Source organism: Crocodylus siamensis, chromosome 2 (genome assembly GCF_052110815.1).
Source record: "Crocodylus siamensis isolate JL-2025a chromosome 2, ASM5211081v1, whole genome shotgun sequence".
NCBI lineage: Eukaryota > Metazoa > Chordata > Crocodylia > Crocodylidae > Crocodylus > Crocodylus siamensis.
Window position 1 is genome coordinate 116,902,858 of NC_143396.1, and position 72,089 is coordinate 116,974,946.

Sequence of the window (72,089 nt, forward strand, 5' to 3'; positions counted from 1 at the left end):
GCTCTGTCCTAGATCTGTGCTGTTACCATCCTGCAATCCCAGGGCCAGGGCAGGGAAGGAGCTGAGGCAGAGCTGCAATCCACTCCCCACATGCTCCTGCCTGCAGAACCCATGCCCGTTACAGGGACATGGGGCCAGTGGATCATGGCTCTGCCCCAAGCCAGGACCTGGCTCCACGCTGCCACTGCCTGATCCTGGGGTCTCCCCAGGCCCACCTGCCCATATCACTCCTGGATACTGTTCCCTGTCCACCCGTGGCCCCATCCCAATCAATCAGCTGAGCACCCTGGCAGTGGGTTCAGGGTTAATGGGCTGAGATGCGTATGTAGTGGGGTCAGGTCTGGCAGCTGAGGCACCCAGAAGAAGCACCAGAAGAGGCATCAGGGCTTCTGGGAAATGTATTCTGGTTGCTATGCCACCCCAGCCCTGCTTCATGCTCTAGCTGCCTCCTGCACCTGGGCCAGGCAGGAACCAGTGGGCTGAATCTACCCCATGAGCCATATTTTGCCCACCCCTGCACTAATCCCTGACTGAGTAGAAAAGTCTCATCTGTGAACAGGAGAGGAACAAGTTCATGTTTAGAACCTAGGGCTAGATTCAAAACAGGACATAAGCATCTAAAAGTTAGACACTGTAGATTTGGCCTGTCTAGTCCCCAGAGCACAAGCCAAAATTCTGTGTTCTGCTTCCTATACAGTACATGGAAGGCACATCAGAATGGTTTACAAGAAAGCTACCACATTGATCAGTGAACTGGTTAGAGGTCAGCATTCAAGTTCCTAGAGTCATCCAAGAGAAGAATATGAGGGCAGAAGCATGTCAAGGGCCTTTCCCTAAACACCACGCTCAGAACTGCAGGGACATATACCCCCATCTACTTGGGATTCACAGCCCAAACCTCTCTAGAATGCACGTGCTTATGCTTTTACTTTCAAACAACTGAACAGGGCCCATTCATTTAAAACATAGCCACCAGAGACAGAAGTTGACCCTCCCCTTGCTTTTATACGACTGCCTAACACTTAAAACACTAACCAAGTATGTGGGAGATGCACAGTATTTTGGGGTGTTAGGGCACTGTCCAGGAAGAGTGGAGTCCTGAATTCTGTTTCCTGCTCTTAGGACTGTTTGACTTTTTACCTTGTAACATTTTACACGTAACAGTCATTGGATAAAATATGCGGGCCAGTGTTGGGAGTAGGAACCAGAAACCCAGGGCTCTAATCTTCCTTAAGCAGTACCCTAACTACTAAACTACAGAATTAGGGCATTTACACTCTTTCTGGCCCCATGATTCTTGCATCCCTTGTGCAGAATGGGACAGCTTCTATGGAAGGAGGATGGGGAAAGTAAGTGAAGAGGACAAGCAAGGAAACTCTTGCCTTCACACCTCATTCTGAATGAAAGCTCAGTGAGTTTAGGTCATGAAGAGATGGTATGCCTCTTCTCCAGTCATATTTTAAAAGTGAAGCTTTGACTATCACTATGATTTTGTGCAGAGCCTGATGGTGGTGCGCATTTTCTGTACTCTGTGAAAACCGATTAGATGAAGCCCTCAGGGGACTTAGGCAGAGGAATTCCTACTTTTGACATCCTGATCCATTTGAGCTTGGAGCTACATACTTAAGCCATCTAGCACTGTCAAGAGCTGCATGTGTGCAGAAGTGGACTTTTCAGGTGCACAGGCACCTTTAAAGTCACAAACTGTAACACCTATAGAATTTAGACCTTTCTGGGCAACATCTGTGGGAGAGCTTTCAGGATTATAGATTTGGACCCAGGTGGTTACATTCTGTCCAAGTCCCACTTTTGTTCCTTATTTCTTTATTGGATATAGCAGACTCATTGCCTGTGTAAGAGTCGAGTTAAAATTGAGTGAGGAACTCAATATTTTGCTTTAGATAAGGATAAACAATAGAAACGCTTTAGACATAAATGCAGTGATGTCCACAAAGCTGAAACAACCACAGAGGGAGTGGATAGATTGGTTTAGCCATTCTCTCCTAGACCTAGGTGGGGTTTGCTCACCTGAAGTGTGCTGTGGATAGCTGACTGATATAATAAAATACATCTTCAAAATACAGACTTATATAAAAATAATTTCTAAAAGACTGAGCTTGACGTTTGTGTTGGAAAATTCCTAACGTGACAGGCCTGGGAGCAGTGGGGCTTTAAAGAATATTTTATTGTTGGAGCTTGATGAAAACCCAATAAGCAGTATGTCAAATTAATAGCAGCATCCTGCATGTCAGATTTTATTGATGTTAAAGAGGTCAGTGTACTTCCCTATACTCCAGGAGGCTTTACAAATATGGATTTTCTCCCAGTCCACACAAATAAATATAATTTCCAGTTCCCCTATCTATGACAACAGTTACTGTTCTGTTAAAATTAATGGCACAGAAAGACTCCCAGAGAGTCCTAGAAATGGGAAAGCTATGAAACCTATTTGGTCTTTCTTTTTCCCCTTGCTGCTTTTTATTTTTATTTTTCACCATGCTTCTGTAAAAGTATGGATATGTCTATTCTTCAGCCATTGGAACAGCATAAATTATTCCACACTGGGCTGTGTTGTGGCTAGACTTCTACTGGTATCCAAGATAGGTTTAAAGCTGGCTGGATATCTATATACTTCAGTTACTTCTGTAACTGCAGTGTGTAGGCATGTCTGCTAGTGATTAGGACACATTTTATGGACACTTAGAAGACACATAGAGGCCTCATCTCTGATATTTAAATATTATCATTAAAATTCCCCCAAAAGTAGAACAACTGTGCTTCCACAGACATTTGTCCCCAGGTGCTGCTTTGGAAAATGCCATGGCTATCACTTTTTCCTGGGCAGGTCCCTAAATCACTTGCAAAACATAGGTACTGCAAATATGTACAGTGTTAGGACATTCCCCTCAGAAAATACTCAGTGCTTTCCACTTTGTGCCTGTTTTTATGAATGTAAAAAATCCTGATTTAGGTCTTACCATCCTAACATCTGATGTGGGTCAATATATCTTTGACTTGCATGAGACATGCTGAAGTTAATGAGACTCATGCTGTTGCCAAGAACTGCCCATGAGCATCATATTACTGGATTAGGGTCTTAGAAGGACATTTCTTTTGCTAATATAACCCAAAGGCTGAAAACAGGATTATTTTATCACAGCACCTTTGTATTACAACTTTAACAGTCAGTGAGAGTGAGAATGAGGGCTTTGATCTGGGTCAGTTTTCTCATTTCACTCCACAGGGTTTTTCCACTTTGCTTGAACTGTCAATATTGCCTTCAGTATTAAAGCTGATGCATTCTACCCAGTGTCACTGATGTCACTCTATCCAAGTCAAGGCAAGATATAGTGCCTCTATTTGTGGATGATATCACATAAAACTTGCTACACTGCTCTGATAGAAAAAGAAAGACAAAGAAACCCATTGTTTCACTCTCTAAAATTCAAAGAATGCCTTGACTGGTTAAAATCAATGTTATAACAAATAAAACAATGACAAATATGTCATTTTTACGGCTTCAGCTCTGAGTAAAAGTTATGTAAATCACTTAGGCTAGGGAGAGACATTACACATAAACTGGTTTAATTGATCAGAAACTGGTTTAAACCTGTAACAAAACAAATGTTCAGTGCACGTAAACCAGTTTGAAAATGGCTGAAACTGGTTTGAGATAAACCTGGCTGAACGTAGTATCATGACTACACTGATTTGGATTAAACTGGTTTATGCAATGTCTGTCCCAGACCCCTTGCTTGTTTAAGATAAACCAGACTCCCCCAGCAGCCCAGCATGCTCTCTGGGCTGGGCGGGGCTCTCTGCTCCACAGAAGGGCTGGCCCCTCCCCTCTGGTCCCTGGATGCAGTTCTGGCAGAGACTTGCAGGCACAAAGCATCTGCCTGGCTTTTCCCTGCTATTCCCCTACCCCTCTGCCTTACCTAGACACCTCAGCATTAGCTAGCAGACCACATGCTGGCTACAGCCTGTGCTGTGCAAGATGACAAAGGCAGACAGGCTTTTTGGACCTAAATCAACAGATAGCTAAATGTCCTTCCTTAGAAGAGCTGTTTAAGGAGAGCTCCATTAGTTAATGGAGAAAGGCTTTGTTTTCTTAATGAGTTGATGAACAGAATTAAGGGTGATAAACATTCCCTGCTTGGCAGCTGAGTGGGCGAGGGTGGGGGAATAATAAGAGCATCCTGCCATGCACCCCTCAGCTCAGCTCTGTGGAAGTGAGAGGGCTGCTCTAGCACCCCCTGGTCCTAGCCTGAGCCACTGCAGGCATGTGCTTGCATTTCTGGAATGAATCTCTATCCAACTCCAAATCAGTACAAGTTTTGCAGGTTAGACTAACCTGCAAAGATTAAATCAGTTCAGGCTGAGGCTTTTTGAATGTCTGTCCCTAGACCTAAAGGAGTATTTACTTGAAGAATAGGTGTATCTGAATTACAAGTTTCAAAATTATTTACCTCTGTGTTCCTCATATTGGCAGTCTATGGTAGTCTTGGAGGTTTGCAAGATGAAACATAATGGAAACTAAGCAGGTTTTAAAAAATATACAAAAATATTATATCAATTTACATACATAAAAGATGGCAGTAGATAAATAGAAAAGCACATGAATGAATAGTCCACACAAAGTGCTGTTCCACATTGATGTCAAAGGCAAAACTCCCTCTGACTTCAGCATGGTTAGGATATCCTTCTTTCTTATCTGTAATGTGATGCATCTCATATTCCTTGACCTATCTATCACAATTCAAAAGTATTCTTTCAACTAATGGCAACATGTCTAAAGCTTGTGCATTAATTTGAGAAGTTTAAACTATTTTTTAAAACTTCCGCCTACCTAAATTACATTCCATCTGCTATCTTGCTGCCCAGTCACTCTATTACTCTAAAATCCATCTGGAGTTCATCAAAATCTCCTATAGTTTTACCAAGTAACTTGTCAGGAGAATTTATTAACTCACTGTCCAGTCCTTTTCCCAGACCAGTATCAAATAATAATAATATCACTAGGAGTTTAATAATCAAATTGATCAAGGAATCTCTATGCAGCTAGCTTCTCTTCATTCTGAGCAACAGCATCGTGTTTTGATGCTTATTCCTTGCGCTTAATCAATTTTTAATTTGCAACATTTTTCCCCCTTTGTGATTATTTATTCCCTTAACATTCTGTCATGAAGGATCTGTTTACAATGCTTTATATCATAAACTCAATAAAACAAATGAAGTATTAAAGCTCATCACAAGATGGGGAGGTAAAATTTCATTCCAGCCAGAACATACTGTAAGTGGGTTTCTTTTAGTAAGTGTGAGGGAGTTTTTTAAAACTGCAGCCAGGCAGGAGGGCATGATGGAAGGTCCTTGGCCAAAACTGTAGTTAAGCAGCAAGAGACAAAGACAAACTAGTTTGAAGGATAATACCATTTATCTTTCTTCTAATGCAGATATTTACTAAGTGAGTGAGTGTCCCTTTTTGTGATTGTTTGTCATTGTGAGATGACATTAAGGGCCAGATTCCCTTCTCTGAGCCTGAACAAACTGCTTTCATGCAGGGGTGCTCTGCAGGCAATTAAATCCTTTCCACCCAGCTGCTCCACAGCTGCTATAGCAGCATCAGGTTGCAATAACCTCCAAGCCAGCTGCCAGCCCTCTCACAGGAGGCTTTCATTGATGAATCTTTTCAGGCATCACAACTTGCCCTTTTGTAGCTGTCAACCAACCTGACCCACAAAAATTCTACCTTCTGCTCTACCTTAAATCCTGTGGAGCACAGGCAAACGAAAAAATCAGTTTTACTGGCTACCTTTCCCTCCTGGGGTACCTCATATTGTTTCTTACTGTTCAACAAGGTCTATTGAACCAGTGCTCCTCAACATCTGCCTTCGCAAAAGAAAGGCAGTATTTAGAAATATGATTATAACTTTCAAACCATGGTACTGTCTATTTTATAAAGAGATATATAATCCAAGTATAATCCAAAACACCAGTTTGGATTATACTCGTAGGAAAAGGCTTCATACAAGTGCTTTACAGTAAAGGCAGCTGTGGCTGGTTGAGTGCTATGTTGTAGTTATGATGCTTTTGTTTTAGTAGTGTTAAGTCTCTTCACTGGTGTCTGGAGATTATCACAGCACTGTAGGTTAAGGGCTACAGTAAAAGGTCATGCATAAGAAAAGTGTAATTTCACACTGCTAAAGGAACAGGAAGGAATACAATTGGCATAATTTTCATCCCCAAAATTTGGCAGATGGAGTGGTTTACATGACTTGGACTGTTTCAGAATACTTTAAATGTCACTTTTAGATCTGGCCCTCAGTGTCCATCCATTCAGAACACTAGTCCTTTTCCCTATCTTAACCTAATTCCATTGTGCAGTTCACACATCTCTGAAGTTCACAATACAAAAAAGTACCACAGCAATGTATAGACATTTATGCATGTTTTCATACTTCGCTTGTGTGGTTAACATAGTCTGGATGTGGAGAAGAAAGCTTTTTATAAGACTGAGCTATAACCTGGTTCATCAAGACAGCTACATTTGGATTTCTCATTGATGCTTGCTGTCAGTTTCAGCAGTCTATGTAGGCAATGTTTTTCTGTAATTGTATCTTGTCATTTTTTCTTTCACTTCCACACTTAATGCTAAATAATGTGATGACATGACCTACTTGCAGCTGAGAGAGAAAAATAACCTTTGGTCACCAGATGTCATTACTTCTGAGTTGGAACAGAAGGTTTGTGGGAAAAGAAAGCTTTCTTCTCAGCATTCTGGAGTAGGATTCAATTAAAGTTTCTAACATAACAGTGTTTAATCATATCAAAGGAAATATTTCTTTTAAATAATGTAGAATGGTTTCATTATATTGCAGTATCTTATCTTTCACCTGTATGAAATGATAATTGAGTCCAATAAAATGTATCCAGTTGAAAGCATTAAAAACATCTACTCAGTTTGTGTATCACACCTAAGTATGTAGCTAAGTGACCTCTGTACTGCGAGGGTGGTTAACCACATGGTGAGCCCTTATGTTCAAGGGCTGTTGAGTACCTTATGTGATCTAGAACTACAAGAGTTGCATTGTACTGTAATAATTATAGGCTGAACCACCCATAGTTTCATACTTTCTGTTATAAGATCTTGTTACCAATTACTTAAACTTTTGCAAAATTTAAATTGTTTAGGTTTGACATTTTGTGTGCCAGATGTCCTTAGAGGCTGAATTGTTTTAGAAAAAAAATCATCAAACATGACTCAGCTATTTCCAAGAACAAACCCAGGAAAAACGCATAGTAAATTCTTATCCTTGTTTAGCTGAGAAGCTTTTGTGCTTCCATAGGTTGGAATAGAAGCAGGATACATGGCAAATAGGACATTCTTGGCTCATTCTGTTCTAATGAAAATCCACCTAAATTTGACCAAATTAATGTTACCCCTTGATTCTAGGGGCTGCTGTGAGAATGTAGAGTGGAGAAGAGCAGAAAGGAGGGAGATGGGAGTGAAAAACAAAGAAAGGGACAGGTGGGGGATGTGAAAGGGACTGTAGAAGAAGCAGGAACTTACCTGTGGGGGCTGACTAGGGACCAAAGAGGGGATGCTGCTGCCAGCTCTGAATCAAAGCAATCCAGAGGGTAAAACAACAACAACAAAAAACACCTCGGCAGCTCCTCAGGTGTGTCTAAGCTCACCTAAGGAACTTCACCCTGGCAAGAAACAAGGATGGGTAATAAGAGTGGGTGGCTGAATACAGGAGAAGAGGGGGAGAGACAGAGGGTGCGGGAGCTGATGGACAAGCACCATGCCCAAATTTCTTCCTTCAGGGGTCTGTAGAAAGAGGACCACACATACAGTTGTGGAAAGAGGAAACCAGATCAAGAGCAGAGCCAGGCAAGCTGAACCCTGCAGTTGAGAAGGGACCACTCCCTCCCTCTTGGAGTCCAAGAACTAGAGGGAAAACCAGATGGTGGGATTCTTGTGCATTTTGTGTAATTGAAGGGTATACATTTGTTGCCCTGAAGGTATAAGTTAAATCAAAAGAAAACAGAAAAGAGGGAAAGATAGACATGGACTCCATCTGTCTACTGGAGGTAAGGGAGCAGGGTGTAGGGGAGGAGAAGCTCTACAGACAGACCTCACCAGCAGCCCGCAGAAGAGATCAGGTCATAGTCACACAAGAGAAAACCAGAGGTAACTTCCTAGTTCCAAGAATATTACAATGAGTTGTGGCAGGAGAGGATTAGAGGATGACTAAGAGTGGTAGCTCTCTGGTTCAGAGTCGCCAGCATAGGTACACCAGAGTCACTTGCAGACAGGGAGAAGTGGACAGAAGCATAATGGAGTAATGGAACAGGTATGGAAGGACAGAAGCAGGAGCGGAATGGGATGGGTCAAAGAGAAGGAGACAGTAGCCAAGGGGCACAGAAGTTATGGGGTAGAAAGGAAACAGGCTTATGAGTAAACTGTGTGCTTGGAGCAAAGGAGGGTAAGAACCAGCTACCACAAATACTGAAAGACAAACCAAGATTTTGGAATCTTGATGATTCTCTGGCATGAGATGCATTACTCTTTGGTGACTGGCCCATAAAGATGATGATAACCTATTGCCTCTAATGATACCAAGTCATCCACCAGCTTAGATACAGAAGAGCAATGCTATGGAACTACATGTTTGAATAAGCTGGATGGTGATAAATCTGTTAGTGTTTGTGAAGCCTTTAGATACTGTTATATGAACACTCTGAGAGCCTAAAAGAAAATTAATGCATATACATTCAGTGGAGGATGATCAGTAAAAAAAAGCTTTGGTCCAAATATCAAATGAGGATATAAAACAAGGTTGAACAATGAAGACTGTTCTTTCTGTGCACTGAATAATGGAGGAGTCCTTTAAAAACATGGTGTCAAGGCTATTGTCTTCATCCAGGTGGCCAATTAATGTTGAATGAAAAACTGTAATTATGGAGTTTTCTACTATCTAAGTTCCTGATTTTGCAATCATAATTCTTTTAATTCTTTTTTATATCTGATTACTCTCACTATATTACTTTGACTAAGTTATAACATAATGAAACTGCATGTAACATGCTATACCACTGGTTGAACTGGGCTTATTATTTCCTTCAATACAGGTAGAGCACATAAGAAATATTCTAGTCATAGCACATTCTCTGGAAGAAGTCACAATTTGTTAGAATGTCATCTTCAAGGAAAAGGTGGATCCGCAACTTGTATTTTACAGCTGTATTCCTGCTATGTGTGTGTTTGCAGAGATTTATGAACTGCACATTGTGTTCCCTACCAGATCCTTGACCTCTTGTAGGCTACAAATTTATTTCCCCTGGCAGTAAACAAGGAATGATTAAACTAGGTGAATTGATTGTATTCATGTATTATAAATTAGCTCAAATAATTTGGCTTATATGCCTTGCACCATTTGTGCTCAGATTCGTATCTATGTTTGCTTATTGTATTTTCTTTTTTTGCTGAGTTAAGACAAGTTCATATTACAAACAATATAAACCACAGATAGGATATCCTTTTATGAAGACAAAAGTTTTTTCCCTAAATTCAGCTCCTTGTACAATCCCAATGGACATTAGACTAGCATCCTTCTAGAGTTAGTTTTCTGCCTTTTTTGTATAACCAGCCATCTGATTTGATTATGAACCTCTAAGGCAGATTTATGGTGACCTGTTGGCCAATGCCCAGCACTGGAATGGTGTTGTTTCCCCTCCTGGCTGTCACCAGGGCTCTCACCTAGTTGCCCCTTCTGACCTCTCACATCCTGCTTTCTTGCCCACCACAGCTGATATTGTAGTTAGACAATGAGGCTGCCCCTAGAGAGAACAGGGTTTTGGGTGTATGGCCCTTGTCTGGGCTGAGGCATACTAACCATGGCCCACTTTCTTGTGGCTGGGTTCTTTTGCCCAGGGTCCCTAGTACCAGAATCCCTAGGCTCCCAGGCTCTAGCTCCAGTCTTGCCCCTTGTGGACTCTGGGCTTCTTAGCCCCTGCTTTTGGCCCCACATGGGTTCCAAGCCCCTTGTTCCTGGGTCTTGTCCTTGTGGGCTTGCAACCCCCCAGTTTTCTCTGCCAAGTACTTAGTCCTCTGCCAAGCAACAGTCAGTCCATTTTCCTAAGTGTTTGGGCTTCTGCACTCACACAGCTTACACGGCTTCAGTCCCTAGAACTGCTCTGTGTTGGGTGCCCTTGCAGCACCTCCATGGCCTCCAATCCTCCCCTTTCAGTCACATCTCGTCCTCCAGGTTGATGCAAATGAAAAAACATGAGCATCTGCTCCCAAAATCAAAAGTTCCCCTCCTGGGGTTCTTAATCACACACTGTGTTAGTACTATAATACAGGATTAAAACACTTACCTGTTTTACTTGGTAGTGCAGGTTCCTCCCAGTTCCCATGTGATTCAGAGTCTTTCCTCTGTAAGCAGCCCAGACTGGGTCTTCCCTGGAGCTCTGCTTCCTGCATCTCCTGCAGCCAGCCTCCCGTCTCTAGGTCAGGCCCTCAGCTTACAAGTCTCTCCTTGAATCGTCTGACCCTCTACTTCTGCCACAGGCCTGTCAATTCTCGCCTGAACCTGTGACAGGTGTTCATTTTATTTAAGGTCCCTCTGCTATGTAAGTCTGTTCCAGGGGTTGGCCAGCTGACCAAAATGACATGCAGAACTAGTATGCTTCATGATATGCAGCTTTGCAGTAACTCTAATTTTGGAGAACTTCAAAGTCGGGAAGCAGAAAGTAAGAAAGTACACATGTGCAGTGGCAGCTGAAAAATGAACACTTCATTCTTTCATGAAGTCACATTGTTTTCTGTTCAGTAAATTTTGAAGATTTTTGAGAGCACTTGGGGAATACCTTAAAATCTTGCAATTTAGAGGTTTTTGGGAAAGAAGAATAATCTTCTAAATCCATCTTATCAATTTATTTTTGTTGCTCACAATGCTTCCCATTTTTCATCCTCCTGATACATATAAGTGGAGAGAAGGAAGCTTGCAGTGCAGAAAGTGCTTCATGAACATTTTCTAGAAAAGTGAAGTTAAAGAAAGTAGGGACTGTTAAATGTTAAACTATGTGGTACCTAGTTCTCTACCTTCACTACTGCCAAAACAAAGATGAAATATTGTCTTTGTGTCCAAAATTAACAATGTATATTTTCATAGTTTCATAGTAGTTTCATAGTTTGTAGGGTCAGAAGGGGCCTGACCAGATCATCTAGTCCGACCCCCCGCCATGGCAGGAAAGATTACTGGGGTCAAATGACCCCAGCAAGATGTTCATCTAACCTCCTCTTAAACACCCCCAGGGTAGGAGCCTGCACCACTTCTCTTGGAAGCTGGTTCCAGACCCTAGCCGCCCTGACTGTGAAGTAGCGCCTCCTGATAGCTAACCTATATCTACCCTCTGCCAGCTTGTGACCGTTATTCCTGGTCACTCCTGGCGGTGCTCGGGGAAGCAGTGACTTCCCCAATGCCTGCTGATCCCCCCTGACTAGTTTATAACAGGCCACAAGATCCCCCCTCAGCCTTCACTTTTGGAGGCTGAACAGGTTCAGGTCCCGCAGCCTGTCCTCACAGGGCCTGCCCTGCTGTCCCCTGATCATACGAGTGGCCCTCCTCTGGACCCTCTCTATGCTGTCGACATTCCTCTTGAAGTGCGATGCCCAGAATTGGACGCAGTACTCCAGCTGCAGCCTGATCAGTGCTGCATAGAGGGGGAGGATCACCTCCTTGGACCTGCTTGAGATGCATCTGTGGATGCATGCCAAGGTGCGGTTGGCCTTCCTGACTGCCTCTCCACACTGCTGACCCATGTTCATCTTGGAGTCAATGATGACCCCCAGATCCCTTTCCGACTCCGTGCTGACAAGAGGGGAGTTCCCCAACCTGTAGGTATGGTGCCGGTTGTTCCTCCCGAGGTGCATCACCTTGCACTTGTCTGTGTTGAAACCCATCCTATTCTCGTCCGCCCACCCTTGTAACCTGTCGAGGTCTGATTGTAGCCTGTTGGATCCTTCCAATGTGCCCACGTCCCCCCACATCTTAGTGTCATCAGCAAATTTGAACAGGGTGCTTTTTACCCCCTCATCCAAATCGCTGATGAAGATGTTGAACAGTGCGGGCCCGAGGACCGAGCCCTGCAGAACCCCACTGCCCACGTCCTTTCAGGTTGAGAAGGACCCATCTACTACCACCCTCTGGGTATGGCCCTCCAGCCAGTTGGCAACCCATTTGACTGTAACATATAACATTTGGGGTCAGGAACAGTAGGAGCAGAGCTAGGAGAGACCTGCACACACGCCTTTCAAAACCAGATTCCTCCTCTGAAGACAAAATCCTAGCAGCTTCTTTTCCAGACTGCATGGGGTAGGGAAAGCAGAACAAGGCCTTATTAAGCAACAGCTGTGGCACTTGAGAGCACCAGGGTCTTTGTCAGAAACAGAAAAAGACACTCAGAAAGAACTTCATTATCTTTGAGTTAACATGGATGGCTATATTTTTTTTTAGCATCTGTTTTTTAATGATTTGGACAAGGCTTTTTAAATAAAATGCCCTGTCCAAACAGTTGGTTGACTGTTTGTCATCCCTTTCTTCACATTTCCGGCCTCATACTCCTTGCTCCCACCATCTTCCTTACTTTCCTTCCCTCCTTCCTAAGGAACACAGAATTGGTAGGGGCCTCCAGCATCACCATATGCAGTCATTTGCTATCCCAGGTAATCATATAATTTATACCTTTCATCAACTGATCAAGCTGCATCTTAAAATAGGTTAACTTCTTTCTTCTTCTTTGCCTCCTTGTATCTTATTCTTTGTATTCACTGTCCATATTACCTTCCTTTCCTCTGCTTTTTATATCTTGTTTACTTACCCCTTTCTTCCCACATAATGAATACATAATGAATATATTTGAAAAGAAGAAATACAGCTATTGAGCAGTTTGCCCATATCTTCCCGATTGGATGACTTTCTTCCCCAGTTGTTGGTCTTTGTCTATTTAGATTGCTTAACACGCTTATTTGCTTTATACTTCTTCTTCTCATGTGTCTACACTACATTTAATCATTTTGTTATACATGCCTGTGCTCATTAATTGTACTTTGCAAGATCTTTCATTGTACATGTGCCTTTGAGCACCAGACACTGAAGCAGGTGTCACATAGTCTGAGGCTCTGCGCCACAGTCACAGGTGGTTGAACCAATGGTATAGCCCCACTTCTTTATTATTTCTTTGGAAGATCCTACTTCAGTATGTAGGCAGTTGAGAATTTGCTACCTTTGCCACGGTTCATCAGCCCTTGGTGGTAAGGACTCCGGTATTGGTATGTACATTTTTTCCCTGTTAGGTATTTTCCTCAGCCTTTCATTCTACATCTGTAGTTGTGTCTCCTTGGGCATGACATCAAGAGGTTGGGTGCTAGTGAAGAAGCTCCTGCCTGACTTCAGATGTTTGTGTGCTGTGGGATGGTTGTACAACAGGTGCATCACATCTTCAAGTTTGTCTTGATTGTTCTATCTTGCTGGCCACTGCTCTTCTGATGTCAGGCAGAGGATGCCAGCCAGCAGATACACATTGTTTAGGTTGACAGGCTTCAGTATCCTGTGATGCATCAGTGGCTATCATTCAGAATGAGGTCAGGGCACTTAGCATGTACAGATCTCTCCCACATAGGGCATGCACACTTTGCAGAGGAGAAGCTGAGCGCTGGAGCCGTGTTTCAGATGGTTGAAGGGCTAGCTCCCCATTTTGAGTTGGTGAGCTTATATAGAATGTTGTTATGGGTGCTTACCTTTGCTTTTGTCTTTGTGATGTGTTCTTTATAGGACAGGGTTTGTAACTGATGTTATACAAGTGGTATTTTACCTGAACAGTATTTAATGTTGTGGCTTGTCACCTGTTACAATAAGGTGAGAACAAGCATGTCTGTCCCATTAATTAAACAATAAAGATCAAATGTCTGCCATCTTACTTCAGAATCAGTACCGACCTGAACAAAAGAAATCAAATTATCTGCATCTATCCGCACCCTGCCCTAGCATAGGACTTTTCAGCACATTCACAAAAAACAAGAAAATTACACTAGGACAATTAACTTTGTTGTCTTATGCTGCCAATTATTTGGTGTATGCTGAAAGTGCAACTCACATGTCCTGCCTTATAGGTCCACTCCCACTCTTGTTTTGTCATCTCCGGACCTGCAGATAAGTCATCCCAGTCAGCAGCCCTTCCCCGGCTATATCGCCCTACAGCAGGGGCCATCTTAGGGTGCACACTGCTCTGTATGCTTGGGGCATCATTTACAAACCACTTCAACCAGCAACGGTTGCCTTCATGGTTTTTCAGATGGAAACCACATATTTGTGTTTTCACTGGGTTGGCACGTAACTGGCCACTTTTCAAAGTAGTATGAGGTTAGGCCAATTAGTGCTTTGCTTAGAGATTTTCAACATGGTCAAAACCAGTGTTTTTGGGCTGTTATGCGTTGGTCATCTGCATAGATGAAACGTTTTGTTTCTAAATCAATTGGTTGGTCGTTTGTGTGTGTATGTATGTATGTGTATATAGATAGATAGGTAGGTAGGTAGGTAGATAGATAGATACACACACACAAAATACACACACACACACACACACACACTCACATGACCAACCAACTGATTTTTTTATATACACACACACACACACACACTTTATTTTTATATATATATATATATATAACAGCATGCAAGCACACTTCCTTGGGGGAGGCCATTAATCTGTTCCCTCCATCTGCTTCACTTCCTATCCAGTTTGAGAAAAAAAAAGTTGGTTTCTGAGCAGGGTTCAGATCAGCTATAAAAAGTGTAGATCTTTTGTCATTTCTAGAGTCTTGTGCAGGAGTCACTGGTGGTTAACTGTATTGCAGGCAGCTGGTGGGTTGATGAACACAGATTCAGTGATTTGGCCTCTTTCAAAACCATCCTCAATACATTGAGTTAGATTGAGCAGCTGGCTTATTTCTGACTTTCCAGAATGAGAAAATTCAGGAGTCTTGTATGAAAAGTGACTGATGAGTTTACTAGAGATCAACTGAATAATATCTACCAAGTGCCATAGAATTCAATATCCAGAACTTGCTGGTATTATTAAGTACTAATACATTCTGAGGAACAGGAAACTTAAATATGAATACCCCTAAATCAAAATAATGGTAATTACCTTTCAAATGAGGAGATCCCACACTTGCAAACAAGAGGCATGAGAAATCTGACTCATATCTCAAAGGTGCTGAAAATCACTGTCTGACTGAATATACTGGCAGCATTCACACATTAGCTTTAACTAACTGTTATTTTGTCAATACCACCTACATTTTTGGTTTACTTTTATCTAGCAATTTGGTAGTGTTTCTATGTCACTGTCACTGCTCAGCCATGAATCTTGTATCTGAATTATGCTTCTAGGCAAAGCCATAAGGGAAAAATCATGTGGTGGTTATCAGTATCCCTATTAATTTTTATCTGATTCCTGTGAACTATTTCCGCTCACAAGACTGTGTGTGACTCAGACAAGCCAAACTATGCAACAGGAAGAACTGCAAGCAGCAGCAGGGCGAAGACAAAGACAGATATTTATTGTCCCTGGATGGCAATGCATTTACAATGAGAATTGATAGTGTTCTTGTCTGAAATTTGGATCCTTTGAAGCCACAAAGAGTATGTTTGGGGGGTGGGAGAAATGTTTGCAGAAGCCAGTGAACTTATACAGGTATAAACCTAAGCCATTATCTTTTGGGATTCTGTTCTCCCCATTCAGGGTATGAGTAAATCCACGTAAAAACTATGGATTACTGTTTCAATCTGATTGGAAAGCATTTGGTCTTTGCTCCAGGGAATTTGGCTTTCCTATAGTCTTACTACTGAAGTGAGGGTCTATTCTTTAATAGTTAGATTTGCCATAATGCTCAGTATGAGGCTGACTCTTCTCCCATTGAGTTCAGTCACTGAGCCAATCAGAGCTATTTTGGGGACTTCACTGTGGTAGATCCACAATTACCACTTCTGAAAACTCCACCAAAGTTTGCAATGTTATTCCGCTTGGTCCCTTCATTAGCTAGTGCCTTTTCAGAAAGATAAAATAAAACACAGTAAAAAGAAAGCTGTCACTTCAGTTTCCAGTTCAGAATTCTCCACTCAGCCACTCTGCCAAAACCCATTTACCCATGCCAGCTTTACTGTGTGAAACAAGCTGCTCCTTCTGCTGTATTTGGGATTTATGCCACAGCTTTTGTGCCCCTGGTGCCCTGAGAAGAACTTCTGAAAAAGAACAATCTGCTATTGAATGACTATTTAAAGAAGAAGAAGGAGGAAGAAAAAGCCTTTGGGTAAACAAAATGTAACAGTCCCTCTCCACTCTTCTGATCCATGAGTTTCCCTGTTCAAATTGGGCAGTATGGATTATGCTGCTGTTTTGAGGTAATCCCTGGAAAGATTAGATTGGTGAGACAGTAAAAGTAAAAGGCATTGATGGGTTAGAAGTGGAGTGTTTTAGTTTGGGATGAAGGGGAGCAAGCTGTTATAAGAAAATGATGAAAAAGCGCCCTTCCTAAAATGTAAGGATGGCCTTCTAAAAATCAATTGAAAAAAGTTGCTGTATAAATCTTCTTTAGTTGTCTACTCAGCATGAGATGTGGATGTCAGAAGCAGCGATGTAAGAGATTAAATGGGTTTAGACGGACTTTGTGAAACAGCTGTAATAGATTCCAGAGATTGCCATTTTGGGCCTCACTAAATTTGCTGCATAAAAAAAAAGAAATAGCACAGTGAGAACACCTACTATGATTTGCACGCATCATGTCCCAGGTTTTGCTTCCATAGGGCAAGAAGGAAGATTCCTACAGTCTTAAATGCCATTCTGCCTATTTGTTTTAAAATCTCCTTATTTTTGCCATTTTTTTTTCATTTTCTATATCTTGTGGATATATTCTAAGGCCAAACGGGCTGTTATCTTCATATATAATAACTTTCCCATCCCACTCTTATTTTCATTATGAAAAGCAGTGCCCAATCTCCCCTGGCCAACTACTAAATTACTTGTATTTCAAAGTTCAGAACAAGTGTTACTTTAATACCTTTCATGCAGGAGTTACATTCCCTCTTAGGGTTTGATCTGCCTGCTATTAAAGTCAACAACATAACTTTAATTGGTTTTACTTGTTTAGCACCAAGCATTTATGTAATGCTCTATGTTCCAACTAGAATATTGACATTAAACAAAAATAATTAATCTAAGCCTCTGCTTATGTGAAATGCTTTCACATCAACTGCAGAGACTTCCTTAGCCTGATGAAGGGTTTTTAAACCTGAAAGCTTGCAAAAAATTTTCCCCAACTATTTAAATTGGTCTAATAAAAGATTCAACCAAAGAACCGTGTCTGCCTTCCGGTAAAGTAGTAAGATTACTGGGAGCCTCCAGACTTGGGGTCATGAACATAGTATTGCATTTTTTTCCGAGTGGAAGAAGCCCTGGGTTTGGCTCCTATATCCAGTGGGGCAGAAACTATCCTGCTGCTGTTTATCCATTTTTATCCAATGGGTATTGAATGCATGGTACAGTAGACTCACCAGAACCCACATTTTCTGCTGCCTACACTAGTACCTTAGCCATTAGGCTAAAAGGCAGAGCGCCTTGCTCTGTTTACTTCCAGCAGATATATGTGTAGTAGGCCTATCCTGCCACAGGTGGAACTAGAATCCAAACTGTGCAAAAATGCCAAAAATTGCAGTTATGCAGCTATGAAAGAGCCACTTAGGCATGCAAAGGTGAAGCAGGATTTAGCCCTTAGATTTCATTATCTTTTAATTATTATTATATTTTGTATATGAAAGACATGGTGTTCCATAATAAAAGCAAGAGAGCATAAACGCCACACCCAATTAAAACATCACAACTTGATAATAGCTGACCAAATGTATATCGATTCCCAGCCTTTGATTCCACTCCAATAGTGCTGCATTTGAATGTACCTTTCGTAACCCAAATGTGAATTCACCTGATGGTACAGGGTAAGCAGCAGCTCAGCATGTTCATTTATCTGTATAAACATATTAGGAAGACAGGTCTCCCTCTGGTATGTAACACACATTTTACATTCATGTATAGAACTGGAGTTCTATATACCCAGTAAGAGAAGAAGATAGCCTTCCTTCTATGTTCAAATGCATCTAACTATCATGTTTTACCTTAGACTGTAACCCTTGGTACTCTTTAGGGCTTTTGATAATAAAAAAATGTAAGTTAAACATCTATGAATATATTGTTTGGAAGGTATTATGGTAATTTATTTGAATGGGAAATTTGTCTATAGAAAGGACATTTTTAAATAAGACATTTGCCCCCAGCACAAATAAAAGTTGAAAATTAAAAAAAAGAAAGGGGCTGAAAAAAAGATTCAGCTCAAGATGATAATTATTATATGTTTAAAACATATTATTAATAAGTGAATTATAGTAGCTTTTGAACATGAAAAGAAACTGACAGTAAAGACTCACTCATTCTCTAAGACTGTCACAAGTTCCATGACTTTAGACCACTGGTTGACAAGATTTGCTATTAATATTAGCTTTAGATGTGTCTAGATTCTTTCATTTGATATTTAAAAAAATTGTGAGACAAAAAAGGTCTATTTTTCAAGGGCTGCTTTTTTAGGGAGTTCATAAAGCCAGCTTCTATTCATCCTACTGCACTCCCAGCAGTCGGTGTGACTGTAACTTCAAAGGAAAGTGTTTAAAAAATGAGTACGAATTTGAGGGTCTTAATGATATAATTACTTGCATTATCTTTTCAGTAAAGAATTCATCTATTCATCTGTGTTTGAGCAATTCATGTAGCTCTAGCTGCAAGGCAAGCAACTTTTTTTAGAAATAAATTGAGGGGCTCATCCATCAAGTCCGTAATCACTTCTTTTCTTTAAAGTGCTTGGTGTGCTGTGTGAGCAGTGGCACTGAAGTAAGCAGCCAAGGTTTCTTTTCATTTCATTATTTCCAGTAGGTTCCCAGAAAGTCAGTAACCTCAAATTAAAAAAATAAATAAAAAAGAAGTCACTTTAATGCAGTTAGTTATCATTCCTCTACAGTATCTTTTTTTTGAATCATTAATGCTGCATCACTTCTTTGGCACAAGTCAAAAACAACCAATTCATGCAAACCAGTTTCAAAACTACAAATATATAACAACCACTCCCCTTGCCTGGAAATGTAAGGCACTGATTGAGAAGGGAATGAATCAGATATTTGCTGGAGTTTTTCCCCTTTTATGTTTCACAATCAAGCCTAAATAACTTTGAGGCCCACTACTAAAGAGAGCTCTGCCAGGTCCTGCCCTCCAATCATCTCAGAAAAATAACAGACCCTATAGCTGTGCCAGTACCTCTCCATCTGATGTTGCAAACATGAGGACAGATGGGCCACTCAAACCTGCTTTCCTGAGCTTACTTTTAGATTGCTTTGGCACAACCAAATGGTATTTTAGGTCTGTTTGGTATAAATTAAACCTTAAAATGGTAACAGCACTGCCCAATGTTATCTGTGCCATATCTTTTCAAGTGGATTCTTTCCCGATGCTGGTATGTCTGTGTATCTATCAGTATATAAATTGCCTGATGGAAAATAAAGGGAGAACCCTCAAGCTTGCTTTAAATTAATTTAAACTCCATTACAGTGACAACACCAAGATGTGAGAAGGGATTTGTCATGGTGTGGAACATGGGATAAGTTTAGTAACTGATGAAGAGGTTTGTCATTGCAGGAACAGGAGGGAATAACTCTGGGTTTCATTAGTTGTCACTGGGAAGCCTTGGTGACAAAGATTTGGTGTAAATGCTGATCATTTAAACATTGGTGTCTGCATGGTGTGGAAACCCAGCAGGATCTGACCTGCTGGTAGTGAAGAGTCAGAATTGTTAGAGTTTCTGGTTAAAGCTGAGGTTGTAAAACATCTGTCAGGTCTCTAGAGCAGATAATGATGAAGATGGAATTTTCCTCTCTTGAATCCTCCTACCATCTTTGACACTGGAAAATACAGTACTTTTAAATTGTCATTACCTGTGATTCTCTTTCATAGGGTTTCATTCAAAGAGGAAGTATAGTTAGAATAAGGAGTGGATTTTTTTTGGCAGAGGTATTTAGTGGATGTGAAAGGAGGAAGCCAATAATTTTGGTCATGTTTTCCTCACTGAGTTTATAATCATGACTTTCAGTCTTGACTTGCAGCACTCTTGCTCTTCTAATTATAGGGCCCTCTGGCAAAATACCCAGTAGTTTTATGAACTGGACAAACAGATCCATCAGGGGCTAGGATTACAATATCAGGCTGCTTCCTATATGTGAGCTACTGAGGATTTGAATCCAGATCTCTTCAGATTTTAATACAACATGCAATGTACCCCTTTGCATCCTTTGCGTTTTCCTAGGACTATATAATTTCCTGACCTTATCAGAATCAAGAGAACAGACATCAATGGTCCATGGTTGCTTATGAACATGGTAAATTTGACCTGTGGAGTCAGCGAAACAACAGTAACAGTCAGATAATCCCAGCTCTCCCCTTGTTAATTTGCATTCAAGTTCTTCTTTTATTAATGGATTTTCTATTACTGCCCATGATGCTCATTGCTTTTTTCCTATTGTACTCATCTTCAAGGTTACTTCAGTTTGTTTGTTTTCATTTCTTATGAAGTACCTAAAAAAATTCTGAGCCAGCTTGACCTATTTAGGTGCTGCAGCTGTTCATTTATTATATTCTTTGTTGTTGTTATTTTCTAATTCTACTGAGACTGCTTCCTTCATCTTTTCCATTCACCCATTACTTACTGTTGTGAATACAATCAAAGAATAAAAGAAAATTAAGGTTTTAAGGAACCTCAGAAGGTCATTTAATTCAATCCCCTGCTCAAAGTAGGACCACCCCCAAGTGTATCATCCCAATCAAGGCTTTGTCTAGTCCTATCTTAAAAACCTCCAAGGATGGAGATTTGAAAGCCCCTCTGGGTAGCCTGTTCTAGTGTTTTGCTCCTAGTGAGAAAGTTTTTCCTAATGTGACCTGGGAGGGTATGCAGACAGATACCACCCCCTCTTCAAATGAAGGGATATCAGCAGGTGCAGGTATGCTGTGGGAGGCACAGCTGCCTAGCTGTATGCAGTTCCCCTCCTCTTCCTACAGAGCAGAGAGCCAGGACACTCAGTGAATCTTAACTATATACAGGTTTAATAGTATAAAAGAGTTTACAATGTATAAGCACCAACTTATACACATGTGTATATGTGTGTGTGTGTGTGTAAATAAATAAAAATGTGTGTGTAACACACACACACACACATTTACAGTGATGAATTTACCCAAACATCTGCTAATGAACCCTGAACCCACAGAAAAGCCTGTTTTCCAGTGGCCTCTGGGTTAAACTGTAGCCCCATGCCCTTCGTTCAGTGCCCTCCAGGCCTAAAGGGGAGGGGGCACTCACTGATAAAACAGGGGTTAGTTGATGGGCCAATAACAATATATCTGGCAATGATGAGTCACTAATTAAATATTCACGAATGAGGTACATCAAATACAAACACAATTGCATACAATACTCTATAAAATAAATGCCAATACAGGGCAGCATAGTCTTCTTTGTAAGTATAATGATAAGGTTCAGGGTTTACACCACGGATCCCAACAACATAGGGGAAGAAAGAACAGAATACAACAGTGGCATAACCGCTGTGCCCAGCAAAGAAATGGCAACCCAGTGGGGAACACTGTCACCCTATAGGGTACCCTTAACCCCGCTTAGGTTACTCAGCTGGCCCTTAACCCAGGAATCTCCCCTTGGCATGCAGGAGCCCTGAAATCCTTTCTATGCCCTAGGGTGTACTGTCCCACACCCATCAGGAGCTTCCCATCAGGGAGTTCCCCTCAGTCACTCAGTGGCAGAGAGCACCCTCCTCCCCTGTGGGAATCCCCTTCCTGGGTGACTCATGACTCCCTGAGGCTTGGTGGGGCTGGACTCATCTCCAGGGGTGAGGCATCTCCTCCTGCTGCAAGGGGGTCCCCGCTGCCTCCTGTGGCTCTCCGATTAGCTCACTCCCTGCTTTGTAGACCATTCTGTGCACTGATGGTGCTGTTTCTGCCTCATGCAAGGTTGGGCTCCTGTGCTGCCATTCATATACCTACTGCAGTCCCTTCAGCTCTACAGCCCTGTGCACCATCCTGCGCACTGGTGACACTGCTCCTGCCTCGTGTAGCTGCTGCGGTCCTGTCTGCTCCCGGATCATCTGTGCATTGACCTGTGCACTGTCGCCCCTGCCTTGTGCAGGGGGTCGGAGACCCGCACTGCCTCAGGCAGTGGCTGAGGTCCTGTCTGCTTCGGGACCCTCCATGCACTGACCTGTGCACCATTGGCACAGCTCCCTCCACAATGGGGTAGGGACACAGCTGCTTGCTGCTCTCCATCCGGCAAAGGCCTCTTCAGGGTGCTTCTGGGGCAACTGGTCAGCTCAACCAGCTCTTCACAGTCTTTCTTCATTGTCCCTCATTGAAGCCCCCATGTGCTGGGTACACTGGCTTTTTATTCATTTTGGAGTCTCCACCCCCAGATTGAGAATGGACCAATCAAGGAGCTCAAGGGGTTAGTTCCCTTTCATTTCCTCTTTCTGACCTCACCCCTGGGTCAGGGTGGGGCTGCCTTCTTTCTGCCATTCCCTGATTGGTGGAGAAGGCAAACTGATGCCAACAATGTGAACCTGAGCCCAGCAGGCTCAAGCAAACAATTTGGGTTGCCGAAGCCCAACAGCCAGCCTGCCACACTAATATCTAACTTAAACTTCCTCTGCTGCAACCTGAAACCATTGCTCCTTGTTCTGTCATCTGCCACCACTGAGAACAGTTTAAATTCTTCCTCTTTATAATCACCCTTCAGGTAGTTGAAGGATGTTTATTAAATCCCCCTCAATCTTCTCTTCTCCAGATTAAATAAACACAGTTCCCTCAGCCTCTTCTCTTAAGTCCTGTTCCCCAGCCCCCTAACTATTTTTTTTGCCCTCTGCTGAACTGCATGCATCTTGTCTACATCCTTTCCGTAGTGGAGGGCCCAGAACTGGACACAGTACTTTAGATATGGCCTCACCAGTGCTGAATAGAGGGGAATAATCACTTCCCTTGATCTGCTGGCAATTCTCCTACTAATGCAGCCCAGTATGCTGTTAGCCTTCTTCACAACAAGGGCATGCTGTTGGTTCATATTCAGTTTATTGTACACTGTAACCTGCAGTTCCTTTTCTGCAGGGCTGCTGCTTAGCCAGTTGGTCCCCAGCCTGTACCAGTGTATGGGATTGTTCCATCCCAAATACAGGACTTTGCACTTGTCCTTGTTAAACCTCATGAGATTTCTTTTCATCCAATCCTTCAACCATTTATCTAGGTCTCTCTGAACTCTAGCCCTACCCTCCAGCATATCTACTCCCCCTACCTTGGTCTCATCTGCAAAGTTGCTGAGGGTGCATTGCATCCCATCTCCTTTGTTAATGAAAATATTGAACAAGACAGGCCTCAGGACTGACCCCTGGAGCGCTCCACTTGATCCCAGCCACTAACTAGACATTGAGCCATTGATTACCCTTTTCCCCTTAACAATCCAGCCAGATTTCTATCCACCCTGCAGTCTATTCATCCAACCCATACTTCCTTAGCTTGCTTGCAAGTCTATTGTGGGAGACTGATCAAAAGCCTTGCTAAAATCAAAATAAATCATGTCCACTGCTCTCCCCACACCCGCAGATGCATGATATAATGAATGTATCATATAATATTTTTAATAGAAAGCCAGCATCAAATAGTTAACTGGTCTCAGTCCCAATGAACAGATAAATTGGAAAGAAAATTGGTTACTTTTTACAGATGCAACTGCAGGAAGATGGAGAATGAGACCTGGATACTGTGGGTTTGGAATCAATTTTTGAGTTAGAAATGGGAAAAAAAAAATATATATATATAGGTCTATTTAAACCACTATTTCTTGAAACTTTCCCAAATCCATATCCTTCTATTATCTGCATGAGATGTAGTCAGAACTCCTCACCATTTAAGCTATTTAGCAACTCTACTGTTTTTAAATGTCTCAGCAATACAACTTGAAGCATCCTGTAAGACATCTCAGTCCTTGCCTTGTTAGTTTGCATGGGTGAGTTACTAAATTAAGCTAAATAGATTTAAAGTAAGGGCTAAACTGATTTCAGTGAGTTTAACTAATTTAACATAGGGAGCTTGCATCAGTTTATCTAGATCAATTTAAAATTGATTTAGTTAACCTGGTGTAATTTCTCGTATATGAACAGGGCCTCAACTGGGGGATGTCTTTTTTAATTACATTTTCTCTGAGTTAATTTAAACCTTTTACTCCAGTTTGCACTACTTTGTAGCCCCAATCAATAATTCCTCTCCATCTTGCAGGGTTTTCCATGTTCCAAGAATTGCTCAAGTAACAGGAAAGTGAAACACAAAAACAGAAGCTGCAAGATCTGGTTGATCAGCAGTTCAGAGATTTTTGGAGGGGAAAAAAAGTTCAAGTTTTTTTGCATATCCAATGTCATCTGAACCCAAATAAACTTAGGGCAAAAGGCAAATGAAACTGATAAGGTTATTGACCATCTGCTCTAGTCCAAAGTCTATAAAGGAAGTTTACTGAACATCTACACATATATCCTGAGTGACAGAAATGTAGAGATGGGCTGTTAGAAATACTTATGCTTGGGAGAAAAACTTTTCGCTATATATATGTATGGGAAAATCAAACTACCACAGCCACACTGCAGCACAGGTAAACCCATTTTCTAATGGATGCAATCATATGATAAATAAGTGTGGCTATTATGAAGTTGGCTTCAGCAGTACCAAGCCCATTGACACTTGTAACCTTGAAACCCCAAGTCATTTTTTTTTCCTCTATATTGCTCAGCTGAAGAGCTCATTTTTGTAATACAATACTGTACATTTCCTGGTGTTTATGAAAATAAAGCATGAACTGGCTGCATTTAATTTTAATGAAAAGACTTCTGATCTGTCTTTTAACCATCTCTTCTTTTCTATGTTTAGGTCATTATTTTGTCTCCAGCCTCTCCTCCTCTTGTGCTCCCTACTGTTTCTCTCTTGGCTTCTTTCCTCTCTTCTCTTGATGTTTGCATGTCCATTTTAAGTAGGCCATGGCTAATTATTTTAATTAACATCACATTTAAACTGTTTTCAATTAAAAGTTTGAAGATAAGCATGCAGAATGGTCTGCAAGAAGTTTGAGGGTTAACAGCTCCCCAAAAGATTGGAAAACACTGACTTAAATTATTTTCTAAATTGTAGCCCACATCTGCAAAGCACTAAACACAATTCTGAGTGCTGTGCAACTAAGTAAAATTCTAAATATAAAACATAACTATGAAAGGAATTATGCATGGATGGCCTTTAATTTTGTTTTCCTGAAACTGTTATAGTAAGAGATAGGGCACCCACACTTGACCATTCCAGTTCTCTTAGACCAGAGCTGGGCAATTATTTTGGCTGACTGAAGAGATACTTAATGAGCTTTGGTGAGCTGTTGAGGACTGCAAGGATATACCCCTTGTCAAACTGCTAAGCCCCGTCCCTTGACAGGTGACCCACCCATGATCGCCATCTTGGGACTGGAAGTCCCACCCCTAGCCCTTGACCTTTGCCACCACAAGACTCTCCCCTTGCCCTGGAAGTACTTCTTTTGGGAGAGGAGGAGGGTTGCTGTCTTGAAACTGTAAGTCCCACCCTGTCACATGGACCATGGCATAAGAAAGCCTAGCTACCCGACACAAAATCTTGCCCTGCTTGCTGCCATGCTAGTCCCAGATTCCTTTCCCCCACCCATCACAAGGTCTCTGACATCAGAAGGTCTACCCTTTAACTGGGAAACATGGCCCCTCCATAGGGCCTGCCCTCGGGGCTCAGAAGTTCTACCTTCTAGGCCAGGAAGCACCAGCACAACCAATCAGGTAGTGAGGGGTTGTGACCCCTCTAACAGCCTGCCCCATTGCCCTCAACCAATCACTGGGGCTTTCATGGGTGTTGGAGCTCTCTGAGAACGTTACCGAACGAATCAAGTTGAAGACCACACACACAAAATATTTCAGAATAAACCATTTTTAAAAAGTACAGATAAAAAATTACAAATCATATACTAAAAAATCAAACATCTGTAACATTTTAATTTTAGTAAAAATATGTATTTTTGTCCTCAATTATGTGAATTTGAATAGTGTACATAGAGGCGATGCATAATAGCACAAAATAAAGTCTTACTTTTGTATATTGTGTGGGAGGGGTAGGTGGGGTATATGTGGGGGTGTGTGGTTGAGGGGTGGGTGTAGTGGGGATGGGGTGTGTGTGTGGAGGTGTGTGGGCATGTGGAGGGTTAGGTCCCTGGAGGGACCATGTGGAGGGTCTGCCTTCTACTCACATGGCCACCTGCAGGTGGCTGCTGATTATGCTGGGCAGGTGGAGTGTGTGGAAGGTGGCTGAGGGTAGGAGCTGGAGCCCCACACCCTGGGGACAGCCACTGAGCTTTCCCTCTGCCCACTCTTTGCAACTTGATTGAGCCCAGCCTCTCTGCAGGTGTTGGTGGTGGGGGTGGGAAATCAGCACTTCCTGCGTAGCTTGCACTGCACTACAAAGGTGAGGGAAAGAAGTTGCTATAAGCGGGTAGCAAGAGAAGACTGTCTGCTTCCTAGGAGAGGGCAGGGAGGGACCCAAACCTGGGCTGCCTGCTTCCTTGGTCTCTGTCCTATGCCCTGCCTGGTGGGGCTGCAGTCAAGCTCACACTGGCTCCTGCTGCTATCTCTGCTGCTCCCATGCCTCCATGTGCTGCTCCCATGCTTCCCCCCCCAACACCTATTTGCTTTGTGAGGCAGCCAATCTCCCCCACCCAGCATCCATGCAGTCCCTCGCCCAACTATGTACAAGTGGGACCAAATGAAAGGGTCCCAGCTCAGTATTTCTTGTGCCTCTGAGGAGCAGCTTATTTCTGCCTCTAGCTGTGCAAACAGCTCTGGAGGGTGGCAAGCTGCAGGCAGAGCCCCCGCTGGCCAGCAATTGCATCACTTCCCCTCCCTCCCTGATGCCTGGAGCACTGCAGCAGGGGCAGGAGGAGGAATTGCTGGAGGCAGGGGGAGCCAAGTAGAAACCTTGCTTGGAAGTTGTGTGTACTGGCTGGGACCAGGGCCCTGTGGCAGGCAAGAGTGGGAGTACAGTCCAGCAGGTACAGCCAGGGGCCGGGCCAGATACAATTAATTGGTGGGTGTTCACTAAGGCTATGCAAAGCTTTGGATGCTGATTTGATTTGGATGAGATTCGGTCGGATTCAGTGGCTGAATCTCTGAATCCAAATCATATAGGGAGAGCAATAAAAAGGTTGAAATTGATTCTAAGCTCTCCAAATTGATTCAGAGTGATTAAGAGATTTGGGCAGTCCTCACTCACTGCTGCAGGAAGCTGGTCCTGCATGCAGCATAGGGCAGTGGGGATCTCTCCCCTGTCTGGCAGGGCTTTTTTTTTTTAAAAAAAGAACGGCCAGGATGTTGGGGCTGGGTGGGGCAGCTATTGATGGGGCTAGGAGAGTGGGCAGGGGATGAGGCCTGTTTGATTCAGATATTCGGCTGATTTGGTGGTGGCCAAATCTCCAAATCAGATTCAGCTGAATCAATTTGGGACAACCATTCAAATAACCAAATACAGTCACTGTCCCCTGAATCGGCTGAATCCAAAGCGAATACTAACCACTTTGCACAGGCCTAGTGTCCCCCCACAGGCCAGATCCAATCCGCTGGTGGGCTGAATCTGGCCCATGGGCCATATTTTGCCCACCCCTGACTTAAACCAAAGAGAACTGTGAAAAGGGTTAGGCATTTCCAGATAGAGTAATACTGAGGTTCAGGTGGTTCTGAAACAGTTTGTCCATTGTTAGTTAACTTTCTGACTTTGAAGAAAGGGATTAGTTCAGGATGATGGTTTCTTTCAGAAATTGAGTAAAGTTTAACTTTCTTTTGCCATGGGTTATATTTAGTCTACTAGATGTTCTGCAAATTTTGATTTAGGCAAGAAACAGCATGTTTTAAATAAGCTCTGAAGTGATTTTTGTTTGTTTGTTTTAACACAACAGCTCAACGGTGACCTTAGCTAAAGCAGATCAGGTATTCTGACTGAAATCATACTTTAGGATAGCACCGGATCTTAGCAAAACAAAACAATTGCACTGTCAGCTGCAGGGAAAAATCTGTGCTGGTATTCCTGCTTACATTGCTTCTCAGGGAGCAAGAAGTACTTGTAACTGTGGAGCATGCATATGTGGCCAATCAGCTCATAATTCCTGATGAATAGGAAATCTGTGATTACAGCTATTGTTCAGATCTTAATAAAAACATTAGGGGAAATGGAGAGAGATTTTAATTGCTGCAACTGTGAGTTCCTAAAATCATTTCATTCAGGCTATCCATGCTCTCTCTAGACATTGTTTTTTTGCTTAGAGAACTGTAACACTTTGTTTCCTTTAACAAGGTCTATTTGAAGTTCAGAAATCAGTTAAAGGAATGTTTTAAAGGGACAAAGAAACAACTTAAACTCATATATATGGGTCACACTATCTAGGACCCATGGTCTCCAAAAGAATTCAAAACATATAAATCTGTTCATTAAATGTTCAACCGGTGAAGGAAGTCTATATGTTGCCTTGAGTTCTGAGACTTCTAGTCATTCTTCCACCTCAGAATTGGAAGGTTATGTTTTTGTCTGTAAAAAGGTATAAAGCACTTGCTTTGCCTCCATTTTCAGAAGAGGGACTGTCTAAAGGTTTGGAAAATTAGTTCAGACAGAGTGCCACAATAATACAAATCTCAGTTGCTTCTGGTACCCTAGCTAGTTCATTTAGAATTAGCCTGGGTATCTCTACATAGCCCTTCATGGTGTAGTGTATCCAAAGATTTTATACTTCACAGGCCATCTGTACTAAACTAGCATAAATTCTTTATGAGTTTGGTCTTTGGCTAGTAATATGATTCACTAGTGTTGAATTAAATTACCTTTAATACTATGTTAAATCTTATACTTCCTCTTATATTATGAATATTAATAGCCCGAGGGGCTGCTAGTGCCAGTTGTATAAGTTACTACTTCAGAGTAAAGAAACCATGGAAATTATTCTTAAATCTCCAAACATTGTGGAGAGAAAGCAGTACTTACCACAATTCAGAGAAAATGCAAAGGACACTTACAAATGGCTGTTTTAAAAGAAAACTACACAGATTGTAAATTATCCATTGCTGCTGCTTCTGTTTATACTTGAGGAATGGGACTCAACATGTTTCAATGACAAGCCAGAAATCAATATCCCTAAATCTCAGATCGATGAATATATTAGAAAAATACCTAGTCTGACTTGCATATGGGACACACATCTGCCATACAAAGGAGACTGACTACTCAGGGTACATACAGATGTTCAGAGAAATTAGAGGGGTGTTAGATCAGATTAAAAATGGCCACCTGATCAATCTTAGTTCACCCAGGTGCAGACCTCACACTTAAATCCCTAGTTAGGTCAATCTAAGTGTGAACTGTACAGAAGTTCAGGAAGGTCAGATTGATCTAAAAATGTACAACCTGACCCAAATCAACTGTACCTCTGAGGTAGTCTAACTTAGATCAGGTACAGTGAGACCAATCTAACCAAACTTCTGTACAGTTCCCAGCCCCAGGGCTGCACTGGGAAAGTCCTGCCACTGACCTCAGCCCATGGGGTTGTGCTTTTCCTATCACTCCCCAGACACTGGGCAATTTTTAGTCCCCAGTATCTTGCCCTACCCCTGGACAGACAACACCCACCTGAAAACCAGCCTGCACCACCCTGAGCCTGCCAAACCCCTCATCCCACAAGTCACTCCCAGTGTCAGTTTTATTGGCATTTGCTGGTGCCTGGAGCTGAGAAGTAAGTAAAGGGGGAGGGGAGGGGCATGTGAGATGGGAGTGTTGGTTTACTGTGGGGTAGTTCATCGGGGTGGAGAGGGTCAGGGGACTAAAGGGTGTGACTATTTTTATCAAACAATAACAATTTAAACCAGATACTGCAGTAAACACATAATTTGCCTCAGGGTGGAGGGGTGAGCTTTTTAATTAGAGTGGTTCCCAGACAGCTGCTTTAATTAAGACATTCCACTGTCATGTGTATTAAGCCCCTACACATTTAAAAATGGACATGGGGCACTATCTAAATCTTTCAATGACTTTTAGATAAAGCATCCCATGGCCATGTTAAAAAGCACAGGGGCTTAATGCATATGACACTGTGGTGACACTGGAGCACATGTATAGGAAGCCTACATTTCCCTAAAAGCAACATGATTTTTATAGTCTCAAATGGCCCTTTCCTGTGTCTCCATTTTCAAAAGAGGGACTATGTGAGGGTCTGGTCTAATTACTCCATTCTGAAATTACTGACATTTGTCACTAGTAAGGTGATGACAGAGTTGGATCTATTTATCAATAGAATGGCTCTTCCAAACTTACTGAACATTTTCAGTGGATCTAATATGACTGTTTCCCTCAGGTGAGAGAGTCTCTTAATGAGCAGAAAGATAGCTTAAAACCACACTAAGCCTGTCTATCACTTCAGACCTACCCATTTCCTTTTAGGAAGAGGGTTATGTGGTACACACAAGCCTTGTGCTGGATTGCATAGGGCTTGAATTTCACTCCAGGGTAAATAAGAACTGCAGGCTCATATATTTATCCTGCTTTAGAGAACAATTTTGCATTTGGCTTGGTCAAAAGAATGCTACTGGTTATGCTCTCTGCGCTGTGTGAATTTCCATAAAGAATCAGGTATAGAAGAGAAACACTGAAAGGCTTTCCTATTTTATATAGGAAAACGTGCATCCAGCTATTGATTTTTGTATATGCTACAATTTGAGGATTTTTTCCTTAGTCACATATGTTATTAAATTAAAGCACTAGTCTTTCTTAGGTTGAAAGCCCAATGGACAGATCACATTTTAAAATTTAATTGATGCATTAATATTGTAGTATGTAGAAGAGAGGTTTGAAACAGGAGCCCATTGTAGGAGTTTCCTTTTTCCCAAATGGAACTCATGAGTTTCAGGGCATCAAGAATATAAATGATAGAGACCTAAATTCTGGCTCAATGCCTTTTAAAAATTTAGATTTCTAAAGCTCTGGGTAATTCACTGTGACTTTCAGGGATACAGCTGCTGAAAAAAGCCTTCTCTGACTGCACTGGTTTTTCAGCCTCTGCATAAAGATTCCATTTATAAAAGTTTTACATGCATTTATGTCAAAGTAGTAGTTGCGCCTCTGTGGTGTTTTCATAGATTGAAAAGGGTTGGGGAGGGACATTTGCCTTGAGCATTTCCTTTTCTTCAATGCCTTTGCTGGAAAGACAATTATATACTGTATTTGTTTTAATACATCTTTGTCTGCTATGCAGAGTAGTTTAATACTGCTACTAGTAAAGAATGCTTTGGTCTGGATTGCTGCAGGCTGAGAAAATTTTCCCTTCAAATTCTGATGCAAAAGAATATATAGCTATTTTTAGCCACCCTGCTGCAAGGCTTCAAATGTACACCAATGGGATCATTTTAGAGCTTAAGTACTGTGAAGGAATCATAGAACTGTAGAGTTGGAATAGCCCTCAAGAGTCCTTCTCCCTGCTCTGAGGCAGTATTAAGTACAGTTAGGTAGATAGACTCCATCCCTGAAAATGTGTGTTGAACATGTTCTTAAAACCACCAGTGAAAGACTATGCTTCCTTAGTTATCCCACTGCAATACTTAACTAATCTTAAAGTCAGGTTTTTCCTAATATTTAATCTAATCTTTTTTTCTGCAAAAAGATTGAGATTTTACTTCTTGTCCTGTCCCTGTTGGAAGTTGGATCACAGTTTGTTTTATATCAGCCTTTTACACATTAGAATGATTTTTTTCCCTAGTGAGTACAAATCCAGCTCTTTCAATCACTTCTCATTAGTAATGTTTTCCAAACCATTTATTATTCTTGTTGTTCTTCTCTGAACTCTCCCCAGCTATTCTACTTATTTTTAAAGTCTGCTTCCTATAACTGGCCACAGTACTCCAGCTGAGGCTTTATACACAGTGGGTGCATCTACATGAGTCTCAGCATCTACAGGTGTGGCCCTATTAGGCCACAGGAAACTAATTAACTCCACGGTAGGGTAGTACTTGGTAACACAAGTACTATTCTACAGTGGCATTCTTTAGTACACAGCAATGTACGTATAGACACCGATGGGGCTGGCTGGGGCATGAAAATGCTTCAGTGCAGGGGCTGCCTAACAGCTAGCACCCAAACTGGAGCGCCCTTGTGCTTCAGACAGCACATCTGCAGCACGCTGAAGCAGCTTTGGGTTGGCAGGCTGACTTACTTCAGCGCCTTGCTTCAGCCAGGGCTGCTCTGACCTGGCTCAAGGTGCTCTAGTTGTGGGAGCATATGAAAATGATATGCATCAGAGTTTATTGCATCACATTAATTTCACCTGTAGACGCATCCCCCCAGTACAACAGAAAAAAACAACGAAAAACCCCCTCTGGTGTCTTACATAAAACACACCTGTTAATACACCCTAGAATGAGAGATTTGCATTTATTTTTTTTACCGCATCGTATTTTTACTTGTATTCAGTTTATGATCCTCTAGAAACCCCAATCCTTTTCTTTAGTACTAGCCATTTCTTGCCCATTTTATTTGTAGATTTGATTTTTCCATCTGAAGTACAGGACTTGCATTTCTTTTTCACTAAGTCATCTTGTTGATTTGGGATCATGTTTCCAATTTGATAAGATAATTTTGAATTTTAATCTCATTTTCTGAAGAACATGCAAACCCTAACAGCAGCTCTTTTAACTATACTCTCTATTTCATTATGCAAGCTGCTGATGAAGATATTTAATAAAATCTGTCCCAGCACAAGAGGACTCCACTTGAAATATCATCTCAGTTAGACAGTGAACCATTGTTAAATAGTCTCAGTGTGGTTTTTCAGCTATTTGTGCAAACCAGTTTATGTTAATGCAATAAAAATAACATGTATTGTTTTCATTACCCACTTGGGTTGATATTCAGGTTCTATAATTGTTTCATTTCCTAATACACTAATGGAGACTACTAGATATACTTCTACATCTTCCCTGCTCTGGGCTAGAGACAAAAGTTATACGTAAATCAGTTTAAGTAACTGGAAATCAGTTTACCTGATTTCTGATGACTTAACAAAACAGAAGTTCGCTGCAAATAAACCACTTTCAATATGGCCAAGCCCCATTTAAGATAAATCTGAATGGATGTAGTATCAGACTTAACTGATTTAGGTTAAACCGGTTTATGGACTTCTTTCCCAGATCCCCTCCCAACTCATTAGTTCAAAGTTCCCCAGCATCCCAGGATGCTTTGCAGTCTTGGGCTGTGCTGTCTGCTCCAGTGGAGCAGGGCTGGCTCCACTCCCAGATGTCACAGAGATGAGGCAGTAAAGCCTCTACTCCCTAGCCTGCTTTCTGCCTGCACCTGTGAGCCTGGCAGGATGGGGGCCAGGGAATGGACCCCCAGGATCCTCCAGCTGGATCTGCATGGCTCAGGGAGAAGTCTCCATGGTGGGGGCTCTTCCTCCCCCTGCAACCCAGTCAGACAGGCTTGGATTGCCCTAGCCCTGCTCCTACCCCCAGCAGCCCACCTCTGAGGTTGGAGGGGGGAGAATACACCCTTTTTGCCTGGCACCGGCTCCCATAGTGGGGGTCTGTATGGCATTGGGGAAAGCCCCCACTACATCAACCCCACAAGCTGGCTGGGATTGTCACAGCCCTGCCTGCCTCCTAGCCACCTACCTCTGAGGCTCATCCTTCCATGCTATGGAGACCCCAGCTGGTGTGCCTGGTGCCAGGCCATGGGGGTGTGTTCTCCCCCCCTCTGTCTGTCATAGGTGTCAGCTGAGCAGGGGGCAGGGATGTGGTGATCCCAGCCCTGATAGCCAGGCTGCAAGGGGGACAAAGCCACCACTGTGCTGTTCAGATCTTGGCGGGGCGGGGGGCCTGATGCTGGGGCAGGGGTGTGTTATTCCCCCCCGCCAAAGAGGGAAGAGGCTGGGGAGGGGATGGAGGTGGGGAGAGATTGTCTGCTGGCTGTCCCCTCGAGTCTTACTATGGTGTGTGTGGGGGGGGGGCGGGGGTTGCACATGAGTGCCCTTAGGCTTCTGGCCTGGGCCAGTGCAGGCTTCTGTCTATCTTGGCCAACTGAACACTGAAGGTCAATTCAGTATATTAATTCAATCTACACCGTGATTCACAGAAAAACCTGTGAAGATTGAATCAATTCTGCCTGGGGCTTTTGGAACCTCTGAACTTAGCCCTGGTGTTATTATAGTGATAACACATTGATCTGGATCACAACCCTTTACAAATACCTTCCCACCAATCTCAGTGGTCTGTCGCAAATTTAGAAAGAGAATTATTAGGCCAGTGATTTAAAACCAGTGACACTTCTCCAAAGCTAATGGACAACACGGTTTCTCTGATTACCTCTTGGAGAGATTCTTGTGCTTACATGCAAGCTAGATACCAGCCTATTTGGATGTTGGTTTTAATCACTATTAGTTCCCTTATTTTTTTTGGTTAAGACTTGAAGAACTGCGTCAGACATTACATCTACCACCAGATAAATGATAGATTGTCAACACTAAATCATGTTTGCCTGTGTTTCCCTAATTTGCTCGTTTCATTTCCCATGGCTGCAGCTTTAAAAAAAACAAACAAACCCTAAATTTCCAATATCCCTGTACTTTGTGGCTCCCAACCTATTCCTGCTTCTTCCAAGACTGTGGGTATGTGATTTTGTCTTTCTCTGTTTTTTTCAAGTTTACCACCCCTTCTGAGCACCTTTTTTCCAATGATTAAACAATTTATTCATAGGTTGGAGATAACTGCTACAGCTTTTCTGAATCTAATATCAAAACCATTTAAGTGTATAACCTTTGTTATTGCCTTCATATTGCATGTTTGATGGCTGTAGTTTTACCATCAATGTTAACTTTCAGTGCATTTCCAGAGATTACTGTACTGCAAGGTGCAGGATGTGTTGTTTAGCTGGTTGTTATGGAATACTGTATGGTGATTTGCATTTGGGAAAGTAGCTCCCCAAATTCTTCTGCAATCAGTCATGACCCTGTATGATTAAACATTATTATTAAAGAATCTATCTATTTATTAGGCCTGTGCAAAGCAGCTAGTATTTGCTTTGAATCTGGCCGATTTGTGGGGGGACAGTGTTTCAATTCAGTGATTGAAATCACTGTCCCAAATCAATTCAGCTGAATCTGATTCAGAGATTAAGCCACCACTGAATCAACTGAATTGTCCCCCTCCCCCTGCCTGCTCTCAATGGCTGCCCCACCCACTCTCCCAGCTCTTAAAAAAAAAGCCCCCACTCACCAGTTGGGCAATTTGAACCTGTTTTAAAGTGTCATGCACACATTACATTCGCCTCGTTTTGTCTACACATGAATATAGGGACTGTTTTCCCCTTCTGGGCTATACCAGTCATATTCATAATCATGCCCGGAACCATGTGGGGGACTCTACCACAAATCCCCAGAAGCCCTTATGGCTTCTGCAGCAGTTGGAGAGTTTTTTTTTTTTTTAAGGGCAGAAAGCTGGGATGGGCAGGGGGGCTTGTGGCAGAGCAGCACAGGGCAGTGGGGATCACCCTCCTGCATGGCAGCAGCTGGTGACTAGGGTTTTTTTTTTAAATGAGCTGGGAGCTGGGGCCAGGTAGGGCAGCCATGGGTGGGGGGGGGAGCTGGGGCAACAGTCAGTGGTTGGGGGGTGCTCACAGGGCTGGGGGCCCAGGCAGGGGCTGGGCCTGGCAGGGGTCCTCCCATGGTCCCCTCTTCCCTCCCCCATCCCCTGCTTACTGGCATGGAATCTGGGTCCAGCTCCCTGCTGCAGCCAGCAGAGGCTGCCTGAATCACTGAAGCTCTCTGAATCATTTCCAAATCTATTCGGAGAGCTTCAAATTGATTTAGAACTTTTAATTGATTTCTGGATTCGATCTGGATTTGGAGATTTGGCCACCAAATTGGGCCAAATTGCCTCCAAATTGAATCAGCACCCGAAGCTTCGCAGACCCCTACTATCTCTTTATCTACTTGATATATTTTACCTGTACTAGAGAGAGTATGGAAGGGTACATCTAATCGAGAAATACAATGGTGTTGCTGTAATTTGGACCACTGTGCACCCTCCGTGGGAAAAGGATTCACTGCTGCATCATTGTTATTTATTGACATCCATGTGTATTCATCTCCTTTTGCCCATCATAAAGGTACAATTCTCTGGAGTTTATAGAGATTTTTCTAAGTCATATATACCATATCTCTTTGTTTCCCTCTTGCAAGGTCCACTCTGCACCTAATCTTATTCCATTAGGACTAACTATGCACATCTGGTTTGTATATCCTGATTGTGATATTATGTTCCATTCCTTTCTGCTACTTGCCCATTTGGGTCTGTTTTTTGTTATACAGGGGGTAATTTGTGTTGCATTTTTTTCATGCAGCAATGATCCATATGGCCACTACAGGAAGCACTATTAATTTTGTTTCCATCTTTTGTGTCTAAAAATATATAAAAATGAAACAAAACATAACACTCCTCACTTGTTAGACGAGTACTTCCAGTTGTGATGAATGAAACCATTTGAACACAAGCCCCCCTTTTTTTTCTTTTTTACAATCAGCGCCTTATACACTGTGGGGCTTGCCTTGTCCACTACTTCATATGGACCTTCCTATGCACTGGCTAATATGTGTTCACCCGAATTTGCTTGCCTTTCGGGTGGTGGAGAGCAAGGGTGGGGGGTGAACTGCCGGCGGGCAGAGTGGTCCCTGTGCTGCAGCGGGAGGGAGAAGGGACTGGTGTTTCCCTCTGCAGCAGTAGCAGTGCCCCCGCCAGGTGGCACCTGCCTGCAGGTACCCAGCTGGGGTGTTTCTGGAAGGCACTGAAGCTGAGGAGGGAAACGCTGGGCCACCACACAGCTCAGACAGGCAGGCAGACTCCAAGGACAAAAATAAAAAGATCTGGGGTGAAGCCTGCCTTCCTGGGCTGGTGCCAGGCTGCCTGCATGGGCTTCCTGATGCTTTGCTCCATGGCTGTAAGGCAGCAAATTAAAACTCCTCCAAGGAGTTTTATTTTGCTTCACCCCAAGTCATTTAAGGTGCGTTATGCCACCGAATTTTCTACAGCGGCTGGAATTAATGAGCAACATGCAACCGACGTGTGCAACGCCAACAGCATTAAAGCAATGCAAAAGCATTTAACCTGTTTTAAAGTGTCATGCACACATTACATTCACCTCGTTTTGTCTACACATGAATATAGGGACTGTTTTCCCCTTCTGGGCTATACCAGTCATATTCATAATCATATTTGCTGTAAAATTGATCTGGGTCATCTTCTTCATTTCCTGTGGAAGTGACAACAGCCACTATTCCCATTCAGCTTGAAGCTGCCCTTCTAACTGCCTGATTTTTACTTCACACTGTTTATGACCCCCCTGCTGATACTGGGATTATTTAGCTGCCCTGAGTGTGGTCCTAACAGCTGCCTTCCTGTCTTGCAGTTTGGTGTTTACATTTTCGAGCTTGGCACTCAGTTTAACTGCTTCTGACTGCCAGTAGCTTACTTGTCAGTCAGCAGCTTGGAGCTAAACTCCATCCATTAAAGCCCTGTCTTTCAGGTTTAAAACCAGTGTTCATAATTGCTTGCATACATTCTCTTGGGCTTTCAACTGTATTGTAACATCTTGATACTCCTTCCTGAAGGTTTATACTTTCAGATGTTCCCTTTGCCACCATGTTCAGTTGTTGAAGGAGAACTGCCTTCTTTCTACCTTTTTCCATTTTTAATTCTTAATTAAAACACCCATCCCATTCTTCACACAGGGTTCTCCAGGGGCTTGGGGTGTCAGATATACCCCGTTTCCATACTGTGCTCTTATATCAGATTATCTCTTGTTTGAGATGGTCCTCCATTCCCTTTTTATCAGGTAGGGTATTAGTACTACTCATGCCATATTACTGACTTTTACCAGTGGGACAAAATGCAAGTTGCAACCCTGAGGCACACCTATGCTTTAACTAAAAAAAAATTTAAAAAAAAAATTCAAAGTGCAAACAAATTCCTGCCACACAGCAGACTGCACCCCATGTTAGGTGTTAATTCTGTCATCTAGATTACAGGTAACAGTGAGGGCAGGCTACAGATCAACCTTTTATTTGCTTTCAGTCTAAAATAGATAATCAAAACATTTGTTCCCAAAGTCTGTCTGGCTATTCATAACAGGGCGGCACACAGAGGCAGCAGGTCTACCTTGCATTTGCTGAGTTTTCAAATTTCCCTCTAGCCCATGTCCAATGTTTATAGATAGCTAGTCTAATATTGTAATAATGATCTCTGACTGGTTTTAAATTTATTTTTTTCACTGAAACTTTTGGGATTGGACTAAACCAGATCTTTTATGGACTTGGAAGGTGTCAATTAATTGTGATTTAAATCCTCCCTCTTTCTTTCCTAAGGATATGTCTCCTTTCCTTCCCCATTGTGGAGTGCTGTTCAGTACTGGCCTATTTCTTCTTTACCTTAGTTTACGGTCTTTTCCGACAAGGCTGCTTTGGTTTTTACAAATTATCTAAGAATCTCAACAAAAATGATTTTATTATAGCAAAATAATATCTAATACTTTCGGTTACATCAATTACCACTACTAATATTTTAAGGAAAGCTATGATATAGTGTATTTGGATGGTTTAATGTATGATCTTCCCTTATCACTTTTCAGGCCTTGTGCTCTGTGTAATTGTGTTTGATGACTTCCTTTAATTTGCTGACAAAGCTTGCTGTCAGTGACATCTGCAAAGGATGGCACTATGGTTACTCAGAAACAGGCTTTGGGGCCTTCTGCCTAGCCACACTTCTGCAGCTTGGCCTTGAAAATGGCCAAGGCTGCAGCAATACTTTGTAATTATTTTATTTACACATATTATATTATATAGTTATATCCCATATATCAATATTTGATTCAAATCAACTTGTACCATCTCCTAGTATTTATTTCAGATTATATATTTATTTTATTACGTACAGAAGATAATATACATATTATATTATCTATCAGTATTTAATTCACATCATTATATATTATATCTATAAGAAAATGAACCAGAATTTAATATAGGTCATTCTGCATAAATTACCAAATAGCATTTCAGCCCTCAAGGCTAATTTGATATAATCACACAAGTTAGCTTTCATTAGCCGGAAGTTTAAAGAGTATAATTAAATATAATATAATTTTAGCTATCATTGGATTTATTAAAAGATGAAGTGGAGAAGTTAGGTTTAATGAAAAATGAAAATGATAACACACTGCCTCTAATATAGTTTTCATCGCTTCTTGAGTTATTGTTCCCTATCATTTCTTCTGTTCAGCATAATGAAATAAAGTTTGCAATCTGACCAGAGATTTTACAAAACCTTTTAGTTCTTTACTACCTAGGGCGACTTTGCCTTTTTAAATTTAAAATGCTTCTTCTTGTTAGTTTTATCTAGAAATAAATCCTCAGTACAGTCTTCCAGAAGAGGAAAAGAATTGGATGGTATGATGAAGTACACTCAGAGGAATTCAGATGAGAGGTGAGAAATCAAAACAACTCTCAATTACAAAAGGGAAGTATAGACTTTGGTAAAAGCTATATCCATGTAATGGGGATAATGCATGGAGTGGCTTCCTACATTGAGTGATATCATAGGAGGAGAAGTGGATTTTGCAGTGCTATAATGTCTTAGTGAGCAAATTGGTAGGAAAAGATGGGAAGGGGCAGAGTTTATGTTGAGCCTTAGCAGTATAATTGTGCTAATCCGGGAATGGACAAAAACGTATTCTGTCCACCAAGCACAAATCTATTCCTACATAAAGCAAGGGGGAAAGCAGGAAAGAAATTTTGACTTGCTTTTATTTTGAACACTTTGGGCAATGCAGCAACACCAAAGCCATACTTGAGTTTTAGTTTATTAACTACTCAGGGTTGCATGATACTGAGAATGTTCAGTTCCCACTGGCCTTAGCAAACAGAGTTGTACATCACTTCACAGAATCATACTGAAAATACAGACTCTTTGTTCTTAAGTCTTGATCTTGCAAGCCAATCCATAAGGGTACAAGGATGAAGTCTATCTAATGAAATCTGCTGAAGCTAATGAAATCTAATGTGTGATTATATCAGCTTAGCCCTGAGGGCTGGAACACTATTTGGTAATTTACCTAGAATGACGTATAGTAAATAACATAAATGGCATATGGATTATCTTGAAGGATCTGAGTTTTTTCTCTTTATTTTTAAAGCACCAGAAACCACTCATGTCCAAAGATTTTGTTGGAAGATCCTGAGGTAAGTGTGGGGTAATGTGATGCAGCCAAAGCACAGAGAGCACAAACAGTAGGGTTAAAGTACAGTAAATGTCCAGAGCTCTTGGAGGCTCACTGTTTATCTCTACTTCAGCATCCTAAGACTCTGGCATCTGCTCCCTGCTTCCCAGCAGAATCCCAGGAGCTGCACATGGTGGTAGGGAGTGGTGCCAGGCCACTGACTCCATCAATCAGGGCTCCCCACTCATTGTGTGCAGCTCTGGCTGGGTCCTGGGAGCTGCAAGTGAGATGCAAGGAGCCCCATGTGATGGAGGTGGGCCAGTCTGGCCCTATTGCTTACCACCGCGTGCAGCTCCCAGAAGCAGCTGGAGCTGTGCACCACTGTGGGGCTCTGCCTATGCTCTGCTGTTTGCTGCTGCTACCCCTGATGTGGGGGGTCTGTGTGTCATGGGGGATGCATATGAAGGGGGAAACACCAACCCACATGCACACCACCCCCATACATTGCCCACACCCTTCCACCCACACCCATACTCCCCAACAGCCTCCAGCACACATATCCCCACAACCTCCACCCCATACACATTCACACCCCTCCACAAACCCCACACACACTTGTACCCCACCACATGCATACATACCCCCAACCACACCCCACAAACAAGAATAAGACTTTATTTTTGAAATACATAATTACTTGTATATACACTAGCAAATAAATGTAAATCAGGACAAAAATATGTTTCAAAATAAAATTAAAATATGTTATATTAGATGTTGGATTTTTAGCATTTGATTTGTTTTGGGTTTTTTTTCTGGTTCCAAGATGGCAACTTCCCCCCCAAAAGAAGTACTTCCAGGTCGGGAGTAGGATTTCTGGTCCCAAGATGGCAACCAGGGGCAAATATTTCAGCGCAAATCCACAGTATGCAATTCTGATATGACTTGCCTTCAAAGCGAGTGTTGCCATAACTTTCAGTTGCAACCTTTTTAGATTCAAGACACCCTGTGATAGACTCAAGGCAGCCCTCAGAAAATGTGAGCTATTAGTTTGTCATATTTTTTACAGAAAAATAATAAATCAATTCCTTGGTTGCAAAGAACTCAGAAAGGAATCTAGTGTCAGATACACTGTAACCCTTCTGAAAACTCCAGGTTTATTTTGTGAATTATGTTTGCACACCTAAGAGTGCTAATAGCATGAGGTAGCCTATGGCACCCTTGAAGGGATCTGGTTGAAAAATCGCTATCTTAAACCTGGAACCATGAAACCTAATATTCCTAAAACTCTTACTTACTTTTTAGTGTTTACTGAATATGCTTTTTATTCATATACCCATATACTAAAGTAGTGTGTGTATGTGCCAAAAATTGTGTGCGCCGAGTTTTATGACCTGGTACTTACAGTTGAGACTTCAGGAAAGTGAGGATCAATAGACATTTCCATTAGAAGTGGGAGAGTAGTTTGAATGAGTTAAATGAAACCTAATGTTTTTCCTGCATTTTATTCAAAGAGAGACAACCCATGAAAAGAGTGGCAAAGTGCCCTTTCTGAATCAAGTTAACATTTTGGAACATTATTTTACTCTATAGCTCAAGAATTCACCACAGTAGCTCTTGATTGCTTCATTTTATGCATTTAATTATGAGTGAAGCCTACAAAGAATCTTTTCTCTAAGCTAAATAAATACATCAAGATTTCTGGGTAATGAAAGCTGGATTTGCAAGAGCCAAAAGGAATTGGGCACCAGTAGAATTTGTTCTACTGGAAAACATGAAGTGAGACTGCACCTTGTTTCCCTGTGCAGAGAATTTAAAAGTGCAGAGGGTGGGCAGAGGAAGCAACAATGGCTATCATCATCATTGCACTTGGTAGATTTGGAATTGGGTTACCTTACGGCACAATTAAAAAGCCTTGATTAGGGCAGAGGAGAGTATACTCCAACAGTAGCCTGTTCTGACAGCTGTTGGAGAGGATCTCAGCAATATAAATTTGCTGGGTCTCTTTTTCTTCCTATACCTGACCTGTCCTTTAGCTCTGACACTGGGATCTTTCGTCTTTTTCAGGTCCTGCATATAAGGAATTTGGGATAACCCCTCCTCCCACACATTTTCTTCCAAAAATAATTTTCACTGAAAGAAAAAAGTTGGCCCTCCTTCAAGATCATTTTGATGTGATTGCCTAAGATACACGCTCTCAAAATAAAAAGTATCTTTGTCTGTATTTCCACTTGCCTTTGCAAAAATGTTAAGATGACAGAAAAGGAACAGGCCTTCCTAATAATAGAAGAATTAAACCAGTAACATGACTGATGTTTTTTCTTATTTCGCTTAATGGTAAAAGGATACTGACTAGTTATTCTTCACAACTTTTCATCTTTTTCTTATTGTTCTTGAGAATCCCTCCTTTGAAGCCTGAAGCTCTAAGTATGTTGCTGTTTTGTAAGAACTAAAAGCCACAAAGATAATGTGAAGAAACCACAACAGCACAGTTGGAGTCTGAAAACTGAAGTGCTTAAAGAAAAAGCACCCATTCCTATGTGCTACAGTTACCTATTATAACCACATTTGTACATGCGTGCTCGCTTTACTGTGGAGGTTTGCAAGTAAACATGGTACTTGAGTGTTTGTTTATATTCTGGCTTTCACCAAGAGGTGAATGACTTCTTAAAGAAGCAGCCTTGAAGGCTGGTTGAAGAAAGGGAGGAGCAATGACACATATCTTGCTACTGAGCCCTGGAACAGCAGCATTAAGCATGAGTCAAAGAGAGTCCTCTTGTAGGAAGGGGAGGCAGGGAGAGAGAGAGAGAACAGTTTACTGTAGGGGAATGTGGGACTTGTGGACAGGGATGTATTTGGTAGCTGTTTTGGTCTGAGACAAAAAGAAATGCAGGACTCTAGATCTCTTGGTTCAGAGATGATACCTTTTATCAGACTTGTGGGCAAACACTTTCACCCTATTATGACATGCCACACATTCAAATTAAAGCTTGATAGAAACTAGCTACAAACATATTCTACTTTTCTCAAGCAACAACTTTGAAGCTTGTTGGTCATTATTATTGTGAAATAGTTAACTTCGCCCGTGTAGGATGGCTAAATTTATTGTGCAATTAACCAGTTAATTGCACAATAGATGTAACATGTCAGGGGGCCATGTCTATCACAACAGATTGTAGATTTAACCCTTGTTAACTATATTCCCATTTTGTACTATACAAGCAAAATTAAGACTAGTCAAGTCACCTACACTGGAAACTCCATGCTACAATCCAGGGAAAGATATATGAAAATATTCTTTATTGATGATGTAACAGCGGGCCTACTGGGGCTGATCTCCGCGTGACCCGCCCACCTGTTCTTGGGTCAACTGCCTGCTTTCTCCTGACATGCCTTTGTCTTAATTGATTAATTAATAGATGTATATGGCGGGAGGCTGCCTATTTTATGCCCCACTGCTAGGGGGTGCTATCTGCGGCTCCATTCCTCCCCTACACTGCAGCCCAAGCCTCGCAGATGACATCATGATGCTCCCATACATGCCAGTCCCCCCACAATGAGCCCCAGAATCCTGCTGTAGGACCCCCACTTGGGTCCCTCCCTTCAGGCGGACTCTGCCACCATCATACTGGGCCATATATCTCCCTGCCACTGGTTCCCCTTAGGGTGTGGTCCCCTCACTGGGATCTTCAGCTCACGCTAGCCCTGGCACACCCCCAGGCCAGTCGGCTCTTGGGCATCCCTCTCAGTGGGCCTCCTTGCCCTTCTGACCCTCCTGGGCCAGTCAGGGGAAGCTCTGGCAGGCCTTGATGTATGACCTATACTCTTACCCCAGGGTCCCCCTCTCTAGGTCCTCCTCCACAGATGTGGGGAGCTGGGGTTACCTCATACCACAACTGGTGCCTCAGGGTCTCACAGGGGACTCTCTCTCCCGCCCAGGCAGCAGGTCATGGTGCTACTACCAGTGTTATATTCAACCCAAACTCTGCCTCCCCAAATTGGAGGACTTACTGGGGTCAGGACTAAGCTCTCGCTCTCTCTGGCTGAGTCCCCTCTCCCTTCACAGGGCTCTACACACTGCCCCCCTCACACTGGGGGCTCCACACTGCTCATAATGCCCCCTTTACTCGGGGTCTTGTGGCTTCCCTCCACAGGTAGGCTCAGGCAGCTTTGGCCACACCTGGCCTCCAGCTCTCCTCCTCAGGGCTTGCACCCCCACAACTACCTCCGGTGTACACGACCCACCTGGAGGTGAGGGCTAGGGGTTAAGGTACCCCAACCCACCTTTCACTGGGGTGATCACTGACCTGGCATTTCCTGGGGGCTCCTGCACCACTGGCTCCCGGCAGGTGTAGTTTCTGGTCGTGTCCCTGGACTAGGAGCCTCCTACCATCCCCTACATCTCCTTCCTTACCTCCAGATGAAACTCAGCAGCCTTCAAGCCAGGCAGTGTTGTTGCCTCCCCCAGCAGCCAAACTGCCTTGTTTATATAGGCAGCCCTGAGCCTACAATGGCTGCCCTCATTAAGCACCTGGAGGCTGCCAGCTCCAGGGCCTTAAAGTGGCAGGCACGCACAGTGCCCTGCCACAGATGATATTTATGAGATTCTGGAGCAACATTTTTTTAGAGATGGCTTTCAAACGTTGGTAACTTTTACCCTGAGTAGAACATTACAATCCAGTTACTTTCAGTGTCACTACTTGACTAAAAGTGTGTAAATGTATCAGTACCTTATAACCTGTTAATATGGTTTTGGACCCTGCACTGATACCTTTGGCAAGTATGTAAATTCTTGGATAGATACCTAGGGAGTTCAAGTTAAAAGCATCCCAGATTGCACTCTTACAATGCAGAAAGGGGGGAGGAGGGGAACTCTCCTTGTAATCTTATATTACACATAGAAATGTTTGATTATAGGTAGTCAAACATATGCAGATGTCCCAGAGTGAATCTTTTCACACAGTCCAATCAAGTTTGAAATCTCAGAGGATAAAATATGCAAATCCCCAAACCTGTGCAAGTAGTTCTATTGTGTGCTACCCTATGTTACAATTAGTCATGCCATTGTGCTCCACACAATACTATCCACTTCACATGTCCTACCCTTGAGGATATATAAAGCTAGTTACACAACCCAACAAGAACAGGCACTGTTAAGAGAAAAGCATGCGGTGAAATAAGTCGACTAAAACACTTTTAAGAGCCTAAGAAGAAACTGCTTTTATGAAATGTAAAGGATTAAAAAAGGTTCTTCTGAGACTGCTGCTTCCTTTTCTACATAAAACTAACCCAGACAATGGAATTGCAATGAAAGACATAGCATAGATCTCAAATCAATTTAATTGGGCAAGTGCTTAGACAGGACCCTCTTGTGACCAATAGAACAAATCATAAGATTAAGTTATTCTGTCTTGGAGTGTAAAAAATTAAAAACATAAATTAGATTGGTAGGAAAAAAGCAAACTGCTTTCCCAATTATCTGTCAAGGGGTGGTTATTTTAGAAAAAAGGGCTTTGTTTAAATATAGAAAATGTGGGAAGCAAAAATGTGGAAGTTTGTGGTAAGCCTGAAGGCTGCATAATTGCATTTGATAAACTTGACATTTTCCAAGAAAACCAAAAAATGTTTTAAGGATAAATGTATAACAAAATTAACATACAATGTTGAATTTAAAAATAGTTTTGCCTGTTAAAACATATGCGATACCTTATTTTCATCAAGGTGAAACAAAACCTTTACCTCTGCTTTTAAAAACAGAATCAATATTTTGCTCTCACAGTACTTTAAAAAGTTCTGGAATAAATTGACTCCAAGAGAACATTAGAGTAAAGGAAACCTTCTTCCATATAACATATGGTTCAGTTAACATAAATCAAATCACATCAAGAAAGTAAGATGTTGAGACTCCTGCTGTACCAGTGTGAAGAAAAGAAGAACAGGGTAGTCAGGTAAAGATTAGCAATGAATCACTGGACAAAAATAATATAAGCTTTGAGATACTTGGTTTTGATTTTGTTATGATCACACATTTCTGAACATTTTTTCATTTCTCTTTCTAAATATAGCTCAGCCTAAATTACATTGAATAACAAATGAGAGGAAAATTATAAGAAAGACCATTTCCATCCCCTGTTGTTTTAGATATGCTATGGACATTGTGTCCTAAATAGGACTGTTCAGCCATGGTAGCAGCTCCTGAATTTTACCTAGGTTTCAACCAAAGTACAGGAGGAAGTCCTGCTGGAATCTCAGTGTAGTTTCAGACCATCCTAAGGAGAAATTGACATGATCTTTGTTGCCTGCTATGTCTGACAAGTGTCAGGACCAGAACCTGTATATGACCTTCATCGACCTCACTACGGTCTATGACCTTGTCAATCATGATGTCTCATGGACAGTACTGGCCAGATTTGGGTGCCCTGAAAAATACATCAAGGTCTTGAGGCTTCTTCACAGCCAGATGACTGTTCTTTGTAGTGAATCACAGACAGATCCATTTATCACCTTAACTGGGGTCAAGCAAAGACGTTTCATTGTCCCAATTCTGTTCTCTAATTTTTTGACAATCGTCCTGGTTCTCGTTAAGGACCACTTCCCTCCTGGAACTAACATTGAATACTGAATGGATAGAAGGCTCTTCAATTTGAAACATTTTCATTCAAAGACCAAAGTTTTCAAAACAACCATCCTTGACCTTCAGCACTATGATGACTGTGCCATCCTTGCACATAGTGAGGAAAACCTCCAGACTCTGCTGTATCTCTTTGCAGAAACCTATCAAACTTTGGGTCTGTCTCTCAACATCAAGAAGATTAAAGTGTTCCATTAGCCTGGCCCAGGCCATGAATGTGATCCTTCTCCTCAAATTACCACCCAGGGAAAGACACTGGAGGTAGTTGAGCACTTCCCTTCCCTCAGTAGCCACCTTTCTCAGAGAGCAAACATTGATGAGGAAACAGGATTCAGCACAGGATTCAGTGTATAAGCACTTCCTTCAGAAAATTGCTTCAGCATATTTTTATTAACTGTGATCTCCAGAAAGACACCAAGATCCAGGTCTAGACTGCCCTTATCTCCACTCTCCTCTATGGATGTGAAACAAAAGTGAACTGCTGTTGTTACCTGCAGAGCCTTGAGAACTATCACCAATGATGCCTCAGGAAAATCCACCATATCATTTGAGACTATCACTGCACAAATACCAGTATCATTGCCAAAGCCAGTGTTAACAGCATTGAGATGGTGATCCTCAAGCACCAAACTTTCTGGACTGGCCATTGTGTATACATGATCAACTCTTGACTCCCAAAACACATGCTCTATTCCCAGCTTAGTTGTGGCCTGAAACCTGGTGGTGACCAGAGGAAATGGTACAAGGACACATTGAAGGCATACCTCAGAAAAATGGACGCCAACATCAAGAGCTTGGAGGATCTGGCTGCTAACCAACTCCAGTGTGACACAACCACAACCAAGCAGCAGCCTGCTTCAAGGTAAAGCATTGAAGCAGAGAAGAAAGAGTGGAGGAAGGAGAAGGAGAGACAGCCTGTGTGGAAAGACCTGGAGATGGATCTGTGGCTCAAGGGTTGGACTCTTAAGTCACCTCAAGACCCATCAATGACCCATAGCAGAGATTGTCCTCAAAGTGAGGGATTGCTGACAATGATAAACATTGTGTTAATATTAGGACTGGTAAAAAATTTCCATTAGAATGGTTTAATGATGGGTTTTTGACTAACCACAGAAACAGACAAAAAAACAAATGAAAACTTGATTTAGGAACAACACTACAATGGAGGGGAACTGTAGTCTGAGTGTTTCATCCCAGTATTATAATTTCTGAACCAGGCTCTGCAGCCAGGTCATCTCCCCCACTGACACACTGTAGGCAATGACTCCCATCACACAGTGCAGCATCATAACAAAGATGTGAGCCCGTTATGTTATGTGGCATACATGTGGTGCATTGTGATATATGTCATCCTTCCAGGGATCTTGGCCAATAGAGAAGAGAAGCATGAGGTACAGAAAATATGACTCTTACTAGATACTAGAGAGCCACCGCCAGATTAAAGTTACTGAGGTTTTGGTCAAAATTTTGTATTTTTAAGTTTTTTCCTGTAAGTCAAAATTTTCCACAGAGAAAAAAATTCAACCAACTCAAGCTAATACATGAAAAAAATTAAATCAGTGATTTTTTTATGCCTAAGGCCTTTTCATTTTTAAGGATATGAAAGAATAAAATGAAACAGACTGAGAAGGCTAAAATGCACTCAGAGAAACCGGAAGACCTGAAAAGCTGGCTGATATGATGCATATGCCTCTGTTGAAGTTAAATTCTGTTATCCAAGAGGTAAATAATGAATAGGAGTAGAATACAGTTATTTTGGCACTAGCCCACAAAGGTCACCCAAACCTACCTGTAGAAGCAATCGGAAGTATTTCAGTCTTTTTCAACTTAGGCTGCAAATATGGATCCCTGTCTGAGAGTGAGTTTTGTGATGTTGACATCTGCCTCTATTCCTAGAAGAGATAAGTAATCCTAGACCAGACTAGGTCAGATGGCATGGTTCGCAGGGGCATTAGGCCTAGTGTGGAGAGCTGGGGGTGGAGTGGGAATTGCAGAGGTACGCTGCAGTTTGTAGCAGAGCGCAGATCTGAGTTGCAAGTCAGGGGGTCACAAGTCAGAAGCTGAGCCCCAAGCCAGGGGACTAACCAGGATCAAGGCTCAGGAAACAAGCCAAAATCAAGCTAAAGTTCAAACAGTGAGGCCAGGGGTTTACCAGAATCAGGTCAGGAAGTGAGCTGAGGTGAGTTGAGTGTGGCTGACTTAGGTACACAGACTGACTGCAGTGCAGAAGCCTTGCAACAAAGTAGTAGGTGCAACTTTAGTGGTAGATCTGGAAGTAGAGTCTAAAACTTAGTTTGGGAGAAGGAAAAGAATAGGTGAGTGGAATAAAAAGGGAAGATTCAAGCTTTACTACAAGGCTGCCATGACAGACAGCTCCTGGGTCTTAAGAAGCTCAGTCCTCAGTGCTCAGTACCCAAGCTTATAAAGATGTTTGGACTGGACTTTATACTGTCTTTCTGTTATTTTGCCTGTTAATAAATTCAAGTCCCATCAAGAAGGAAAGTCAAGATGACTTTTAAAACAGGAGGAAAGTTACCTGCCCACACTGTCATATATCTGATCATAGTGACTCCAACAGTTGGGACTGTTTTTCAAATGCTGATCAAAAGGCAAGACGGTTGTATATGAGACTCGTAGTTCCTGCAGCTGGCCAGCTGTATTTCTATCACTTCAAATGTATTTTGTTCATTTTCAATAATAAATCATTGATTGAGTAGAATTGTCTCCTAGGGCTGATAATAATAGCCAGCATGGCTGTGTAATAATCCTTTATACCTAGGATGTATTCCTGCCTGCTGTACACACTTATTGCTGCCATTCTGAGTCCCACTGAGAGACTAAAAACAAAACGGAGATTGCAGATTTCTGGATCACAATGGTTCACTGTGCAGAGGCAGCTTTTGATAATGTCATTGTGTTTTCCCCCTGAGGTGGTAAAGAGGAGTGGGTCCTTTATCGTATTGATCTTGTTATGCCTGTGGGCATGTGTACACTGCAGCCACTACTGGGACAGCAGCCTTTGTTGAAATAGCTGCTTTGAAATAGCTAGCTGGGATATTGCTAATGGTGTAGCTCTGGGAGCATGTGGAGTATGGACGGACTGTGCAGCTTCTCAGGCAGATTTTGCAACCTGTGCTGAGGTTCATGCTGCTACTGAAATGCAACTAGCAGTATCTAATTTAGCTAGCGGCACAAACAAGCCTTCACTGCAACTAGTTTAGGTCTAGGTGACTGCTCCTAGGAGCTGCATGGACAGCCTGACAGAAGTAACTCAGAGTGGGTGGAGGCAAGGGTGGGATTGGGATTGGGATTGGGATGGGGGTGGGGAGGGGATGAGAAGGTCTGTGTGGGGAGTTAGTAGGCTGACGGGGGTTGGCATGATCCAGAGGGGCTGGCAGATATGGGGGGGAGGGGTTGCCCAGTCCTGGGATATTTAGGGGGCTAAACATAGATCAGTCAGGAGGGTAGGAATAGTATAACCCTGGGGCTGGGGCAAATGGCTGGGCTTTCCCAGCCCCAGGGCTATGCTTTGAATATGTACAGGTGTTCTCAAGGGTTAATCTGATCTTAATTTAGGTAGGTGCATCTCTCCTCAGGTGAACTAACATAGATCTGACATACCATTTTGGAGGCAATTAAAAGCCTTTGCATGCTTGTATGATATGGTATTTAGATCTACTTAACCCTAGTTAGGTCAACCTACATGTAATGCCTGGGTGTACTCTAGTTTAAAATTAGCTAGCATATGGCTGGACAATTTCACAAGTTGCCTTGGACAACTTAGTTTCTAATAACCATGTTCCACATATTAAAGGAAGAGCGATAAATGCATGAATAACTTTCCCCTGCCTCTCCCTTCCCCAACAAAACAATCATTTTTCATTTTAGAGCTGTAAAAAAAAAAATGTTTTAATTTACATGGAAATTTTTGGTATTGAATTTGGGATTTTCAAAGGAGACCACTTACATTTGAACAGTAAATCCCAGTTCCACAATCTTAAGTAGGTACCTAATCCCCAATCAAATCTGTTGGGAACACTAGTTTAAAAGTTAGTTTTCCTGCCTCACTTCAACCTATGAAAATAGTCTATTAAAAAAACCACAGGCTGACCTGTTGGGCAATACTGTGGCACTCAGAACTTTTGCCACTTATGGGTGGCTGATGTCATGCATTTGGTGTGGAGGCTGCTTTAGCCAAAAGGCAGAATGTTTTCTATCTCCTTACTGGGCTTCCTGTCAAAATAATTAGATATGGTCCTTCTAGAATGTAACTGAGGCAGACTGTATTTACAAAGGTCTGAGCTGCTAGTGCCTCCCTAACTACACCGTTGATCAAATAGGGATTCAGGGTTGTCAATCTATTCAAATTTTACTTTAAAAAAAACAGGTAATCTTATACATTAAGTCAAGAACCTGCACCTATGATGACTTGGACTCTCAGCCAAAACATAAATTAATTCTATTAAGGAATGAAAGACACTGGAGAAATAGAACCAAATAATTTACAAAAATATATGGTAATTTATGGACAGAATGATTCCTGAATCATAAAATAATGCCGTTTGGGTGCACTCATAACTAATGCATAGATAATTAAGTTCACTATTTAGCCAGTGTAAGGGGGATGGGTATTTTGAGTTTGGGGAAATGGACAAGGAATTTGACAGTTTGCAAAGCCACCCACCCAGGTTATCATGGGAAATCATCCCATATGCAAGAGATGAAAGCAGCGATAGAAGAAAGAAGGCATTAGAAGAAGGTCATATTATTATTAAATGTACTTATATATATATATCTATAAGTTAGAACAACACCTAGAGGCTTCAATTTTTTGAATTAATGAGGTTGGGATCCAGTTGTTTTAAGTACAGAGTAAATCAAAAAAAGTCATTGCAAACACTACCAGCATCAAAACCATGTGTATGCAGCACCAACTCCAATAGACAAGACATGCTGTAAGAATGCCTGACGAATGGCTCCCAAAACAGATCCTATACTCCAGAATCATTGATGATCACTGCTCTAGTAGTGGGCAGAAGAAAATATTCAAGGACACCTTGAAGGTCAAACTGAAGAAAAGCAATATCACCATCAGCACCTGAGAAACTCAAGAACTGACTCATCCCCGATGGTGCCCTGATGTATGACAAAGAATTAATCATTTTGAGTAAACTCTCCTCACTGTGGAGGCAGATAGATAAAAGAGATGAAGGGAAAGAGCTGTGACCTGACACCACCAGGATCAGCTCCGTCCTCCTAGAACTATTTTCCACATCTGCAGTTGAATATGAAGATCATGGATTGGCCTCTTCAGTCATCTTTGAACTCTGTGATAACTTCCCTATTTACTGGAAAACTGTCATCCAATGCTGCTGCCTCTGGCAAATAAATCAAAGTCCCTGACCAAATATATTCACCAACTGGAACTGTGAGAGGCGTTCACTGGTCATACGACAATCAAATCAAATAATTACAATTCCTTCATAGTTTATTTTATTTTGCTAATAATAGCACTTAGGTAAGAAATCAGGATAGGACTTGAAATAATCTTTTCTGGGATTATCCAGGTAGACAGAATAGTTATAGTAGGATAATCCATCAAATAGTCTGTCTGAAGCATAAGCATAACATGCAGAGTTGGCATCCAGGGCAAATCCTGTGGGAAAGCAAGGAAGGGGTTGTGCACTGATTCTGCAAGCAAGAGGGGTGCAGCTCTGAGAGCAAGAGGAGAGGGGCAGTTCTGAGAAAAGGGGCAGAGGGGGAGGCAGCAGTCTTATGCTCATTCTGGCAAGCCTTAAACACTGCCCTTGGCTGAGCTGTTCTCACCACCGCATGCCGTACGTGTCCTGGGTGCTGCTCTTAAAGCAGCATCAGCAGGTGGGGACTGTTTTGGAGTTCCTGACACAGTAATGCTACTGGGGTGTGGACTGTGCGCAGTTTGGGGTGATTCAAGCACCTGGGACCAACTTATGCTACTGATGCAAAGATTTCATACCACTTTAATAATTATTTGTATTGCAACAGCAGCTAGAGCTCCAGTCATGGATCACAGAATTCCTGTGGGAGGCACCATGCAAACATAGAAAAATAAGACTGTGTGTTTCAACCAACAAGATTCCTTTGAGAAATGGACATATCCTTATACATATTTTACAGATGGGCAATTACCCAGTGTCACAAAAGTTCTGAACCGGATGTACCATGATATTAATGAAAGACTCCCATTGCTTTTGAAGGAGTCTGGATCAAGCCACAGCTGCTCCTCAGTGGAGCAGAGAATAGGGCTAACAATTTTTGACTCATGGTCCCTTAGTGTAAACCTCTAAAGGTCAATCTCCCATCTGCATCTAATCACTGTATATAGCACCATTTTTTCTCTACCTAGTGAGATTTCCTGGAAAAGGTTTGATTTTTATTTAATCCAAAGAAAAAAAAATGAAGTAGTTTAGCAATCACTACAGCTTCCTTCCCATTTACCCGCCAGTACCCTTCTGTTATGCTTCTTTGCTTTATCTCCAGACAGCACCAAACCCAGACTAATAAAATGCAGTGGGTATATCTGCAGAATATTACAGACTGCAATATATCATCTACAGAGTAAGCATCCTTGTGGTGATGATGAAGGACTCTTGGAGGTTAGATTCACTGTACCCAAACTTCTTAAGATGTTCTTTTTTGCAGGATTCATTCAATAAACTAGAAGAAATGAAAACCTTGCTGCTATAGATTAGAACCAAATTTTAAGGTTGGTTACATCAGTTTAGATTCAGAGTAGCTCCACTGATGTGAATGTAGTTACTTCAGATTTACAACAGAGCAGATGAGATTAGAACCTAGCCACTTGCATTTTCACTTGAAAATTACATTGCATGTACACCTTGGATAACGTTAGAGCAGAGCAATCTGCACACTTTCGTGAGCATTTTAATGATTATAATGGACTCTATTTAGCATATATTATTCATGCAAGCCCTATTAAACAAAGCTCACTAAACACACACACATAGAGTGATCATTTAATCTGCCACTCAGAAGTGCCCGCTTCTACAGGGAAGCAAAGCAGGGCACAAGCCAGAAGAGAAAATGTTTAGGAGAGAAAGTGAAGTTGAAATACCAAATCCAGTTAAAACTGTATTAGGAATTTTAACTAGGTAGAATTGTCACTAGCAGAAAGCCAGAAGGCTGGTGTTATTTGAGGAGGAAAGAGCACAGGAGGAGCTAATTGCAAAGAAAATAGCCAGGGGGAAAAACATAGGTTAAGAGAGCATTTTGCAAACTGGGTTACCTTGAAATAGTCCAGCAGGGAAGACAAGATACTCCCGCTGCAACTAGACAGCAGTAGTAGGCTACCATGGGGTGAAGCCAGCAAGCCTAATCAGAAAGCACCTGTGGGTAGCTGGGTTGTCACTTGACTGGAGAGGGCCAGGGCCTGGGAGATACGGGCCCAAGCTTCAGCCAAAGTAGTGAGTCTGGCCCTGAAGATTGGCGATGAAAAAGTCTCTAGGTTGAGAGACTACAGAGGATAGTCTGGGTGTCTCCTGAATAGACAGGGGCCCTGCAAGAAAAGCTTGAATGGCTAGCAGGGGAATATGAGTGGGGCAGATTGTGTTATAGCTGAGTTAGTTTGTAGTTTAAAGTGGTGAACGGTGTGGGACTGAAAAGAGGAGATGTGAAGGTCCCAGAGTGTCAGGGAGGCATGTGAGGTTGTAACTTTCTGGAGCAGGGTGCAAGCTTCAGGGGGCAGAGTGCCCACAGCCCAGAGAGGGGCAGCAACTGGGGCCAGGGACCCACAGGCCAAGAAAGACAGGGATTAGGAGTCTGGGAGAGACCAGTGGGGACAGAGCCTGGGAGGGGCAGAGATGAGAGCCCAGAAAGGGAAGACAAGGGCTGTAGCCCAAGAAGCCAGACATGATGCAGTGGGTCTAGGTAGAAAAGGGCCAGCTAGAGGAAGATGGCTGAAAGCCTAACAATGGAGTGGAAGCCTGACACAGCCTGGTGGTTTGATGCGAAGTGCCGAACTAAGTGATAACTGCAAATGTCTGTGAGGCAAGACACCTGGCTGTAGGGCAGGTTCAGAGGCTGCAATTAGTCATAAGGCATGGGGGACACGTATGGGCTGGGAAGGCCAGCTAAGCATGAGGACCAGGACTGAAGTGAGTCCAACAGGCTCAGAAGGGGAATCTGCTGGCAGAAGGCCATTTTGGAACTTGCTTTAGGGCCCTGGGGCAGTCTCCCTTTCTAAACTTTATTATGAACATTAAGGGATGGTAGGTGAGAGTAAAAGGAGGGTACCTAGAGCCACAGCAGAACAGGAGCAGTGACCACCAAGGGTGTCCCGACTGCCTCTGGAACACTGATCCTGTTACAGTCAACCTTATTACACTTTACCTAGGGCCTTGTTACACCTTACGCTGTGAGCTGCACAAATGTTGATGGGTGTTATTGCTAGCTTGAGTTTGGAGCAATCGTATGTTCAGGCCAGTAGGGGCCTGGAGGACTAAAAATAAAAATTTCCCCCTGCCTTCTGGGACTCCCCCAGTTCCCCTCACCCTCAGGCCATTTCTTATTATGGCTGTCTGTCCCGGCAGACAGGGAAGGGTTAACTTGCTTGTCCAGCTGCTGCTGGGCAGGCAGTTTAACGCTTCCCTGCCTGCTCCTGGGGGCAGGCAAATGAGCAACCATAAGTAAGCAGGGGATGGAGGGGGGAGGAAGGGGGTCAGTAAGCAGGGATCTGAGGTGCTGGGGAGGGCAGAGGGAGCAGTGGACCTGATCTGAGCCAGCAGGGGAGGCAGGCGGGTGAAGTGATAACACTAAGGTATAGCCTAGCATGGCTGTGCCTTAGTGTAACAGGAGCTGGGTAGTATGGTTCAGAGATAATTGTACCATGGAGTGGCATTGCTTTGAGATGCCTAAAGAATACTTAAACACAGTTTCAAATGTTAATGTGCAGACAATCCAGGGGTGCAGAGCTCCAGTATCTGCTCAGAATTACTGTGCAATAAGGCTACTGGATCCTCATATTAACTAGACACTCTGATGATTTAGCTGAAGGGAGAGCAAACTTGTAACACACAAAATATATATTTGTTTTGTGAGATGGATAAACAGAACTAGTGAAGAATATGTGTGTGATATATCTATATCTATATCTATATCTATATCTATATCTATATCTATCCTAACCACAAAAGTGCCAGCGGAGGAGCACTTCTGGTTTCACCGCTGGCTTCGCAATTGGCTGCTGGGGACGCGCCCCCCCCCGTTGGCAATAGGCTGCTGGGGGACCCCCTCCCTCATCAGTGATCTGGTGCCCTCCCCCCCATACTCAAGAGGCACCAGTCGCCCATGGAAACAGACATCGCCCTTATGTCACCATAAACATTTCTGTGGCAGCACGAAGGCCAAGGAAACATGTCCATACCCCTTGTTGCACCACAAATACCTCAAATTTGTGGCATGACAGGTGGTATCAATTTTGTGTTGCTAGATTTATGGTGGAAGAGTGCAGTCAATCCAGAGCTGCTTGCACTTCTCAGTTGCTCAGGGCAGATACTCCTGGGGCTTCAGAAGCCTGATCCTACGTGGGATTCCCCATCAGTGCTCCAGTGTTGTCCTGGACTAGCCTCAGACCCAGGACTGCACTAGATTTGGCTATTCCCACTTGTAAAGATGCTCTCCAAAGATTCCCCAGGGTGTAGCTCTATAAGGGGAGAACACACCACTCATTGTCCCACAGAATCAATGGGCAGGACAATAGGCAACATACGTCTTGCCCAATAAACACACAGAGATTATCTACTTGATTTAGTGATGTTTATTTATATCCTCTGTCAGTTCCCTAAAGAAGCATAACGGTAGAAAGGGCAGGCTGATTCCTCCAGAGGGGCCTGTAAAGATGCTCCTGACTGATTCCAGATAATTTCCTGAAAGAACTTCTATAGCTGATAAGGTGAAATGGGGAATAGGAGTTGCTGGACCTCCCTCATTTTCTTGGGGATGAAGGGATTTGACAGTTTGGGGGGAAAGTGTGGGTTTATGTGTGTGTGCACATATGCACACACGCATGCAACTCTATTTTTGCAGTCCTCTCCAATCAGTCTTTTTCCCCCTGATAATTGCTGAAGTATCAGTGTACTCTGAAACATTTCTGAGTAGATTTGGTTCCAGGAAATGGTTAAAACTCTGGGATTCTTGTTTTTTCTGAGTCAGCTCACTCAGACCCATTTTACCATGCAATTGCTATTAGTGTTGAGATCATTTTCCTAATGCCATTTGCAATTTGTCCTTCCTTAGCTGCAGGCTGTTGCTCCTTGTCTTCTGAGACTGTAACTAATTTCCCTTCTTCATTTGTTAGTTACCTGGAAGGTATTTATAAATTGAGAACATGTCACCCTTGAGTCGTCTTTTTTTCTACAGGGCACAAACATAAGTCTCTTTCTCTCTCTCTCTCTCCTTCAATGTCTAATCCTTTGTAACACATTTGTTGCCATATCTGGGGTTTTTCTACTTCCCAAACATGTACCTTTAAAAAACTGTGGGAAGTAAAAGAAAAGACAGATCCTATTTTTGTGTAGTACATAATACATATGCAGCTCTATAAATGCAGGTTCTGGCCCTTATGTATGGCTTTGGATTCTAGTTTAGAATTTGAATTGAGCCATGTATGTACCTTTGAGAAACAAGGGCCACTTGTTTCTCTTTCCTTAGCTAGAGTACTGCCCTATGGAGCATGCCCTATAGAATAATATGGGCAATGCTGAATCACAAATTATATTTATAAGCGCTACCAAATGGCTGTTATGTATCTTTACATGTACCACTTAGGTGTGCATGAGGTAAATAGGATCTGGCCAAAACTGTTCAGGTACAATGGCTCCAGTGCTATTCAGCGTGTCATTACTACCACTATAAAAGATGCACACACAAAATGAAATGGTGTCTATACATGTGCTTTAGGGTAGAGGGGATGTTTTAAATAAAGTGGCTCTCAGACAGCTGCTTTAATTTAAATGCTACATGGTCAAGTGTATTTGGTGTCCTGCGTTTCAAAATGGTGGTGGGGCACTTTAACTAAAGCTCATTTGATGCTTTTTAGTTAAAGTGCCCCCGCTGCCATTTTGAAACATGGGACACTGAATACATGTGATGCTGCAGCATGCTGAGCATTTTAATTAGAACACTATGGCAGACTTGATTAATTGAGTCTGTTCTGACATGTTCTGATTAGATGCATTAGAGCATGTATATAGGCACCCAATATTGCCAAGGGCAATTCAAAGGAAGACTTGAACATTTCGGTAATAATCTTCAAACATTAGAGCTTATGGATGTCATAATCTCTGGTTCATGTTCTGGTTCTGGTAGAATTAAATGTTAATTTAATCGACTTCATAGACATTAGGGCTCGAAGAGACCTTGGAAGATCATCAAGTCCAGCCCCTTGCCCAAAGGGCAGGAAGTCAGCTGGGGTCATAGGATCCCAGCAAGATAAGCATCCAATTTGCTCCTGAAGGTGTTCAGTGTAGGTGCTTGAACCACCTCTGATGGCAGGCTGTTCCAGACCTTGGGGGCTCAGACAGTAAAGAAATTCTTCCTTATGTCCAGCCTGAAACGGTCTTCCAGTAGTTTATAACCATTCGACCTCGTCATCCCTTGAGGCGCTCTGGTGAACAAACGTTCCCCCAGATACTGGCGGTCACCCCTGATAAATCTGTAGGTGGCCATCAGATCACCCCTGAGCCTACGCTTTTCCAGGCTAAAGAGCCCCATGGCTCTCAGCCTGGGATCGTAAAGTCTGTTTTCCTGACCTCTGATGATGTGCGTGGCTCTTCTCTGGACTCTCTCAAGTTTCTCCACATCCTTTTTGAATTGTGGAGCCCAAAACTGGATGCAGTACTCCAGCTGCAGCCTCACCAAGGCTGAGTCCAAGGGAAGAATGACGTCCCGGGATCTGCTTGAGAAGCATCTATGAATGCAAGCCAGCATTTTGCTTGCTTTACTAGCCGCAGCATCGCATTGCAGGCTCATGTTCATCTTGTGGTCAATGATGACCCCCAAGTCTCTTTCTTCTGTAGTGCTAGCCAGCATAGCACTGCCAAGCCTATAAGGATGCTACAGGTTTTTCTTCCCAAGGTGGAGAACCTTGCATTTTTCAGTGTTAAACACCATCAGGTTCTCATCCACCCATTTGCTGAGCCTGTCCAGGTCAGCCTGGATCACCCGCCTCTCTTCTGGTCTGGATGCTTTGCCCCAGAGGTTGGTGTCATCGGTGAACTTGGCCAGTCCACTTCTAACTCCAACGTCCACATCATTAATGGAGATGTTGAACAATATGGGTCCAAGGACAGAGCCTTGAGGGACCCCACTGGTCACAGGACACCATGATGATTGATGTCCATCAATTAATCTTACCATAAAGTGTAGGTATCACAAATGTACTCAGTTTATGGCACCATAAAGTGGTAAAGAAGCCAAACTATGTGGAATATCTTTGTGGCTTGTTTGTATAGTGCTATGAATTGAATATATAACACTGCAGAGTCTAGGGCTATTCTTGAACTGGGGCCAAAAATCAACATTTGGGTCTTGAATCAGCCATAGGCAGGGCTGTCCCAATGCCAGAGCCCACCACACATTGATTGTTGGTCCCAGTCCCAGGACAGCCCAAAGTCTCAAACCAGACCCGGGGCTGTCTTCATTTGAGGCCCTGTTGGTCCAAGTGCCTGGATAGCCAATCTCTGCTTTCTGGCCCTGGTCTTGAACTGACTCAGGGGTGGAGATAATTTTCAGTCCAGACAGAGGTGCCCCTTACCTGATTCTGCTGATTGGCCTGGTTATAGTGCTTTAGTGGCACAACTGAGATGCATGACCCAGCATGGCAGAGAACAGCAGAGCCACATGGGGATCTTGATGCTGTGAGCTCTGTGCTGCCCTGGCAATGTGCCCCCTGCATGTGCCACTGCTCTCAATGCAGCCCTACAAGCAGGGGCGTGTCGCCAGGACAGTGCAGAGCTTGCAGCCGTGAGCAGCTTCTCCATGTGGTACCACTGTTCCCTGTCATGCCAGGTCATACCTGCTGGGCTGCAGAGGCCCCAGGGGAGGAAAGCAGGGTGGAAGCCTGAGCCCGCAGCCTGTGCCTGCCCCATACACAGATCTGGGGGGTGTGGGTCCCCCCTGGCCCCTGGGAGTGTGTGTGGTGGTGGGGAGCTGCCCCCCCATGCTTGAGCCCACAGCAGGGGGAAGGGGGCTGCGGACCTGGGTCCATAGCCCTTGCAGCTGGGGACACTCTCTGGCAGGGTTGGCAGGGCGGGGGCTGTGAGTGGAGGGTGAGAGGCACCATCAAGGCTGTGGGGACTGTGGGGGGTGGTTGAGAGGCACAAGCAGGACCAGAGGGCTGTGGGTTGGGAGTGATGGGCACCAGCAGGGCTGGGGGCTGTGGGGGCCTTTAATTGTAATCATGAATTTTGGGGGTTTCCATTAGAGAACTTGCCATTTTTTATTAGGGAGAACCAGGATCCCTGTTAATGAGTCACACTTTACACCTCAATGTCTGGCAAGTCTATTATAGGGCTGGGATGCTGTAGTCAGCTATTTGTCAGCACAGAAGTTCATGAGTGACGTAACGTGGCACTTTACCAAAGTCAGAGAAGTCTGCCACAAGAGCCTGATGTTAGTCTTCAAGGTCATTTTCTGGATTAGACTGATGAACCATTCACTGAGTCAATGATTTGGAAATATCTTTTGAATGTTACAGACCTAACCACAATGAATTCTTCTTAGAGAAACACGACGTTTAAAGCCAGAATACCTTGGAGGTTTTGTAATGAGCTCTGGTAGAGATATGAAGCAGAAAAGACATTTTTTTCTTTCTTTCTTTTTTTGGTTCAAGAGAAGTTGTTCTATTTTCCACACTCATAACTATGAAATGTGGACTCCAATTGCCTTCCTGTCCTCCTTCCCCACGTTTTTGCTATTGGCAAAAAACAAAACAAAATCAGAACACCTTAAACCATATTCCATTTGAACTACAGGAACACTGCAGAACAACTTATTTTCTGCCGTGTTTAACGGACTTATTGCTCTCTGATAATACTGAACAGGGCATTAAACTGAATAATAAACTTCCTATTATTATGTTTCTAAAATCCATATAGATCAGAAATTCTCAAGATTGAACAACTTTCAGTGGAGAAAAACATTTCATATTTATTTTACAGTGAAGCTATATTCATAACTTTTTCTTAACATGTACTTTGTGTATTTCCCTCCACACTTGTGTAGGGTACAGGAAAAATTTAAAAAACAGTGCAAAGAAACAGCCCCTATAGTTATTCAATCTGGCCTCAAATTAGTGTGACCTTGGCCAGAGTAAAAATGGATCTGGTCTTCTGTGTCACTTAGGAAGAATAACAACATGGCATTTTAAAATACTTTGGACCAAACTGAAATGCAGACTTGTCCTTGATTTTCCCTGAACACTGAATGGTTACAATTTGTAGATCTGGTCCTGGACTTAGTAACAGGCTTTGGATGCAGTAAGCTGTAAATCCAACCAGAAGTATAGACTAGGAATGTCATTTTGTTGTCACAAAGAGATTGTCTTACGCCTCTATTTTACTTTGTCTTGAGTCCTTTCCTGGTCCTTGTAGGAAAGCAGACCAGGGATCCTCAAAGATATCCTTCCTCAGGAAGGTTAGCTTAGATTTTTCTTCTTGTTCAAATATTCTTGGATTTAGCGCACAGAAATGCTTTCCCAAAATTTGAAAGCTATTTGAAAAAGTTCATAAATCCTACACAACTTTGCACTTCACAAAGCTTCCCCTCTTTCCTACTGAGGAAAATTCACACTGTATAACTGGTAGCCTACAGGACCAACAATATATGGCCTCTGTCTTCTGTGGGTTATGCTATAAAAGAACTCTGATCTTTCTTTCTTTTTCTGATCTTGCTTGTAAAACTATAATAATCTGAGACACAGAAATCTCAAATACTGTAAAATTTATAGAGCAGTTCCAAGGAAGTAATAACTGAAGGAGTCAGAAAGTTAGATGGTAAGCCTACGGGGATTTAAGCTTCTGACCCATTTTCCCACCTCTCATACATTTTAGGGGCTAAATTCTGAGATGATAGAAATAGTGATATGTAAGAGGTTATACTACTGTAAGCTAAACTTACATGTGAAGTGGGGGAAGGGAAATGTTGCAGGAAGGCAAAAGAAGATGTAAGATAAAAATGTGGTGAGGGAGGGTAAAGAAGGTTGTTTTGTATTTCATTTTGTGTTTTTTCTCTCTTCATGCTATTTCCTGCTCTGTTCATCCTGTCTGTACAATTGTCATACAGTCATTCCCATACTTTACATATTACATTGCTACCTACGTCACTTCTGAATTTAGCAGTCTTATTTCCCTTGTATATTAAAGGATGTAATATGAAAAAGAAAGATCAATAAAAATATTAATATTTTTTCATAGTATAAAGCAACACATTTCTTACTAATAGGAAACGGTAAAAAAGAAGCCATGGAAATAATAGCTATAGTTTGCTATCAATACGTTGGGTGTTGTTTTTTTTTTGTCCGTTCTCAGAGGACTTGCAAACTGAACACAACTTCTTACTTCAATACACCAAGTGTAAATGTTTTTTCTGGCCTACTTAAGGGTAAACTCAACTGCCTAAAGCAGAAGAAATACTTTTTGGATTTGACACCCAGATGCTGAAAAACTTTTAGGTTAGCTGTCATTTTGCATACACTAGTATAAATGATGATTAATCTCTTCGATGCCGATGTGAGCAGAAATATGTTCCACTGCTTGAGGCACCACTCTACTACAGATAACTTGTGTGACAACTTTGCCCAGGTTTCTTGGGCAAATCATATAGCTGCCCTTCTATTTGCCTTAGTTTCTCATCTGTAAAATGGAGATAATTGTATTTCTGGACTTCAGAAGCAGATAGTGAGTATGACTGCATGAACATCTAAGGTATACTAGCAAAAACATACAGAATGTAGTGTTAAAACTGGTTAAAATAGTAAACATTTTATAATTTTTTTTTAAAATCTTAATGAAATACTTTGACTTTTCACCAAAATTATGATTCATAAAACCATTTTCTTATTATTTTGATGTTTCTCTTACGTTTCTCCATTTCTTCTCTTACCTCTGTTTTTTCCATTTGCTTCCGAAAATGGAGAAAACAGAGAAAACCTTAAAATCTGGAAAAAAGAACCCTCCAAAATAGAACCTGAAGCAAACAACACATCTCTACGTTGGATTTTTGCCACAAGTCAGAAAAAAGAAACAAAAATGGCAGTTTTTCATCTGAAGAAGTTTAGACCAAAGATATTCTTCAGGGGTAGTAGTAACTCTTGTAGAAAACCTGACTGATCCGCACAATGTCCCTGATTCTGGTGTTTTGTTAATGAACAAATAATGAGAAACACTAAGGGCATAAGTCTAACAGGTGAAATGGAGGGGTTGCATTCTTCTATACTACATTGGAAAATAATTTTGAATTTCTTCAGAGCCGATTGACCTTTGACAAGTTTGTTTTCAAATACTTCTTACCTTCAAGTGGGAAACATTCATTATTTGAATACAAATGTTGTTTAATGGATCTCCTGAAGTCTAGAAACTCTCACTCTAATACTCATATATTTTCCACCTATTTGTAGTTCCAGGAGACAAGAGCGAGTAAAGCAGGACAATTAAGTTGATTGTAGTCATTACTAAAATCTGTACTTTAGGTTTTTTAGTATTGGTTCTTAGGGAGCTGCTGCTCACTGCTGCCATCTACTGGTAGAGAACAGTCCTGGACTCCACAATAAAAGAAAACAGTGAAGGTAAAGTTGCTCTCACTGTTCCTTACTTGTGTAGGAGCTCACCAGCTAATAATAGCTGTATTTTTGTGTGACTGCAGCATTACAGTGCCAGTTTTTTGGCTGAAGAAGTGTTGGAATTTAAAGGTGGTTGACAGCAAAGATATGATGAATTGCTGCTGGCAGCAACAGTTTGAACAACAGAAAATACTTTCTCTGAACTGATAAAGTCTCCAGTTAATAAGGTACCTAGTATTTTCCTTAGTATAGATCAGCAGTCCTTAAAACCCTTTAAAACAAAGAATCATGATTATTATTAATCTGTATCAAAGCAAATAAATTTTGCAATTCTGCGCTCAATTTCACATTTTAACCCTTTCCTTATGGCTGTATGCACCACAAAACATTTGTACCCTTTCGTTCACATGAACTCAAGCAAGTTTTTCTTCACAGGAACTTATTTGGGATTCACAAACAGTTCTTTTGGAATCAGAGTGCTAATTAAAACAAGCCCATTAATGAGTCCTAGTTTTTGCTCATTCATTTTTTTCAGGTGTGTAAAGAACATGGTCTTCACTACTATAAAATCTGTTTAGGTTAGAGAAATAATTGGTCAAATTCTGAGGTTTTTACCCAGATATTCTGATGCCTAAAATTCAGTGAAAAGACTGAGTCAAGAGTGAGTCAGAATTTTAGGATTCATCCAAATAATAATTTCTTCACTTGATTGTTGTAGCAGGGACAATAAAGAAAACAGTAAAGGAAGCAGGGGCAGTCAATAATAAATACCTCTGTAGGTTGCAGTTAGTCTGAGATGCTTCATACACTCCTTAAAAAAAACAAACAAACAAACCCACCTTTCTGGCAATAAAAAAAGTAATTATATTTAGATTTTGGTGGATCATGGGAACAATAGTTTGATTGCTTCATACTTCTATTCCTCTCTGTTGTCTGGGTTTCCTCACTGGGCTAAATATCCCATGCTGGTCCAAGGTCCTGTCTTAGTGAGGTGAAGCAGTGCAGCAAGGGAATCTGTGACTTGATTGCTCAATAGAAGGTGATACTTAGTGTTGCCCCCAAAACAGAATATTGAGGCTATGAGACAGTGCTCATTAGGCACAATGAGAGGAGGCCAAAAATATAAATATTTTTGTTTTCAGGTAAAATATTTGGTTTCTGTACAAAAAACATGTTTTTGTTTTGCATACTTATTCTTTTGACATACAAATTAACATTTTTCTGAGGAGGCCAGGCACTTATAAAGTTTTTCATGAACTCACACTTTATATTGACAAACTATTTCCAGATTTTCTTTCAGTAAGATCAAGCTTAAACTCAAATCAGTCACTCACAACACATGTAAGCATAGAAGTCCCATCTGGCTACCAGAGTTAAGGCACAATACTTGCCATAAGTCAGTGACACATATGGGAGCAATATGGTCAGCATTCACATATGGGCACATCTGAGGACCATGACAGACTTTACACTTAAAATGCGAGTAAGTGGTTAATTTTGTCTTCAAGTAGTGACCCCACCACAGGCTCACTCATTTAATGGTGTGATAAAATAGGGAATTCTTTAGCTGAATTACTTTAATTGAATGTGTGGCAAGTGCTCCCAGCCTCCAGAACACACTGGAGCTCTTCAAGAATCCTGTGTGCTCCCCTGGCTGGGAGCCCCTATCAGCTCCCTAGGTTTCATGGGAGCAAAGGGGAGCCAAGCTTGCTGGTTGCCACTGCAGGGAGAGACCAGGACCCCAATCCTGGGCTGCAAATATGGCATGATGGGATCTGATGCACAATCCCACAATTGCATTTCCTGGCATGCATGTGGGGCATAGCAGAGAGCACTATTGTTAGGACCCTGCATAGGATCCCATGGCACCTTTAATTTAACATCTGCCTTTGGCCTGACCACAATGCAAACATGCAGGTGCTCCATTTACAGCTGCATTAATGGGACTGTGATCAGCACAAGTTTAGAACTGGATTTAGACTTGCAATTCTGGAACTATAGCAAGGGAACTCAATTACTCTGTCACTACATTCCTTTGGGCCCTACTACAAAATGTTAATATCATCTAATTGCATGGGTTACTGAACAGTGACTTTCATGATACAGATAGTCTCCTTCATGCATTAGATGCTTTTTATTTTTAATTCTGTATCCAGAAGAGAAGAATTTCAGGATACAATGCAATATGAAATAAATTATCACTATTACATATACAATAAAAAAGAGACCACCCATTAACATTACGAAAATTCCCATAAAGGAGAATTATGAGAGAAAATGAAATAGAAGTAAACCAAGGGTCCAGAGTAGTGATCCAATACAAGCACTTCAAAAATGAGTTGTTTTTTTTTTAAAATACAGAAGTGTTTCATAGACATTAGGGCTGGAAGGGACCTTGGAAGATCATTGAGTGCAGCCCCCCACCCAAAGGGAAGGAAGTCAGCTGGGGTCATAGTGTCTCAGATAGATATGAAAATGGAAAAGTCATCTATAACAGGACCATGAATTTCTGGAACCCTAAGATGTAATGGTGAAATCATTAAAATTTAGCTAGCATGTGAGCAGAGATATCCATCAGGATGAACATGGGCTCCTTGAATCAAGTCAGAACCTTCATCATTAAGCCTTTCAAAAAGCAAACCTCCCTGTCTGAAACCAGTCTGCACTTTGTGTAGAAAAGCCAGGAGGAAGATCTCTGGGACACAATAAAAATGTGGCTGCTCAAAGTAGTAAGTGAATACACTGCTGCATTTTGAGCAAACAACAGGCTGTAAAAATGCTCAGATGAATAGTTTGGTAAGAATGAATGATAATGTTGTTCTGAAGATGTCACAGCATAAAGAAGAGTACCATTTGTGCAAGATGCATAACAGGAATGACATTTTCATATCTTATCTTTAAGTTGGTTTTCAACAGAATAGAGGGAGTCACGTGCAATTCTAAGATCCTTTATGTCATTCACCACCACCAAACATGCCTTCTTCACAGCTGGCTATTACAGAGGGGTGGTATGAACCCACAGTTGCTACTGGAATTGCAGTAGTGGTCTAGGACCATATATTAAGACTGAGGAACAAAACAGTTTAATAACCAGAATTCCTCTAGAGCAGTTGTTAAACTTTTCCATAGAGCAAATCACATCCTAACTGAAATATCTCTTGTGAAACACTAACCGTCACATTTTTTCTTTTTTCCCCTGAGATAACTAACATGCCGTCAACACTTTAGTTCTATATTAGTAAAGAACTTTTACATATTTTTGTCTTGAATGCTGTTATTAAGATCACTTTTCAGTTAATTGTACTGTTCCTCCTCTTGCTTTTCATTTGATATGCATGGAACATAATTGTGAACCTTTGTTTCAAAACCAATACCAAGCTTGGATAATCCATGGTCCAAGAAAGATCACCAGGCTCTGCTTATTAAAAATATTTATGCATAAGTTTGAGTGTAAAACTGACTGCTGGAAACTTCAAGCTAGTTCGTAGTCATTCTAGTAATGGTGTTGTATCAGCAGTTCCTGTGTTCTCCTTTCAGTGATATTCAAGATGCAACACCGGAACAGAAAACTTCTGTAAGATCCTTACCATGCCATATTGTGTACATTTTCCTCTGTGAATTTGTGGTGGGCCTGTCTCACAGTTCTGCCACCAGCCTGCCCTGCTCACTGAAGTGTGGTATACTAGGGTCTACTTGCCTGCCACAACTTAGTGTTACCTGAGGTTTCACCAGAAGATGTTGTTCAGTGTTTCTTGATGATCCTGGGTGCCTTGGCTGGTACAGCTTCTGTGGGGATCCTTACCTTCCATTCACCCCATCCCTGTCTACTGGGGGGATCTGGTTTGGGTCTCAGTGGGATAATTAGGTCTCACTGTCCATTCCTCGCAGCAGAGCTGCCTCCACACCTCTTAAAAAGTCAGTGGTCCAATCGAAAAACTCTCAACTCAATGATACATGAACTAAAATTTTTCCTGGGATGTGAGCGAGCCAGGCAATGATGCTCGCCACATCTGGCACCTCTTGGTGTTCTCACTTATGTGTAGTGAACCCTGTAAGGCCACCATGTAATTTCTGTGCCAGGGTTATACGCCTAAGAGCAGTGGGTTCTGAATTGGTTGGCACCCAGTCACATCTTATACCGTCCCATCTTATAGCGTTCCCTCATGCCCCCTAGGGACCTGACACCAGCCAGTCATGGATTTCAGTGTCCAAGGCCATATTAGTGTGGTAGGCTGTGCTGCCAAGCTCCCTGGCAGGTTGTTCCCCCAGCGGGTACTACCAATGCCTCCCAAACTGCCTCTGTTGCACCTTGGCTATCCTGCATGTACCTGCTGGCCATGTTTGGTGTGGGTGTGGTCTTGGCAGGGCCTGACCTCCTGGTTCTGTTGGATTCTGTTCTGCTTCTGGGACTTGGGCTCTCTTTCCCACACATCTGGTCTTTGTTAGTGTCACGGCGTGGGGCCTAGGAGCGGCCGTGATCTCGCTAGCACACCCTACTGTGTCAATTAGGTGATCCAGCACCCTCTATCCTCTCCTGCCACTTCTTTGCTGTTATATGGGTCAATTAGGGAGGCTGCCTTTTCTCTCCTAATCCACGGTATTTGCTGAACTATTCCCTGTTCCGTACAGAGTGACTCGATACACCCCAGCCTTAAGGGCTATGCGTACCTCCTACCTCCCCTTTAGCACGTCCCAAGCCTCACAGCACTTCCTGGACTTTATCCAGTCCTTAACCTTCTCTACCCTACCTGGCACCCCTGGGCTTGTCACACAACCTAGCGCCCCTTATCCGGCGCCCCCCTGGGCTTGTCGCGCAAACCTAGCACCCCTTATCCAGCGCCCCCCTGGGCTTGTCGCTCAAACCTAGCGCCCCTTATCTGGCGCCCCCCTGGGCTTGTCGCGCAAACCTAGCGCCCCTTATCCGGCGCCCCCCTGGGCTTGTCGCGCAAACCTAGCGCCCCTCTACTCCTTAGCCCTACTGGTGGTACTTTGCCTACTGGGCTCGGCAGCCTAAGACTTGCCTGGCCCCTCTGGGATCCTGTCAATAGTAAGTATCTAATTAGGCTCAGGTGGCCGGAGCCTTACCTGGCCCCTTTGGTTCCCCGGGGTTCCCTTTACAGTGGAGACCTTCCGGGACACTTTCTAGGCTGCACCCCTCTTGGGGTGTCTTTCAATAACCCATGCCCCTCTTGGGGCTGCTTCTCTGAATGTGCCCTCTCCGGGGCTCCTTTCGAGTATCCGCCCACTCCTGTGGCTTTTCTCTGCCTTTGCTGGTCTTTCTATAATCACTGGCTCTGCGTCACCTGGCACCAAACAACCGTGCCATCCCTGGCACCACTCGTTTGCCCACGCAGGGCACTGGGAACCCCCAGGCAACTGGGGAGTTCCCATGAGGCCTCCTCGCACCCCTACAGCCTCATCCGGTCCTCCGGTTTTAGCAATATCAAACAGGGAACACAAAAGCCATGAGCCAACCAGCTGCAACACAACAAGAAGCCTTCTGGCTATAACATAAGGTCCAGGTCCCAACTGGCTTTCCAGTAAAGCCTCCGAGTCAGGGTTCTCTCCACCCGCGCCGTGTTGCAGCTGCTCATTCTATCAATCTGCTCACCTTGGCTTAACTCCCCTGCAGAGCTCCTGCTCCTACAACTGCCAGAAGAGGACTGCTCTCTAGGCTCCGGCCTGGGCTGTTTATAAAGGCCAGGCTCTGCCCCCTTCTGGTCACCTGACCAGCACGGTTGCCCCAGCAACCATCACCTGAGCTGCCCCCTGTGATTGGCAGCTGCCCTTATCCCTTCATAGGAACAGGGCACCTGCGTGACCCTGTGACAGTTAGCAGTGTCTGGTTTGTCGTGACTTCTTGCCTGCAGTGATCAAGGGCTCAGACACTATGGGGAAATCCCTGTCATGGTCTGAGTGGCTGTGTTGCCTGGCTTTCCACCTGCTTGTGGTCCTGCCCATGGGCAACTGGTGCTATCTTGGTCGGGGGGGGTCACGTGGCCCCCCAGCAACCAGTCAGTGACTGAGGGGGGGCGGGGGCTGGAGGCCAATCATGCTGATTGGAGGGGGGATGTCCCTCCATGGCCAGTCTCACCAACCAGCAAAACTTAACAACTGGTGAGTGGCTGTGCTGCTGTAAGAAAGTGGCTGTGATGCTCCTGGAAGTGGCTGTGGGGCTTCCAGAAGTGGCCTACATCCAGCACTTGCACTTCCCAGCTGGTGCTCATGGGGGGCACCAGTGCTCCCACCTGCTCCACCCCTCGCCCATTGCCTGAGTGGGGAGCACATCTTGATAAGGGGTGTACCAGTTCTCTGAGGGGGTGCATTACCACTGGTCTTGGCAGCCTGTGCCGGCCACAGTGAGGACTTCAGAGGCGCAGCAGGTGCTCCCTCCTTACTCCCTCTAGGATATGGTTACTGAGCTCCTCTTGTCCTTCAAGCTTTGGGGGGCCAGACCAACCTGTGGTCCCTCTTCCAGCCATGTGGTATCAGCTGGCTACTTGCAGACCGGCCACCTGGGTATCAGTGTATGGTAGGGTGTGGCCCTGTCACAGTATTAAGGAAACTACTTGTACCTATGCTAATAAGATTCTGCAGGGGAACACTTTGAGGTACTAATAATATCCAGCCACACCATATGCACAGTCATTCTTACTTTCTTATGCTTGTAAGGGGTTGCAGTATTACATGTTAAGCATCTAAACCAAGTGTAGACAACTTTTTCTGACTATGGGCCAAAAGGACTCTGGAATGAAATACCCCCACTCAGAGTTAGAAGGGGGCAAGTGCTACGACCCTGCCACCACGCTGCTCATCTCTCCAGCTACTTGGAAAAAACATTTTCAGACAGTGTGTGTCCCCAAGGTGGCATGGGAAGAGAACCCAACAAAAGGAACCCTGCCGCTGAATGTTTTTGAAGTCCCATGTCTGCAGGCTTCTGTTGCTGAGGTAGGCCCCCTGATCTGAGCCTCTGTTCTTTCCTGGGGGTTGTGATGGCTTTCCATGTACCTCTTCTAATGGCTACTCAACAGGTTTTCAAGAAGATACAACTTGTGACATTTCTAGTTTTTCTCCTTTTTAATGTGTGTAGAGAGAGACAGACTCTTGTCAGAATTTAGGACAGTCTGAATTTTCTTTATGGCTTCAATATCACTTTTCACTTTTATTCTTGGTGATCATGACTCACCATCTTGTTATGCATTCTCAAAGTCCTTTGTGAACTCTTTTCCTGTTATGATCATATATATATATATGCACATACACACACACATATTTTCAAATCAATTATTTATAAATGTACCAGATAAATTATATACAGCCTATACAGATAAAGGAAAGAGATATCAAGTAACTCAAGAAAACAACTTCACTGGGACCAGATTCTGCAAAGATGTGTTTTTTATGGCATTAGGAACTTCCATCTGAGATGTTGTCAGAACAGAACCAATGCCCACTCAGTTCAATCACCTATTTTTGGCATTCTTCTCCAAGATGTTTATTAAAAACATACAATCACCTTGAGAAGATGCCTACACAATTCTGCAATAGGACATGGAGAAAATTCTTTTTCATCCCTGCCAGTTAGTTTTTTATCTATACTATCTCATAGCTCAGGAAAAGACATGGAGACATGCTCTTAAAAGGACTTTATTGCAACTCCCCCCGCCCCCCCAACACTCACACACACATACACACAAAGATGGCTGACAACTTTCTGTTGATGTCAACATGTCAGCCATCAGGAAGGGAGCTAACCCTGACTACTATATCCCACTTTCTCAGGAGAAACTTGAAGGATTTCCGGAGAACTGCAAAATCATCTTGAAAGCAGGTTACAAGCACATCACTCTCTTGTGAGTCTTTACCACTCATTTCCCTACAAAAAGAACATAATTAAAACAGAAACATGAATAAGCCTTTTCATTTAGAGCAGATGGATTCACAAATCTAGTCCATTTAGTGGAACTGGTGCACCTCTTGACTTAGTGTAGTAAAAAGGTGGAATATGATGGCGATGCTCTTGATTCCTAGCAAGAAGACTTCTAGGTGTTTCTACCCAATATGAATGAGGAGTATCTG